Source organism: Zingiber officinale, chromosome 8A (assembly GCF_018446385.1).
Source record: "Zingiber officinale cultivar Zhangliang chromosome 8A, Zo_v1.1, whole genome shotgun sequence".
Taxonomy (NCBI): domain Eukaryota; kingdom Viridiplantae; phylum Streptophyta; class Magnoliopsida; order Zingiberales; family Zingiberaceae; genus Zingiber; species Zingiber officinale.
In genome coordinates, this window is record NC_056000.1 from 16,116,560 (window position 1) to 16,187,744 (window position 71,185).

The 71,185-nt window shown below is 39.3% G+C and overlaps 5 protein-coding genes and 1 non-coding gene across 16 annotated transcripts; 1 reads left to right on the forward strand and 5 right to left on the reverse strand.

Moving 5' to 3' along the window:
• Positions 1 to 10,399: 10,399 nt before the first annotated feature.
• LOC122012731 (ubiquitin carboxyl-terminal hydrolase 15-like) lies at positions 10,400 to 16,481 on the reverse strand. The gene is made up of 11 exons (XM_042569364.1): positions 15,948 to 16,481; positions 14,486 to 15,536; positions 14,259 to 14,347; positions 13,512 to 13,597; positions 13,258 to 13,420; positions 12,580 to 12,700; positions 12,309 to 12,466; positions 11,826 to 11,910; positions 11,491 to 11,700; positions 11,314 to 11,375; positions 10,400 to 11,219 (listed from the first exon to the last, which is right to left on the reverse strand). The coding sequence occupies exons 1-11, from the start codon at positions 16,256 to 16,258 to the stop codon at positions 10,868 to 10,870; spliced, it is 2,688 nt and encodes an 895-aa protein (XP_042425298.1). The 5' UTR covers positions 16,259 to 16,481; the 3' UTR covers positions 10,400 to 10,867.
• A 2,881-nt stretch (positions 16,482 to 19,362) lies between these two features.
• Positions 19,363 to 20,556, forward strand: LOC122008417 (protein PLANT CADMIUM RESISTANCE 8-like). The gene is made up of 4 exons (XM_042564144.1): positions 19,363 to 19,883; positions 19,979 to 20,050; positions 20,135 to 20,347; positions 20,450 to 20,556. The coding sequence occupies exons 1-4, from the start codon at positions 19,589 to 19,591 to the stop codon at positions 20,521 to 20,523; spliced, it is 654 nt and encodes a 217-aa protein (XP_042420078.1). The 5' UTR covers positions 19,363 to 19,588; the 3' UTR covers positions 20,524 to 20,556.
• Positions 20,557 to 20,577: 21 nt separating this feature from the next.
• LOC122008416 (E3 ubiquitin-protein ligase ATL31-like) lies at positions 20,578 to 22,100 on the reverse strand. Its single transcript, XM_042564143.1, has one exon. It carries the CDS (start codon positions 21,981 to 21,983, stop codon positions 20,793 to 20,795), a length of 1,191 nt encoding a protein of 396 aa, XP_042420077.1. The 5' UTR covers positions 21,984 to 22,100; the 3' UTR covers positions 20,578 to 20,792.
• A 10,988-nt stretch (positions 22,101 to 33,088) lies between these two features.
• On the reverse strand, positions 33,089 to 38,021 carry LOC122012732 (protein LNK1-like). 11 transcript variants are annotated; one of them, XM_042569373.1, is made up of 12 exons: positions 37,841 to 38,019; positions 37,598 to 37,673; positions 36,353 to 36,416; positions 36,173 to 36,268; positions 35,872 to 36,085; positions 35,518 to 35,773; positions 35,331 to 35,408; positions 34,889 to 34,955; positions 34,293 to 34,804; positions 33,821 to 33,963; positions 33,622 to 33,652; positions 33,245 to 33,552 (listed from the first exon to the last, which is right to left on the reverse strand). In XM_042569373.1, the coding sequence occupies exons 2-12, from the start codon at positions 37,628 to 37,630 to the stop codon at positions 33,523 to 33,525; spliced, it is 1,524 nt and encodes a 507-aa protein (XP_042425307.1). In that variant the 5' UTR covers positions 37,631 to 37,673; positions 37,841 to 38,019; the 3' UTR covers positions 33,245 to 33,522. The 11 variants fall into 11 exon arrangements, 10 of the variants coding, with proteins under 10 accessions (XP_042425307.1, XP_042425303.1, XP_042425305.1 ...); XR_006120310.1 differs by lacking the exon at positions 33,622 to 33,652 and adding an exon at positions 33,089 to 33,241 and having other exon boundaries at positions 33,337 to 33,552; positions 33,821 to 33,978; positions 36,173 to 36,416; positions 37,841 to 38,020; XM_042569369.1 differs by having other exon boundaries at positions 33,821 to 33,978; positions 36,173 to 36,416; positions 37,841 to 38,021.
• A 1,317-nt stretch (positions 38,022 to 39,338) lies between these two features.
• LOC122012734 (aspartic proteinase-like protein 1) lies at positions 39,339 to 48,008 on the reverse strand. Its single transcript, XM_042569375.1, has 10 exons — positions 47,418 to 48,008; positions 45,073 to 45,205; positions 42,639 to 42,871; positions 42,325 to 42,552; positions 41,272 to 41,410; positions 41,128 to 41,201; positions 40,955 to 41,054; positions 40,059 to 40,122; positions 39,901 to 39,972; positions 39,339 to 39,711 (listed from the first exon to the last, which is right to left on the reverse strand). Exons 1-10 carry the CDS (start codon positions 47,711 to 47,713, stop codon positions 39,485 to 39,487), a joined length of 1,566 nt encoding a protein of 521 aa, XP_042425309.1. The 5' UTR covers positions 47,714 to 48,008; the 3' UTR covers positions 39,339 to 39,484.
• Positions 48,009 to 48,425: 417 nt separating this feature from the next.
• TRNAW-CCA lies at positions 48,426 to 48,497 on the reverse strand. The gene has a single exon. It is a non-coding gene; the product is annotated as a tRNA-Trp (tRNA).
• Between the last annotated feature and the right edge of the window lie 22,688 nt (positions 48,498 to 71,185).

Sequence of the window (71,185 nt, forward strand, 5' to 3'; positions counted from 1 at the left end):
AGGCTATAGGACAGAGATATCAAGTATCTAATAAGGCTGACATTGAAGCCTTGATGAATGAACTCACGAGTTTAAGGTATGACAACCAGAGTGGGGTAAGAGAATATGTCTTGAAACTTATTTTTCTCCAATCCAAGTTTAGAGGTCTGAATGCTACTCTCCCTACTGATTTCATTGTCCATCATGCTCTTAATAGCCTTCCACCAGAATTTAGCTAGATAAAGACCGCTTATAACACCTAGAGTGAGTCTTGGACAGTGAATGACCTCATTGTCAAATGTGTCTTAGAGGAGGATAAGCTTAAGAGAGAGAAAATTGAGTCTACCTTACTTGTTTCTCATTCCAAAGTCACTCCTGGGCAGGGTCATGGGAGCCGAAAGAACTATAAGAAACATAGTACCAATGCCCCTCATAAAGGTCACGGTCAGACCTCCAATCCTTTAGGTCCTAATGTCATAGTCAAGAAGGTCATCAAGTGTTTTTTCTGTAGAAAAGAAGGCCACATAAAGAAAGATTGTCATACGTACAAGTCTTGGTTAGAAAAGAAGAAGAAACAGGAAGGAGGTAACTCACTTGCCTTAACTTGCTTTGAATCTAATTTTGTTACTGTCCCATCAAATTCTTGGTGGTTTGATAGTGGAGCAACTGTTCATGTTGCTATGTCTTTGCAGGGATTCAGAAGCAAGCGGAGGCCAAGTGAGAGTGATGTCAAGCTTAGAGTTGGAGATGATAGCATAGTTAGGGTCGAGTTCATAGGAGACGCCATTTTAAATTTAGAAATTGGTTTTCAACTGATTTTGGAAAACACTGCTTATGCACAGTCTTTTAGACGGAATTTAATTTCTATTTCTTCTTTGGACAAACTTGGATATGGTTTTCAATTTTGAAATGGTTTGGTTGATTTATTTTACAACTCTAAAATTGTTGGCTATGGTTTGTTATCTGATGGATTATACAGGGTGAAATTAAAACAGGATAATGAGTATGTCTCCTTCCATGTTGAACATAGTGTATCCAAGAGACCTAGAATTAAAGACCAATCTTCCATGTTATGGCATAAGCGTCTAGGTCACATTTCTAAAGAAAGAAAGAATTCAAAGGCTAATTAAAGATAACATCCTTATATCTCTTGATTTTGGAGACCTAGACAATTGTGTTGACTCTATTCGGGGAAAATTGACCAAGACTAGGAAGAAAAATGCAACTCGGAGTGGTGGCCTTTTAGAAGTCATACACACTGATATTAGTGGACCTTATTCCTCTACTTTTTGTGGAAATAAATACTTTTTGACCTTTATTGATGACTTCTCTCATTATGGCTATACTTACCTAATTAAAGAGAAATCTGTTGCATTTGAAAAGTTTAAAATATTTAAAACAGAAGTGGAGAATCAATTGAGCAAAAGGATTAAGATTGTTAGGTCTGACAGTGGGGGTGAGTATTATGGTAGATATGATGTCACTGGACAACATATGGGACCATTTGCCAAATACTTGCAAGAATGTGATATTGTTGCCCAATATACCATGCCTGGTAGTCCTGAACAAAATGGTGTGACCGAAAGGCGTAATCACACCCTTAAAGACATGATGAGAAGTATGATGAGTAGGAGTAATTTGCCTGCATATCTTTGGGGTGATGACATTAAGTCTGTCTTGTACATTCTCAATAGGGTTCCTAGTAAGCCTGTTCCTAAAACACCTTTTGAATTGTGGACGGGTAGAAAGTCTAGCATTAACCATTTTTGTGTTTGGGGTTGTCCGGCAGAGGTTAGGATATATAACCCTTTTGAAAAAAAATCGATCCTAAAACCACTCGTTGTTTCTTCATTGGGTATCCAGATCATTCTAAGGGATACAGGTTCTACTGCCCTACACCTCGTGCTAGGATTGTTGAGTCTCAAACATCTAAGTTCTTAGAGCATGATACAGCTGATTTGGAGACCCCACAACAACTTGATATTGATAAGCAAAGCGAGGTGGTGCCTATTCCCATGCCTAATGTTCAGACTTTTGTTTTGCCTACACCTGTGAATGGAATTGATCAGGAGAAGTTGGGGATTAATGCACCCATTGTTGCTAATGCTCGTAATCCTGTTGATCCTATTCCAGAAGTACCTATGAGGAGATCAGTGAGACAACGAAGACCTGCCATATCTGATGAGTTTATTTTTTATCTTGGTGAGAGTGACTATGATGTAGGTCCTGTGGTTGATCCAGTGACTTATGCTGGTGCAATTTCGAGTCCTCAATCTGACATGTGGGTGGATACTATGACGGATGAGATGTGTTCCATGACACATAATGGAGTTTGAGAGCTCGTTGATCTTCCAGTTGGTCGTAAGGCTATTGGTTGTAAGTGGGTGTTTAAGATAAAGAAAGACTCTAAAGGGCAAGTTGAGTGTTTTAAAGCTAGACTGGTTGCAAAAGGGTTTACTCAGAGAGAAGGGATTGATTATAATGAGACATTCTCTCTAGTTTCATCTAAAGGTAGATCTGCTACCTTAGCGGCCCCCCTAGTGCCGGCCCCACGGATATGGAGGGAGGTTCATGCAGGTACACAGGCCATAGGCGCATGGCGGGGTAAACCCCAGGTCGTCAGTTCCTGAGAATCGACCCCTGGCCATTACGCCAGAGATACCATGCGCCCACCGTCTGCGCTACGCCCTGGGGGCCTCTCCAGTTTCATCTAAGGATTCATTCAGGATTGTCATGGCTTTGGTGGCTCATTATGATTTAGAGCTTTATCAAATGGATGCCAAGACTGCATTTTTGAATGGTAGCCTAAGTGAGGAGATTTATATGATGCAACCTGAAGGTTTCAAGGAAGAAGGCAGGGAGCACATGGTATGTAAGTTGAAGAAATCTATTTATGGTTTGAAGCAAGCCTCGCGTCAATGGTATTTGAAGTTTGATGAGATTGTCACTTCCTTGGGTTTTGTTGAAAACAAGGTTGATCAGTGTATATATCTCAAGGTCAGTGGGAGGAAATTTATTTTCCTTATTCTTTATGTTTATGATATTCTATTTGCTAGCAGTGACTTAAGTCTTTTGAATGAGACTAAGATTTTGTTGTCTAATTCTTTTGATATGAAAGATCTTGGAGAGACCTCCTTTGTTTTGGGTATTGAAATCATTCGTGATAGATCTCGTGGTATGCTGGGGCTTTCTCAGAAGTGGTACATCAATTGAGTACTTGAGAGGTTTAGTATGCAGAACTGTAGACCTGGTGATGTTCCTGTTACCAAGGGTGACAAGTTCAGTAAGAGTCAATGTCCTAAGAATGATTTGGAAATAAAATCTATGCAGAACATTCCTTATTCTAGTGCAGTTGGCAGTCTTATGTATGCTCAGGTTTGCACTAGGCCAGATATTGCTTTTGCTATGGGAGTTCTTGGAAGATATCTTTCTAACCCTGGCTTGGATCATTGGGTGGCTGCAAAGAAAGTAATGAGGTATTTGTATAGAACGAAAGATTATATGCTATACAGAAAAATAGACAATCTTGAGGTAGTTGGTTATTCAAATTCAGATTTTGCTCGATGTGTGGATGACATGAAATCTACCTCCGGATATGTTTTTATGTTAGCTGGAGGAGCTATTTCATGGAAGAGTGTTAAGCAGACTCTTACAGCTTCTTCCACTATGCATGCTGAGTTTGTGGCTTGTTTTGGTGCTGCAACCCAAGCTGTTTGGATACGAAATTTTATTACAGAACTTAAGGTGATTGATTCCATTGCTAGACCACTAAAGATCGTTTGTGATAATAGTGCAGCTGTATTCTTTTCTAAGAATAATAAGACTTCTAGTGGATCTAAGCATATTGAGATTAAGTATTTGTATGTTAGGGATTTGGTAAGGAAAGGTGACATCATCATTGATCACGTGGATACAGAACAAATGATGACAGATCCTTTGACCAAGGGACTCAGGCCTATTACTTTTAGGAGACATGTTTCCAACATGGGTGTAATTGGGCCATTTGATGTGCTTGGTTAGTGGAAATTATTTTCTTTACATTTTTTGACAAATCTTATGTATTGAGACTTTTTATCCTTATGGTTGTGTTTGATGTCATTTATGCATGAATATATTTCTGATACTTGCATATCATATGGATTAATGTATTTATAATTCAGCTTTTTGATGGTTTTAAGTTTGGTGTGACTTAAGCAATTCAGGATATGTCTTGTGTTTGCACCATAAAATTGTCTCGAGACAGTTTTGCAAGACATATGGGTTTCATTAGAAACCATTGGAATTCTCTTGCTTGTTGAATGAGCATACAATTAAGAGAATGTGCGGACTGATTGAGGATTAGCACTATTATTTGATCACATATGGAGTGTTTTTCCCACCACACTACCATATGTGATCCATGTTGATAGAGTTATTAGTATTTGTAATCATGAGTGGTCTTGCATAGACTAATAATGTAATGACTGCCTTGGTTCGATATTGATAACTTTGTTGGACCGGATTGTTTTAGGTGTTGTTTCTCATCCTTGTGGCCACATACAGTTATTTTTCATGTTCTAACCCGAGAGTTTCAAATTGTTTCTACAATTAATGTTGGCTCAAGTGGGAGAATGTTAGATAATTCTTGATTGAGCCCACATTATTTGTGACCATTTTCTAAACACGGGTTAGACCTAAGTCTGGATGAGATAAACATGGTAAGCCCAATAAAGTTGTGATCTGTTATACATGGGCTAGTGTGCACCTATTAACAATGTGGGTTGACGGTAATTAGTGTGGGCCTAATTAGCCAATTGAGCCTTTTATGGAAGGGCCCAATGTGGCTAGGGTTTTCCTATATATAGAGGCTAGGTCCCCTCTCTTTCCACGATCATCAGATAGTTTTCCATAAAAAACTGTCATAAAGTAGTGGGTGCAGAGAGGAAGACCAACCCTCAAGAAATCTTGTTCGAAATCAATCGCCGCCCCCAAAGAGAGATTCGTGAAACCATGGAACAAACAGATAAGTGTTTATATTTAGTTTTGTTTCATGTTAAGTTCCTATTTTCACATATAATCTAGGTCAATATTATGATCTGTTTTTAAAATTACAAGTTCATCTTGTTAGTTAATGTTAAGTAATGTTGATTTTGTAATATAACCGGTTAAATATTTGTATTTATGGATGCAAATCATTAGTTTAAATTCTGTGTTGTCGATACTGGTATGGAAATCCAACAATTATATTGTTGTCTCTCTAATTAAGTTGCTTCAATTTTGTGCTCGTGATCGGCACTCAAAACTTGTATAATTCGATGAAACAAAGAAAATATTAAAACTAGTTGATCATCAAGATGATTAAAATATGCAATAATTAATAATTATCTGAGTAATTAAGAAAGGAGCATGGCTCCAGTGAGATGCAAAGTACCCAAGTATGCATTTATCCAGCTCCTCCACAAGCTTCACATACAGGGATTCATGTTCTTGCTCTTGCGATAAGAAGTCAAAAATGCCGTCCTCGCATTCATTGCTTCTTCTCAGGTAACCATAGGTTACCATATATATATATATATATATATTTGAGTCCCTCATAGGTCTGCATACAACTCACAATATTCAGAGAGAAAAGGCATTTAGGGACTAGAGCATGAAGAATAATTAGACGAGTGTAATTTCAACAAGAACAAAGGCATTTGTGGGAAGAACAGAGAGGAAGGGAGAAAGTTGAGGTTATTGGAAGAGGAGGTCAGAACGAGTGGCCAAGCAAATATGATGGGCTTGAGGTGGTGAATTATGTACCTTATTTAGAGGTTTTTGATCGAGTTGTACAATTTTTGGGCAATCAAGGTCACGATATGATCATTATTCCAGAAATATAAAGCTCGTTCAACAACTTGTCAATCATTTTTGCCTTTAGTTAGTTGATGTCTACTATAATGTAAGCATTGGGCACAATCTAGTCACTATAAGTGTCGATGCTAACAAGCAATTTCCAAAAAGGAAGGTGCATATAACAGAGAAGTAAAAACCAACAAACACACTGCTAGAAACTAAATTGGACAGAAACCATGAACTTCATATTTGCATCGTTTGCTGACTTACAACACAATGGATACAAATTCCAACCATCCATCTGTAATAGGTCAATTAGGTCCAGAAACATATAAAATTTAGACCAGTGTTTGGCATCAAAACACGATTCTTAGATTACAATATAATCAAACAAAAAAAATTATTGGCTAATTCTCGGTGAGTGAAAGCTTCTTTAACACTGGAGCAAAGGGAATACATCAAATTGAAACCAAAGCCAAGGCAAATCTTCTCTAACACTGGATTCACTGAAAGAAAACACATATCAAGTTAAATACAAACAACAAGAATAGAAATGTTTAACCTTAAACCGTAGGAAAAACATACCTTAGAAGGAGGGAAGCCCTTTTCATTTCCATAACAAAAGCTTGTGTTTCTCTAATCAAGAAATGCACTAAACCAAATAACAAATACCTCAATACAGGAAATGCACTAAACCAATCAAACATACAAACAAAGAAAATAGATATACCAACCATAGATAATTACAACATCCTAGCGCATGTTATTAGAACATGTAACAATAAAGATAATTTATTAATTTTATTTTATCAATAAACAATAAATCACTATAATTTAACCAATTAAAACTTTGATAGTACTAGCTATAGATCCCAAATCCGGTTCATATGTGTCGTCAAGACTGATATGATTATTATCTTCAATTGATCTGATAATTGACACATTGTCATATACAAAAGATAATAAGATAAATTTGTAATTGCAAGAAAAAATATATTAAAAATGAAAAATTGAATCGACACATACCCTTGTTGCAAATTGGGACAGTTACGCTTGTCATGTGACACTCCTCGATGTCCGCATCCACGACAAACCCTGGAATTTGATGTTGATTTTTCCTTTGATGATTTTAATTTCTTTCCGCATCCCTTAGTTCTTACTACAGAAAGATCAATAATACCAAGGGTCTCATCAATGAATTTTTTTTCTGTGACTTCTATCACTGCATGTTATACTAATGGACATCTCTTGAATTTTGTTGTAGATACAATCGAATTGTTCATCTAAGAAGGTTGTCCTCTCATTACTCAAAAATGCATCATCAACTAACACTGAAGCTTTATAAGATAACCTCGAGTGTCTCGACATCAAATATACCTTTCTGAATTTGGATCATCAATGACATTTTGCTCCCCTAAAGCATATATTGCTCCAACTTTTGCATCTCGCGTCCATCGTTTGATTATATACGTATCAGGCAAATGAAATACTTGGTTGATACGAAAAAAAACTAACATATGTCTATATGGAATGCCCTCAAACTCAAATTTCGTGCAGCTACACGATATGTAATCCCTTTGTTTGTCATGTGTGAGTACTCTTGATTTTGAGGAAGAGGAGCTTTGAAATTTCATCACGTGGTAAACCGCTGAGGCAACTCCTGTAAATGTCTATTGCACATAATAACTATGTCTCTCGGTCATTTCACTTTGAAACTCCAGCCATTTCTTTTTTGTGTAAGCTTAACCATTTGACTTTCCATTAGCCAGGTTGTATTAACCTTGGGATGTTTATTCATATCAATATGGTCTGCAACTAACTCATTATATCTTTGGTGTCTCAGTGCTCTATTAAAACGTGTGATAAAATCTATTAATGAGTTCTTATTTGAGACATATTTCTTGAAAAATGCATGTGAGCCTTCAGATCTTTGGCTACTTGACATTCCTGCAGAAAATACATGACTAAAATATGTTGGCACTCATCTATGTCGCAATTCATACATCAAGGACAACCAATCATTTTTCTCTAAGTTAGCTTCCTTGATAGTCTCTTCCCATGACTTCTTAAAATCATCAGGTGTTGTAGAATTTGCAATGACGTTCTTTATGCTGTGATAGTGGGTCGAAAAGTCAAAGGGTTTAATTTTTCCAAGAATTTGTTCAATATGTGTCATAAACAATATCGATGTAATGTTTGAGGCAAAACCTGTGCAATAGCTTTTGTCATAGCCGGATCCTGATCAGTAATGATAATATTTGGTGCAACTTTAGGCATGACTTTTAAGAACTTTGTAAGCAATCAAATAAAAGACTCAGTTTTCTCATCACTAAGAAACCCGCAACCAAAAAGAATTGTCTGATGATGATGATTAACTCCTACAAATGGTGCAAAAATGAAACCATATTTGTTGATGTTATAAGTCGTATCAAATACAATTGCATCACCAAATACTCTATATGCTCTTCTTGATACATGATCAACCCAAAAGCACTTACTAAGTCTGTTATCTGAATCAGTCTTGTAGTCAAAGAAAAAAAGTTGAATTCTTCTCTTGCTCAGATGTAAAAAACTCGATGAGTGTTTCAGCATCAATAACATTTTGTTCATCCCTTAGATTTCTCTCAAAGTTTCTAATATCAGTTTCTGTGTAACCTACCTATTCAGGGCCTCCATACTCTATCTCTAATAAACGCATTTGTTGACAAGTTGGTAAATTGGCCTCTGAAAACTATTTTGTCAATTCTTTTTTGGCTGCCGAAACACTACGATGTGAGTGTAGTAAATGCACCTTTGATGGAGTCGAGAGCGGATGATTATGGGCTTCTATAAAGTTACATACAATCCAATCCGGTCCCGTCTATTTCTTGACAAATGCAATATTTGCTTTACAACTTGTTCTAACTGTGTCACGTATTCTTTCCCTTGTTAGTTGATGAGGGTTTGGATGTTTATTGTGTCGCATTAAATCTGTATGTCTTTCTTTAAAGCATACAATTTGTGTTCCACGTCACTTCATTGTCATTTTGTTTTTCCTGCTCGTACTATTCCTTGAACTAAATCCGGCTTCTCGTGCATATTGGTTATAGAATGAATATGCATCCTCTAGAAATGAGAATTCCATTCCATTTTTTGACTTTCGATCATCTGCAACTTGAGGAATGAATTTCTGATCATCAACTCTATTTTTCTTCCATTTCTGGACACCCTCACATTATGTTTGACAATAGATAAATAAATATAAATTGTTCCAATTAACAGAATAAAATAGATATGATTCTGATATAGATACAACATCAAGTCATAGACATGATATAGATACATTAGTAGATACCAATTGCTATTTTTGAATGTTAGGCATACATATATTTTGTCCTTACAGAACATCGGCTAAGTTAAACATGAACTTGAATGTCAAGAATACAACTATAAGTTAAATGTAGCACTGTTCAGGTTTCTATTACTTGAATCTCAAGTTATACACCTTGCATTGTTTCTATAGGACTTTCAACTTAGAATTTTCTTATTATTTCAATTTCCAGAGCATATTCTAATATAAACAAGGATATATCAATATTGGAGCAGAAAAATATAGCACTGTCCTGGAAGCTAAAGCTAGCCATAAAGTTCGACAATTTAGTAAGAGAAATCATGAATTATAATGTATAGTTTAATTTTCATCGATGAACACAAAATCACAACAAACAAAGTACCAGGAGGGAGAGATCGTAGCGGCAGGAGAGGGCTCGTGACTGGGAGGGAGAGCTAGCGACAGGAGAGGGAGAGCTCGCGACGGCAGGTGAGGGAGATCTCGCGGCGGCAGGAGAGGGAGAGCTTCCGGCAACAGGAGAGGGAGAGCTCGCGGCAGCAGGAGAGGGCTCGTCGCAGGGAGGGAGAGCTCGCAGAGGCGGGAGAGAGAGCTCGCAGCGGCAGGAGAGAGCTCGCAGCGGCAATAGAGACCTCGCGGCTGAAAGGGAGAGCAGGAAGGGGAGAGCTCGCGGCGACAAGAGGGGGAGAGCTCGCGGGGGCAAGAGAGGGAGAGCTAGCGACGGCAGGAGAGGACTTGCGACTGGCGAGGGAGAGAACTCGCGGCGACGCTGCGCTTCTGCTAGGGTTGTGCTGCGATTTTTTCCCCCTCTTTACACAACTTAACTCAACTCGTTTATTTACCTTGGATAACGTGGCAACGCCATGACTCCTTCACTGCACGCAGCCGCAGCATACAACTCATATATATATATATATATATATATATATATATAATTGTGTCATTTACTGTATTTTTCCAATTGAATCAAGTCATATTATATTATCATAAATAAATAAATAATATATATTTCTATTTAAATAAAAATAAAAAAAATACTCTCACACTTGAGCTTTAAATAAATTTGTGAAAGGAAAAAAAATTAAATACAAGCCATGCCCTTTAGTATTGAGCATATTTATTTATTTATTTTGTAATAGCAAATGAATATGGCTGAACTCTTATCAAAACAAATATCAAGTTTGTAAGCATATTTGATTAATATTTTTATAATATCAAATGAATATGACTGAACTCCTATCGAAACTAGTATATAATTGTTTGTTATGATCATTCCATTCATGTACACTCTTATTTTTCAGCTTTACTCAGGGTGCAGTTGCAGACAATAGCTTAGCCTCATTGCCATGAAAAAAGCGCAACTACAAAATTCTTGCTCTTTCCATTTTCTTTCACTACGCATACCAAAAAATTATTTTTCCCTACAACCCAAACAGATCAATAAAATGTTTGGGCAGTTCTTTTACCTACTCGGCCTTCACCATACACCACACTTAACTCATTTAGGTTAATACAGTCAGTCTCTACGGTCCTACAATTTCTGTTTGAGTATCTACATTCTTCACATTCAAGCAGTGAGAATAGACTCCCATTGCCGTCAACGCATTAACATGGCACCTTGATGCTCATTGTTTCCACAACTCTCACGGTCCATTTTCCTTCCAGCAGAACTAGCAACCAATCGAGATTTGCCTCGTCTGAGCTCTGAGTGTCCTAATTTTTGATTGCTTCTGATGAATGAGTGAGTTAAGGGACACTCGAGGGGTTATTTGGATTCATAAAGTATAGTTCTCCAGAGTTTTCTTCCATGCTAGTTGACTCCCTTGTGCTCTCAGTGCTACACGAGGAACCCTCATCAAAAAGAGAAGAGCTATCGCTGGAAGAATCAGTTGGAGAACAAAGTCTCTTATCGAACGGATCCCATAACAGAAAATTGTCATCCTCCCTCTTTATTTGCTGTTTGGGTAAGTCTTTACTTTCCTCCATATTAGAGGAGCCAACTGGCTTTCCCTTGGCTTCTTTGCCACTAGTCTTCCTTGGTGGTACAACATCATAGGCCATTGCTTTCCTCACTGATCTCGGAGCGCGTGGCAAGCACCTGTTGAAATATCAGTATAAGAAAGTTTCAAAAATAAAATAAAATAAACAAAGAGGGAAAGAACATGCAGCTTCAGCACGTGTAACATTATCACCTAGCATAAAGAAGTATGTATGGACCTTTTGACAAGACCTTTTCAAGCTCCACAGATTTTACCTGCTTAAAATTCAGAAGGTGATTCACTGGATGCGCATACATTTGTTTAAAGGCAGAATAAATAATTTTGGGAAATTTAGATTAGTCCATCTTAAAATCTTGAGAAGTTGAATACCTTGCTATCATTGATCTTATACCATTGGCTCTGTGTATCTTTTATATAACAGACATAATGACCAGAAGAGGTTGAATTCCTAACATCTTTATGAACAATCGCCGCATACAGCTGGTAAACGGGGGATGCGTCATCTCCACTCATATAACGTGCTAAATTAAGATACTCAGGAAACTGAACTGACTTGTTAAGTTTTCCAAATTTACCAGACTGTAGAAAGAATCAAAGACACACAAATGAAACTGAAGGTTTATCAAATGAATTCAGAATATCAAACTATAACCAAAGACAAAAAAAAAACAAAAACAATGCCTAGTTAAGACCACAGTGATTACCTGAAACCGCTTCAATACAATGGTTAAAATGTTGGGAGCCTCCAATATCATTAATCTCTTTCTTGCTCGCTCATATGACTTACATCTGTTGTGCAATGAAAGATGGTATGAGATAATTAGTAAACAACAAGAAATCTTTAGCAGTTTAGCCTCAGCATTAACTTTTGGAGCTCCAGAAGATAATAATGCAAATAGTATGGAAAAATTAATGCTCTCATCTCCTGTAAAGGAGCTATACGATGTGTGCGGATATGCAAATCTGCCATCTACTAACTTCATTTATCTATTTGGCATCAATACTCTAGCTTGAAATATCCTTACTGCAAAAAATAATTTGAATTACATCGTCAAGATAGGTTTATTTAGCAAAGGCGGAAAGAGGATTCATGTATTTAAAAATATTTTATAATCCAGGCATTTTTCAATTTCTTCAAATCCAGTTCAGGCCATCCATGCCAATCAGGGGCTAAACAATTTACCAACCTGCTGCAGTCATATTTATTCTCCCCATCCAAAATTTCCGGAGATGTAAAATGATGAAGTGCTTCATCAAGGGTAGCAATGTCTCCATGTATCTCCAGAGTAAGGTCCATCATTCTTTCGTAACGTTTGGATTTGACCTTACACTTGTTGCACCTTATCTGCATTCAGAATATCAAACATTTACCCTTTGCTAAGTTCATAAAATAACAAGACTTGGCATTTCTAGTAAACTGATCAGTAATAGAGTAACTACATCTACAAACTAAGCTACCTTGGACAGCAAGTAGCCACCAAAAGTTTGTTGTATGAGTGTTGTTTCCACTGCCAACACACTATCTGGTTTTGCTCCAGCTTCTTTTAAGCATTCAGATTGCATAACATCAACTGCATACCTGCCAAAATGCATAAACAAAGACAATGTTAGTAAGTATAACCAACTTATGAGAAAGAAGGCATGGTTGTATAATTTCCTCACAATCTTTCCATATCCCAATCATTCAAAGATGTTTATATAGCTTTCTAATTGGGTAACTTTGCAAGAATCAACAAATTGCCACTAAATATTTGAAACGACTTAAACTTGGCAAACTTCATTTAGAAACATTGGTCTGAAGGTGCAAGATATAGGTTGGAGGATGACAAAACGTTAATGTTTATCCTCAAATGTGCACGTGCTATTGTTTTTTGCAATCAAGTGCCATGACTATTAAAGAAGAGACATCTGGTGCAGAAAGTTAACTGGAGTGGGCAAGATTATGAAGTCCGAATCCTTGATGCATACTGTGAAAACATGGTTTGAAAATTTGCCAGTATACTACCATGATCCATGCCAAAACAGCTTATACAACATTCAATATATTGGCTTTCACTATAAGGACAAAAACATATGCAAAAAAAAAAGAGAGAAAAAGTTGGAACTATAAAGGTAGCTTCTGATGCAAAAACTAACCTCATAAATTCATGGGCATCATGCTGCTGCCCAGGACTAAAATTCTTTCCCATATTGTGTAAATGGGAGAGTACCCCCAGAGGGGATAAAGGTGATTGACCTTCCTTTGTGTGCATCACAAGACTCTCTAGTTCGCATGTAAAGCACCACGCTTTCATTGGACCTAGTCATGGAGTCACACTTTTTAAAATAAAAATAAAAATTGATGTATTTAATCAAAAATAATAACAGGATCAAGTAACCATTAAACATACATTTCAAGGAATGAAGACCTTCGAGGAGATATGCCGACAGTGGTCGAGTAAATATCAAACACTGGAGAACAGCATTAGCATAGCAGCTGCAATGCAAAAATGGGTAATCTGGAGTGAGTTAACGACGACCAAAGTGCTCCAACATGCTAGATAATATATTAAGATAAGCTTATATAGTTCCTTGTCTTCTATATATAAAATCTGACATCTGGAATAGCAATCAGCCTCAAATTTGAAATAAGTAAAATTTCTTATGCATAAGATACATATAGGCAAGTTGATCATTGAACAAGCAGTCAATAAAACAAAGTAACAGAAAATTTTAAAACAGCTGTTGGAACCCAAACGTGGGCCAATTAGGTGTGACAATGATAAATGATAAAATGAAGAAAAAAAACTTGAGACAAAATGAACATCAACAAATCAATAAATACTCTAATTTGGCAATAAATTAACTAGGGTTGAAGGTACCGGCGATGGATTTCTAAGGAGGTTAAACTAAACTCTATTTAACTTAAATAAAAGTGATTTAATACATGACTTTAGCTAGCTTGTAATACATTGGGATTCGTTGATATCCTTGCCCTTGTCACATGGTGACATTGAGCTTAGTATAATTTGATTGGCTAGATTATGATTAGCTAGGAAGAATTAGAAGCAGTAGTTGTAAGATCGAAGAACAAAGTAGAACAAAATAACATATGCAATATCTTTATTGACAAATGCCGCAGAGCAGAATTTTATTACCTGTTGCCACTGTTGGTAAGACCACAAGGATGCAACTGAATTTTGCCAGGGTTGTAGAGTTTGATGAAGAGATCAAATGGGAAAAGCATCTGTAACATTAAGATAAATTAAGTTAGATGACTTGGAGAAACAAACCATTAGAGTCAAAACAGATTTGCAATTTTACACACTTCCAAGCACCCAACTGTATATACTACACATTTATGTGATGATTCAAGACAACTTACCAATTCTGGAGGGTAATTCCTTGACGTTTTATAAGGTGTAGGCTGCTTGAGAAATGCCTTTGCAGGTGTTGACAGATCCTTTAAGGTAACACCAGAAGCATCATCTGATCTGATTGATCCTCTAACAGCATTGCCAATTTCCAAGTATTCACAGGAAGTGATGGTCTGACTACCACTGCTATATGATAATTGATTAGAAGCACATGGTAAGGATCTCAACGCACAAGAAATAAGTGACTGTGTTTCAATTATTGTCCCATTAGCAACAGGATCTGATGCCTCCAGGTTTGAGGCTGGGGCCTCATTGTGTTTTGTCTGAGATTTAACATCTAATAATGTAGGGGCAACTGGTTCTGAGGACTTTGTAGCCACTGACGTTGCATTTGCTAAAGCAGCAACAGAATTCGATGATGTGACCGGTTCTTCATGAGAAATTTCTGAGGATCTAGGAGATGCAACTGCCTTAGCCTTATCATTAGCAGATAACTCATCAGTAGATACCTTCAGGAGAAACTGCTCTGCCTGGGATTTCACCTTTGATGTGATATTTGCAGAAGGATTTGATCTAGGAGGCTCCGGAATCAATAAGACAGAATGACTTGCATGGTAAGGATTGGCCCTAGTTCTAGGGTTCCTAGTAGGAATATCAGAAGATGAAGTCTCTCCTAACCTAGCATCAAGGACTGGGTTTGGATTGCCACCGTTGGGAGTGCCATCAAGTATCCTATTACTTAAAGCTAAACCATTAGCTAGTGATGATGCAGAAAAACTAGCAGAAATGCTTTCTTTTGCAGAAAATTCAACAGAAGTGTTTTCTTCAGGCTTGTCCTTGAAATCATCTGGGGATGCTGGTTTGAGCGGTGATTTGACTGCCTTGGTATTCAGCTCTTCCTTAGGCACAAACCTCTTCTCCAATAAAACATGCTTTTTGGGTGGCATTATCTCTGAATCAACAACCTTCACTGCACCACTATTGCTATCGTTAAGAATTGGAGGATGGCATTCATCTTTGTGGCCCTGTCTCCAATGAATGATCTGACATTTTCCCGAGCTGCAATGGAAAAAATTTTGAATTTTCCAGATCATTGATACAAATTTCATCAGATAGACAAAAGACGTGAATAAGACATATTTTTAGATTCTTGATCGAGATGGCTTGAAGTTGAAAACCCTGTAAACTGTGATAAATAAAAGGCTGAGCAAAGATTCAAGAACCCATAACAAGCAGCGATGATAAAACAACTCCAACCAACAGAAACCCAGTGATCAAAAACAAAACAAGAGGGCAGAGCATTTTACGCTGCAATTGGTGGGTTCCAATTGGAACCATAAAGAAACATGCAAAACCCTAACTGAAGAAATTCACAAAGGAGACTGAAACCTGAAAACACGCCGAACGGCACACTTTGAGAAATACTCGCAATTAAGAGAAGAAAAAGGGAGAAAATTTCGCGTGCCCTACCAGTATCTGACAGCCTTGCACTGTCCGCACCTCGCCATTGCAGGACCCAAGCACACAGGGCATTCCGGCGGCGACACCGGGGATTCCTTCTCCGCAATCATAGCCGCAGCCGAAGTGGCCACGTAGGCCTTCATTGCCTCCGCCTCCGCTTGGATAGCCTCCTGGGCAGCAAGGAAAGCCAGCCGACGGACCTCTTCCTGCCTCGCCATCGCAAGTCGCCACTTCCGCTGGACCACGAAGGCGAGCAAAGGACCAACGAGGAAGACGACCAGAGGCTCCCATGAAATCCGTAGGTATACTTCTAGAGGCATTTTCCAACCGTCTAAATCCGGAAGGCAGCTTCTTTCTCTGGACAACTCCACCGAGCCAGACGCCACATATATCCACCGCGCCGGCCACTCCGCACCCGAGAACCGCCTCTTTCACCCCCGATATATCTAAGCGACCGCCTCCTTCCTTATGTACGCTTCTGGTGCAGTGCGAGATCCTTCGCCGGCGACGCCGGAGAGAAAGTACAATAACACAACTGGCGATGTTTAATGGCGATAAAATAAATAGCAAGGACAAAAATGGCAGGGGAAAAAAGATACGGTGGCCTTTCAAGAACTCATAAGCTAATCCTGCCGGATCGCATTTTCATTAATATCCGTTAAAGGTAATTGACGAGAAATCAAAATAAAAATATAGTAAAACAATTTATTTTATATTTAATTCCAAAAATAGGGGAAAAAAATATTTTTGATGATTTGACTTTTATAAAATATGATAAATTGAAAATGTTATCAAAATATATATAATCTATAACTTTTTTTTCTATACTGAATAATTAATGAAGATAATTAAAGAACAATCAATTTATAAGAATTAATATCCTTTAGTTTTATTTTTTAAATTAGTAATGGCAAGGATATCTATGATTCAAAATTAATAAGTCAAATTAATGATTCAAATTTGAAACATTTTATTTGACGATTTAGAGGGTGTTTGGTTAAACTTATTAAAAATAGCTTATAAACTCGTACAACTTATAAGTTGTTTTAGGAGCTTATAAGTTGTTAGATTTTATTTTAAGAATAAGTTGTTAAAGTGTTTGGGTGAACTTATTACAATCAACTTAAAGCTATTGATGTGTTTGGTATTATAAGATCTTTTTATTAATAAAATTACCAAAAAGGGTATAATGCTATTAATAGAGGGTTTTGAGATTTTTATTAATAGAGGATTTTGGGCGAATTTTTGCACCGGGGGAGAGAAAATTAGAAAGAGGCATTGGCCGAGAAGATGACACAACGTTGGAAGAAAAGTTGGCGGAGATAAAAAGATATTAAACTTATAAAAATTTATGGAAGATAAGATGAGGATTTATGAAATTATATAAGGATATTTTAGAGAAAAAAATTATTAAAATAAGATTTTTTTAAAAAAAATAGGGTCTTCCATACTTTTTTAAAAACAGCTTATAAGCTCCAAAACAGCTTATTTTGACAGCTTATAAGTTGTTCGAAAAAAAATTTACCAAACAAATTTGAAGAACTTATAAGCTCCAAAATAGCTTATAAGCTATTTTAGAGAGCTTATAAGCTCAGCCAAACACCCTCTTAGGTTGGTTTGATATATTTGTAAAGGACATGTATTATCTTATTGCTATTTTATTTATTATTTAGCAACAAATTAAAAAATGAGGGGTATATTAATTGCTTATGAGAAAAGTAAATTTTATTTCTATTCATTTTCACCCGGCATAAATGGAAATTAAATACAAATAATTAAATTCCTTCCTCTCTTTTATTCCTTTTCACATAAATTAAAGTAATTTTTTAACGGGAAGTCCCAAGTGTTTAAAATAATAAAAAAATTGAATTGGATAAAAAGGATTCAATCGAAATGACGCCACGATGTCGGTACTTTAATATCCCAACACCATGCCGTTGACCAATATCTATTGGCGGCGGAGTAGATTTGATGGGGTCGGATGATGCTCTAAGTCATGCGGACATTCGAATATTATGAATTTTAAAGTCTTCTTCGTTGGCATCGTAATATAAAATAATTTTAAACTGATATTTGCACATAATAATTTTTTTTTTTGTGTAAAATGACTGATCGATTTGGAGTGAAATAAAAAAAAAAAGTTAAATAAATTGTATGCTAAATATACTTAAGTTAATTTAAATTGTATGCTAACCACAATACAGATGTATAATCAAACAAGTACATTTTGAGTTTGATCGATGCAGAGCGAGGACCAGTGTAAATCGTCTGAGATGACCACAGTTCAGTCAAGATACCTCTATGAGGTTGAATACAAAATCAAGCAATTTTTGGAATTTATTTTTACAAATTTATATGTGTTTTGAATTGCCTTTTTATCTGGAATAAGATATGATTTGAATTTTGTTTTATTTTAAGAATTCAAGTTGAATAACACCACCTTGCCGTAATTAAACATTTCTACAAGGAAAAGTCCTCAATAGAATAATGAAGCACACAAACATTAATAATTCACACAAAACTTGAATTTTGCAACCCATAAAATTTTATACAGGCCAAAAAAACTGAAGGCGTAACTTTGTTTATTTATATTATTTTTGTGGGCAAATGACCATGTTGAGTATCAAATTGTATAAATATTGCGACGGAGTAGGGTAAAATGAAAAATTGTGGAGGAGCAACAGAACAAATACAAAGGACAAGACAAGAGGTCTACTGTTTTACCTTTTTTACATATGAGTCCTTCACAGAGTGAAAATTTCTCATCCAGCACAAAATCTCCCGGTGGACAACCCTTAACATTGGTTTTCTGTCTAATTACCCCAAATTTACCTTCTTCGCCAAGAACTCATTACTTCCAGAATGCAAGGGAGGTACGCCGCAGAGTATGTAAAGGACGTATGGTTAGATCCGTAACAATGGACCAGCCACATCACGGCCGTCCGTTGACTGGCATGGTTTGACTACGAAATGACGTCAACGACTGCGATTGGTCCGTACGTACTCACCTGAGCATGTTCGTATATAATTTATGATGCGGAAGTAGGAGGATCTACCGTCCGTATCCTGAGATTGAGTTTTACGTCGTTGAAATTCGAGCGCTCGTTGTCCGCATATACCTGGCGCTCACGAGATCAGGGACTATGCGGTATCGGAGTTCCACCGTTAGATGAGAAGTAGACGGTTAGATTTGCACTAAGGCGCGTGATGTGTCTGTCAGCATGCACGGCTCTTGTTTGTTCGAGTCAAACTTTGGACATCCAAACAAAGTGGCAATCAAGTCAATGGTCGGCCAGGAGTTTAGTTGAGTATCGATTAGGACCGAATATTTAGCCCAAAACAGGCAGCCCGTCGTGAAGCTGCGACCAATAATAATGACAAAGGCCAGGTTGTACTAGCATTTGCTTAGTTGATTGGGCATTCTCTTGTTGAATTATACATCTCGAACATTGAATTGTTCGAGCTTGCTTCGATGGCGTCGCCACGGACTTTGTGGGGAGTTTTGTTTGCTACGACAGCCTTAAATTTCATGATGAGATATCGGAAACGACGACACAACTTGATCTCTACAGCTTGCACCTCGCCATGATGATATTCCCAGTCGATATATAACCGATTGGAAGTTGCAGGAGCTTAATCTGCAGTGCACAATGGGAAAACCCCAACCTGCAGCAGCCGTCGACCCTGCCGCCGACATGGATTCCAGCAGTGATGGCATGGAACTTGGACCTACTGCGGCCGGGGAAGTTCTGCATCTAGATGCAGATGCGCCCAACAACAGCAAGCTTACTGCTCCGCCGGCGACCGTCATCGACTATTCGGAGATGTTACCACCGCCGTCGCCTAAGCGCACGAATGAGGCTCGTCCGAACCACCAAGAACATCCAGGGATTGGCCGGCCATGGACGACCGGACTTTTCGACTGCGGACGCAATGAGACTAATGGTTGGTTGTTTTTAGGGACTTCAAATCCATTTCAGCAACAATTCCCCCGCCGCTTAGACATTTGATGAAAATGGGTCACTCTTCTTTATGTGCAGCCATGCTGACTGCCTACTGCCCCTGCGTAACCTTTGGACAGGTTGCAGAGGTCTTGGATGAGGGCAAGACCAGTAGGAAAAAACATACCTAACAATTCGCGTCTGTTTTTTTATTTTCTTCTCTACATGGAGCATGATGATATGAATTTGGTGAAGGGTGTGCTGTGGCAAGTTTCATGTACCTGCTGATGTCTCCTGCACTGTGCACCTGTTGGATTCTGGGAGCCCATTACAGGCACCAGCTGAGAACAAAGTATAACCTAGTGCAAGCTCCCGCTGAGGATTGGGTTCTCCATCTCTTCTGCCCGTGCTGCGCCCTGTGCCAGGAATACAGAGAGCTTCAAAACAGAGGAATTGACCCTTCTCTTGGTATCGTTTCACTTTTTTTCTTGGAACGAATGTCCTTTTTAGAAGGGGGAAAAAAATCTCTTAGGATTTAAACCTGTTTCGTGTTCTCGTTTGTGTTTGCAGGGTGGATGGGTTATCTTGCTCAGCAGCAAGAAACGAAGACTGCTGCTCCAGAAAGCCAGTCCATGGACAAATGACAAGAAGATGGGAATTTCTCTTTTAGTTCGCCGTGAAATCCGAAGCTGGAATATCAAGCAATGTTGTAGCACAAAAATTTGAGCTATATATTTATCCTCACAATTTCAACAGTTCAACGACCAATAATATCAGCTGAGCAATAAATATACTATTTTTATCAACGAGTCAGTTGTCGTGGATTTCACTTCATCGACGGTTCAGGGTCAGCCGCGTCATCATACGCAATCGATGACGGTGTGATTTTTAAGTCGTTGCCGGGCGGTGATCGTTAGTGCCGCGCGCGGTCGTCCGCCGAGGCGGCGCTTTCCCTTCCGGCGAAGCCATTGACGAGCCAATCGAAGGAGCCCTTCACTGACGGGAATCTCCTCCTCCTCGTGGATCCCTCAGCCTCTCTCTTCTTCCCCGACGATTCGCCGCTGTCGCTTCTCTTCCACGGCGGGAACGACAGCTGACGCAGGAACGATGGCGACCACCGCTCCGACCACCCTTGCCGCTTGCTCCACATCCAGCGGCTAATCCCACCTAGCCTAGAGGTTGAGGCTCGGGCGGCCGGAAACCCGACAGCGCAACTGGCGGAGCGGGGGAAAGATGCGGCGGCAAAGACCTGCCGTCGGACGTGCTCTGGCAGATGCAGCGTGTAACGATCGACGCTCGGCGCTGGCTCGGACTGCGCCCTTGATTTCCCCGAGGAGAGAGATCGCGGCAGAGTCGTCGGCCTCGCCGATTCATCCCTCTCCTCGCTTCCGATGCTGGCCAAATCGACCGGCGCCGCCGCCCGATCTGACGCCGTAGAGGCGGCTTCTATGACGATCTCGTGGTCTGCGGGCAGACTAGAGGCCGAAATAATGGTTGATGCGTCGATGGATGGGGGCGGATCATGGTCCTCGGCGACTAGGGTTTGGGCGGCGGCGACGAGATCGGCTCGGCAGACAGGGCAGGTGACGTGTGCAGTAAGCCAGGCGTCGATGCATTCCGGATGAAAAACGTGGCAGCAACCAGGGAGGAGGCGGAGCACTTCTTCCGCCTCGAACTGGCTGATGCACACAGCGCACTCCAGCTCGCCGGAGCCCTCTCTTAGCCCCTTGGCCTCCGCATACGTCATCGTCGGGAACGCCCCGATCATTTCCGCGCTCAGCCCCGGCGACCGCCACCCGGAGAGGGATCCCGCCGCCGACTCGGCGGCGGCGGCGCGTCGTTCGGCCATGACGACGCACTGGCGGATGAAGACGGTGATGATGCCGAGAAGTAAGAGAGCGTAGACCGAGATCATGATGATGGTGATCATGGGGGGTTGTTTGACGGCCCTCGATTGGTTGTCCAGAGAGAGGGGCAGCGGGGCTCCGCGGGCGGCGCACAGAGGGGCAATGGGAAGAAGAAGCGTTAGGAGGAAAAGGTTGGCCGTGGAAATACTGCCGACCATGGCAGGCATCCAACAGCGGTGGCGCCGCGTCGGCGCCATCGGAAAAGGACGGAAAACTCAAATTGGTCGGAGAGGACGTCGTGGGCACAAAACAGGGGGTGACTAGCACGTGCGATCCCGGTAAAACATATAAATTTTCGCCCCTTTTCTCTCTGTGTGGGTATATATATACACCCTTTTTATTTATGCCAGAAAATATTAACCGTCACAAAAAAATTAAAAAGAAAAATGAAAAATGAAAAAAGGGAAGAAAATTATAAAAGGTTCAAATGTTGGAGGAATGAAAGTAAAGTCATTACCGGTTTTCAGTTGTGAAATTTCACTAAAATTAACATTTTTGGGTTAAACGGTTGGTGGATAAAAATAATTAGAAGTACAGTTTGTTCTTTTTCAAGAAATATAGAACGGCGAAGTGTTAAAACTTTTAATAAATTGTAATTTCTTTTAACTATATTAAGTGAGATATTTTAGGAAGGGAGTGATTTTAAGAACAAATTAATTAATATAATAATAAATTTTGCTATCTACTGAAACTAATATATTGTCTTTTTCTTTTCTTTATCACTAAAAATTAGTAAAGTAGATGGCTTGGCATTCGCTCGGTCGGTTACTTTGGAGTGGAGGCGGTGATCGAAATTCGATACATTTAAATATGTCTTTCTTTATGTTTTAGTTATATATACTAATGACTAGTAATTACATATAATTTATATCCTTCATGTTGGCCTAAGGACGAATTAACGGGAGCGCTGGAGACAAGCGAATCACCTTTTGTCACATGAGTGGAGGCGATGAGAGGGCGAGTTGGCATGCAACTCCTAATCCAGAGACGACCGCATAGTTTCGACATCAATGAGCGCATCACGCCGTCAGACATTGTTTCATCTGCAGCGTACCTAGAATTGCATCGCCAGAGTGAACCTCTCTCCGTATTACCTGATGTTGTTCGAAAATTGAGTATATAAGCGGCCAATGAGAAGGCAGGAATGTTGATCAAGGAAGAATCTGGAGTTGGAAACCGTGGATCTGGAGTTAGAAACTGCAAGCCTGCGCACACTACAAAGAGAGCAAATAAGAATGTTAGAGCGAGAACCAAGGAGAGGGTCCTTGCCAATCTCGTTCAAAAACTGAGTATATGAGCAGCCAATGAGGAAGCGGGAATGTTCACAAAGGAAGAATCTAGAGTTGGAAACCATGGATCTGGAGTTAGAAACCGCGAGCCTACGCACACCACAAAGAGAGCAAATAGAAATGTTAGAGCAAGAACCAGGGAGGAAGTCCTTGGCCCACACTGCAATGCTCAAGTTAGAACCATAGTCGTAGTGAAAAGTGGGAAAAAGATTAATGGTAGAATAGTAGTGGATGCGTGTGCGTTTGCGTACCTGGCCAACGGAGAGGACCTCTTTTTATACCGTCTCTCATAACATCCACAATGATAAGGCATCAAAAAATGTCTGGTGTCAGAATATGCCGAGTAATAAAGGATGTATGATAACCCTCCGCTAAGCAAAGGAAGGTTCTGTTGTGTGTATATGTCATAGTATCGAAATATTCACTGGTGAGTAGCTCGTTATTCTCCGACAAGTGGTTGTGATTCTCTGATAATGTTGTCTCCTAGAGGGAGTTTGATCAGCTTGGAGCCGAACGAGTTTAGGTTGGGAGTCATGTTCATGTGAGGTGGGAAGTTAAGCCCCATTGAAGTCCGATCGACATGTGTCAATAGGATTTATATTGAAAGTCATGGCCATGAGGGAGCTGAGCCCCAAAGGTCCGACTTGCACTGCGGTCAATCGGATTTATGTTGAGAGTCATGCCCATGAGAAGTAGGGAGCTGAGCCTTAGAGGTTCGATCGACTCTGGGGTCAATCGGGTTTATATTGGAAGTCATGTCCATGAGAGGTGGGAAGCTGAGCTCCAGAGGTTCAACTTGCTATGGGGTTGATTAAATGTTTGCTCGGAGCCATGTCCATATACCTGAGAAGTGGGGAGCTAAGTCTCGGATCTCCGACCAGCTCTGGGGCCGATCGGATGTATATTAGGAGTCATGCCCATGAAAAGTGAAGAGTTGAGTCTCGGATGTCTTGCCGACTTTTAAGCAGATTAGATGTATGCTGGGACTCATTCCCATAAGAAGTGGGGAGTTGAGTCTCGGAGGTCTAACAGGCTCTAGGACTAATCGGATGTATGCTAGGAGTCATGCCCATGAGAAGTGGGAAGCTGACCCCAGAGGTCCGATCAACTCTGGAGCCGATCGGGTCTATGCTAGAAATCATACCCATGAGAAGTGAAGAGTTTAGCCCCAAAAGTCTGGCCGACTTTAAGGTCAATCAGGTGTATGCCGAGAGTCATGCCTATGAGAAGTAGGAAGTCAAGCCCTATAGGTTCAATTGGCTCTAGGACCAATCGGGTGTATACGGGGAGTCCATGCCCATAAGAAGTGAGGAGCTGAGCACCGTAAGTTCGACCGACTCTAGGGCAGATCGGGTGTATGCCTAGAGTTATGCTCGTGAGAAGTGGAGAGTTGAGCCCTATAGGTCCGACCAGCTTTAGGGGTCGATCGGATTTATGCTGGGAGTCATACACATGAGAAGTGGAGAACTAAACCCCATTGAAAGTGGTTCGTTCGACAATGTATTCCCAAATTTTGATTGTCACATCACCTTAACTTTGACTGTCATCTCACCTTGACTTTAATTGTCATATCATCTTGATTCTCGACTCCACATTACCTTTAGGGTGTGTTTGGTTCAAGTTATCATGTATAACCTTGGTTATATGATTACTAGGTAATCACATAACCAAGGTTATGGGGAATAAAATATAACCAAATATTGTTTGATTCAATATAGGTAATGCAACAAAAACGTGCTTGTTTGAATGTTTAATGAATAATCTAGTTTAATATTTTACTATATTACCCTTAGTTACACACTTACACAACCAACTATACATAATAATAATAATAATAATAATAATAATAATAATAATATTATTATTATTATTATTTAAACTCTACTATATTTTACTATATTTTCATGTTTTCTTTATTTTTATTTTTTTTATTTTGTTTGTTTTTTTATGTTTTTTTTTAAAAGTTATTTATTTATTTTTTTAAATTTTTTTAGGTTTTTTTGTTTTTAAAATTTTTTTTATGCTTTTTTTACAATTTTTTATTTTTTTAAATGTTTTTATTTTTTTTTTATTTTTTTACGTTTTTTCTATTTTTAATTTTTTTTATGTTTTTTTCTCATTTTTTTAATTTTTAAAATATTTTTTCTATTTTTAAAATATTTTTATTATTTTTTATGGGTTTTTATTATTTTTTATGGATTTTTATTATTTTTTATTTTTTACATTTTTTTATTTTTAAATTTAATTTTTTATATTTTCCTTTTTTTCTTGACGGTTTCCTTTTTATCATATTTTTCTCTAATCCGAGCATATTTTAGGTCAAAAAAATTCGTTAACCTCGGAATCAAGAAAAATCTCAGTTTTCCGAGGTTTTCCGATTCTTGGTTGCATGCCCCTTTTACTAACATGTCGGGCATTAAACATTACTCGGGACCTAAACCAAACAAGGTTTTTGTTGATAACCTTGGATGGATAACCAAGGTTATCAAAAATAACCTCCAACTAAACGCACCCTTAGGGTCACTCACAATACGTCATATCATAAACCTCGCCTTTAAGTTTGATTAGACCCGAGTCCTTCTATTGTCTGATCATCTCATCAGCTGGTGACTCTAACTATCGCCCCTCAATTTTACCATTAACGTTATCTTTCTTGAAAAAATACATGTCAGGCGCTTGAAATGCAAGGTAATGCGTGGGTGGTACGCGTGAGAGCACATCAGCGAAATGATTTGATTATTTTGTCTATCATAAATATCGATTTGTGGACAACTGCCACATGTTCCACCAACTCCCCTTTCTTCAATGCGACAATTAATGCACACCTTTTCGCACATATCGACGGTAATTCATCTCTTTCGATTTGACGGTTGCAACCAATCAGACTATTTTAATTAGATGGTCAAATTTTAAAGATATCTTAGGACCCTTGTCAAAAATCTTAAGTGTTTCAAGAAGTAATCCATTCGTGCCTTGAGTTCTTCAGTTTCCTTCTCCGGCGACTCCTACTAACTACGCTCTCTTTCCTAGGATCTTTTTAGTAAGTGCCTTTTCTGATCTTTCTACATCTCTTCTTCGTTTATCCATGGTCCAAGAAACCTTTACCCCTTGGTATATGTCCACTCATTCTGATTTCGATAACTACGAGCTTGAAATGATCCGTCTGGCTCTAGAGATCCCTAAAAGCATGCGTGATCCGGTGGTAAAGGGGGGGCCCGTCCAGCTGAAGGCCAAGGTGGTCAACACCCTGTGGGGCCCGTCCGGCAGGAGGTCAAGGTGGTCAACACCCTGTGTGACCCGTCCAGCAGGAGGTCAAGGTGGTCAACACCCTGTAGGCATCCGACAGGGTGAATCACCTCCCCGATCGGCGGAAAGCTGACTCGACATCTCGACAGATCGGCTCGACTCGGGCCCGAGCTCTTGACGCTCGGCGAGTGACTAGCGCGGCTTGACAGCAGGGAACGGAGGCTGAACGATTTTCGTCTCGACCGAACGGGAACCATGGCCACTAAGGTTCTCCCGTTCGAATGAGCAGCGCCAGGGCCTTCGTATGATTGGCTAAGAAGATGTCCCGCTCGTCCAACCGCGACGTTAGCCGAGCGGTTCTTCCGCCCGGCTTGGTATGAGATAAAAGGGGCAGGTAACTCTATCTTCCTCGAGACAAGTGTCGCCGACAGGCAGCATGGTAAGCGGCCGGATCAGACAGAGAATCGTACGACGGGTGTTCTCATTGTCACGTCATGGATATGCTCGCGCTATTGAGGTATGGGGTCAAACACACTTTTTTGACATACTCATTACAGGTATGCTTTGAGAAGCATGCACATTTCGATAAGCGTGCACACGCCTTCAGGGAGCCCTATATAAGGATCCCAGACTCCAACGGAAGTATGCGCGATTCACCACTGTAACTACAGTTCTCGTTACTCTACTCCGATTTCTCACCGCCGGGGGCTGACTTTTGGGTCGGAGGGTCGTCGCCAGGAACCCCTTCCCGGCTCGGTTTTGTGCTTTCAAGTTCTTGACGGAGGTCTATGCCATCCCGGGGTTCACGCGAAGTCAGTAGGGAGCGCTACGTCCCCAGCGACCATCGTCTCAGCACTCGGACAAGATCAATGCGTAGTCTCATTCCTGGCCTTCAAGACCATCCCCACTATCCTCCCTTGGGCTATGTCGTCTTTTTCAAAGATCAACTTCAGGCTAGTTTACGCTCCGGATCCCCCACTTTCTATCTCAGATAAATCAATACTTCCATATTCTGCTCCACCAACTTGCTCCCAATATCTTCTAATCAATGTGTGGAATGACGATCATATTTCATTTGTATGATATTCCCTTAGCCCCTCGTACTTTCCACTATTTCTATTATCCTAAAAGATTGGAGCATGGGATTTTCTTGTTTCAATCCTGTCCCAAGATAGTTTTCTTCAAGAAAATGTCTTCGTCTAATAAGGAATGAAAATCTCATTTCTTTTTCATCCAAGTGTCTGATTGTGTGTCTTGTCTAATCAATTGACCAGTAGACCTTTCCCCCTCTCCCAAGTTAGGAGACCACCGCCACAAACCTACATTTGTTTCTACTTCGAGGAAGCTGACCAACCTGTAATTCAACATCCCCTCGTTGTTGCAGGAGGACCTACTCTATATGTTCAGATTGAGTTCGGACTGAGTAGTGCTTCCTATTGGATCGAGATGCATGTGAGAGGGGGATGAATCACATGATTTTGAAAAGCTTATTCTTTTCGGTTTTGAAAACAAAGTGCATAGCGGAAATACAAACAAAAATAGAAAAGTAAAAGCAAGTAAAAGACACGATCACAAGTAGGGTTGTAAACAAGCCGAGCCGAGCCGAGCTTTGGGGTGTTCAAGCTTGTTTGATAAGATAACCGAGCCGAGCTTAAAATGAACCAAGCTTTTGAAATGAGTGTTCAAGTTTGGCTTGGTTTATTTTTTATGAGCTTGAGCTTGTTTGAAGCTTGGCTTGAGCTTGGTTCGTTTAGATGTTATCAAGCTCTCAATTCAAGCTTGGGTTGAGCTTGGTTCGAGCTTGGCTTGAGCTTGGTTTGAGCTTGGTTCGTTTAGATGTTATCAAGCTCTCAATTCAAGCTTGGGTTGAGCTTGGTTCGAGCTTGGCTTGAGCTTGGTTTGAGCTTGATTCGTTTAGATGTTATCAAGCTCTCAATTCAACCTTGTTTGATTGTTTGAAACTTTAATTGTTTGATTGGTTATTAAGATTGATAATTTAAATTTATTTATTTATTTTATTTTATTTTATTTTATTGTTTATTTAGCATATTGAAAAGAATTTTATTAATAAATATTGTTTGTGAACATTGTTCACGAATGTTGTTCACGAACATTGTTCACGAACGTTGTTCACGAACGTTAACGAGCTGAACACATATGTATTCAAGCTTGTTTGTTTAGCTTAACGAGTTGTTCAAGCTTGTTTGTTTAATTAATCTAATGCATATTGAACGAACATAAACAAGTTCTTACCAAGCCGAACACCAAGCATGTTCACGAACGCTTTGTTCATTTACAACCCTAATCACAAGCAGTTTTACTTGATTCAGAACATTCGACAACTTCTACTCTAAGACCCAAGTTTCGCAGACCTATCGATGGGTAATTCACTAAAAGCCTCTTCCGGAACCGCCAAAAGAGACGATCAAATACAAAAGAATTAAAAAAGTACAACAGACTACACTTTTCATTTATAGAAATTAAGAACATAAATTAAATTATGTTACCAAATACTTTAATAAACGGTCTGCTTGAGCTCAGTGTTTGGACAGCTTCTCGACAACAGTTGAGCATAGTAGAGTCACAGTAAGACAACAACAGGAAGCCGGAGCAATCGGAAAGCCAAATCGGGCGTGTAGGAGCTCATGTAGAAGTTGATATTGAATGAAGAGGTTGAATGCTCTTTTATAGAGGGTGGAAGGCGCTTTCCATAACCCTGAAGGTGCCTTTAATCCCCTAAATTTGATCCTGATCAATCCGACTCTTATTAGAGGTGAATTTTGAATTTTATCCATTATAAGACACTTTCTACTTAGGACTGTTATTATAGCAGTCGACTGTTATTGTAGCAATCGACTGTTAATGTAGCAATCGACTAGTACACTGTAGCAGTTGATTGGTATCGAGCGTTGACCTATAACGGTCAAATTCTACTTAGGACTAGTTGACTGATGTCTTTACCAGTCGACTGGTGGCGGGAAACATAGCTACGTGTTTCCTCCCGAGATCTATTTAATAGAACTCAAGATGTTTAGCAAAGGTTGATGAAATTAGTGGTGGTTAACCCTAATTAGAGTCTTTGAGTGCTCAAGTGATCTAGTGTGATCTTGTGCAAGTTGTGGTGAGGTTTTTCCACCCACAAGGAGCTACACAAGCTAGCCGGAAGTTCTCCAGGGAATCATCCACCGATGGATTGAGATCGTCCACCTTACGGACAACCATGGAGTAGAACGTAAGAAGTGACGATTTGGGTGACGAGCTATTCACCCCTTCTAGCGACGTCAAGGTCCCAACACCTATCTCCTTCCTTGGCGTTCGTCTGGGGGGGGGGGGGGGGGGGGGCTCTTTATCGGTCGTGGTGCCAAGGTGCCTTCCTCTAAAGGGTAGACCAATTTTTACTTTTTCAGGGTCCCGGTCTTGGTTGTCGACTTGTGTCGTTTCTTGGCCCTGTTGGGGCTTGAAGCCATTTTGGCTAGATTGGGAGATGGTGTCTGCTTGAGCGTTGACCCCTCTTCCTGGGTCTCCACCTAGGAGTCGACCATCTCAAGAGACTCTTTTAACTCAACGACTGGGACTAGCGTCTCGAGAATAAGGAAGGTAGGCACTGTGGGAATAGGAACCTTGATCTCGGCTACAGCTTTGGAAGAATCAGCTACAATAGCAGTAGATTCATCTACCATAGAAGGGCAGGGTCGTGGCTACAGTTCAGAGGATGCCTCAACTGCATCCTTCAGGGCCCACATGCATGTCGTCCACAGATGTTAACTGCCATTTTAGCTTCTTGTTCATTGAAGTGTTCAATATGATTTGATTTGCAAAGACAAGAAAATTTACTAAGTAAAAAGGGAAACTTAACCAAAGAAACACGTTACTCGATCGATCATCCAGAGCGTCTGCATCCAGACTTAGCCTAGCTTGGTAAAGTAACACCTCATTCTCCACTAGTTGAGTGACATTAAACTTCAAGCCATCCAGGATCTCAATCATCTCCAGGTACACCCGCTCCAGTTTCTATGGTCCAAGTTGTGGTTGAACTGGCAGATTGTCTCGCCATGTGATCAGCTAGGTATATGGATGATGAGGGGATTTGACAAAAAAGAAGTGACCCTTCCGCCCCATGTGTGAGGAAGGGTATTCGCCAAGGAAGTTACATCCCGTTTGGGCCATAAAGCATAATACCCCGAGTTCTCCATAGCGGGGGTAAAAGAAAGAATAGAAGAGTATTGAGTTGAGAGGGACTTGGTGTAGCCGACCGATAATGACAACACTATAAATCAGGTGATAGAATTGAGGACAAATCGGGACAGGTTGAGTCAGAAAAGATGGAATGGGAAACCTAAGGCGGCTCAATAGCTTGCCCAGGAAACAGATGATATAACCTATTTGCGGCTCATGTGACCGGTGCTCCAGTGCCAAAATGTGGATCTTGTGATTGGCGAGGATATCGAACTACAGTCGGAGCTGTGGTTCCCCACCTCTCATGTATATGATTCGCAAGGCCTCCTACCAAAGGTCCGATGAGTCATAAGCGACCACGGACTCGAAGAAGGGACGAAGACAAAAGACAGACGGTGAACTTACAAAATCGTTGTGGGATGTAAGAAGATGAAAACACTGGATCTGACAAAATGAATGAAGGCAGAGTCGCTTTTTAAAATTGTAATATACTTTGGCGGCGGCAAAATAGAGTTTTCGCATTGGCCAACCGAGTCGTTGGATGGCAAGAAAGTATGGTGAGATCTCATCACATCTGTCAGATGGCTCGGTCGAACTGTCACAATTACAACATAATTTCTTCCTATTACAGCGCAACAGTGGCAAGTTACGAAGTGACACATCAATCTCCGTGATGCTTTAAAAACAACTATCAGATGTTGAGACCAAATAGGTAGCAATGCATCACCACTGTTAGATCCAAGGTTATGTCAACAGTTAACACTATCACATGCCTTCATAATTAATAAGATAAGGTACTCTTGCGTCTAGAGGTTGATACCGCATGTCGCCCATTAATGCAACGGAACAATGCGCCAATCATAAGGATGATATGCAATCATGCATATTATGTGCATTAAATATGATACTTTATCTTCTAACGATCGAGACCCAGCCAATTGTCCCGATGAAATGCTGACACCTCAGCTCAACATTCTAAAAAGATAAGTTCAGAAGGTAAATGATGACACATCACACTCTAGTCAATCAGATTATGCCTCATTCGACTAAATTTAAAAGGGAGGCTTGTGATGTGGTGGAATCCTGCAGCCCCAACATGGCTCCTATAGTTAAGAGTCATGTTGAGTTGTTAGTCAAAATCAAGGTGAGTGAAACATATGATTCTAGGAGAATCAAACTGATCTAGATGGAATTTGAGTTTGATCAAATCTACTCAATGCCTTCATCCTAGGGATTTCCCCAAAGATAAGGTAGCAACTAAGACTTGATTTTAGTGGCCTATCTCCTCCGACATCATCCATGTCTCATACTCGATCACCAACATTTCCCTTGCCTCGATCTCAGATCCCAACTTATCCATATCTTGGCCTCAGCTGCCAACATCACCCGGGCCTCACCTGGGCTTCAGTTTTAGTCTCAAATCCCAATATCACGCAGGCCTTATTCTCAGATTCCGGTATCACTGGGGCTTCGGTCTCAGATACTGATCTTATCTAGGTCTCGGTCTTAGATCCCGGCATCACCCATTATCTCGGCCTTAGTCGCTGACACCCTCCACGCCTTAGTCTCAAATCCTAGTATCATCCATGTTTCGACATCAGTGACTGATCTCCTCCACACCTCAATCTCAGATCCCAACATTCTCCCTGTCTCAACCCCGATCTCCGATTTCGCCTTTTCTCAAGGTCACTCCATATCGACGTCATTTTCTCACCGTCCTCAAATTGGACACACACTAAATCCTCACCAAGTGATCATTTTTCCCAGAAGATGCAGACAACAACGATGAATATTTTAGAACTCGTGACATCGAATGAATGAAAAAGTGACTACGTGGTTTCTGAATCTAGTATCTAGATGCCTTCGTTCAAACATGTAGCAATTAATAGATGGAGAGGTAGCTAACGGCGGTTGAATATGGTCCCCTTAGTAGCTTTGATATGGTGGCGTTCTTTTGTTTTTTTAACCGCTATATAAATCCTAAAGAGAATAAGAGTAAAGGATTCAAAATTCCAAACTTCTCCTTCGACTCCATAGGTTCTCCACTTCTTCTCCATCTTCCTTGTTTAATATATTATCTCAAGTAAATTCGAATTTAACCTGCCGGAACTCCCGAATGTCAGTCTAACCTTCTGGACTGGACTGGCGGCTTGATAATCTACAGTATTTAACAAACGACCGATGGCTTGACTATCAATGTACTCACATCCAAAAAATCTAACATTTTTGGAAAGCTTGAAAAACATTTAAAAGCAATATGAAAAAGCGTAAAATCTCTCCTTATATTAAGTAAACTTAATTAGCTGTCTGAATGCAATTTGCTTAAAGAATTAAATTGGAAGTATTCTCAATAATTTTTTATTCGCCTACTTGTTTTTTTACATAGTTTCTCAGATAAGGAAAAAAAAATGAGATACAACACGTCAACACACGGTGAGACGAGAAGATGAGACAAGTACTAGTGTTGATGAACATGAATGAAAAGTTTTGTTCAGGAAAAGGATTATAACCTCCTCTTCAAAACTTAAAACGAACCCGTAAATTTATTTACAGTAGAGATCGGTGCCGGTGACAAGAAAACATAATTCAAAATACTAACAATTCTGTGCTTCTATTACTTCAAATATAAAAGCCCAAACCGCATCGTGATTACTTACTCCCACACAGGGCACGCAAACATGAAGGATACTTGGAATATGACCGCCTACGGAGACGATTCAACAATAAATAAATGGCATTGACATCTGTGAGCATCAAACGTGTTATTTATAGCTCAATAAAATTGAACAAAGGTTGTAATCCAAAATAACAGGATAGAGATCTGTCAATAAGGTTTTACCACTCAATATATACAATATTTGAGCCGGGTGTAAGAAGTTCCCAGCATGAAATGACGGTAAGCAAGATCAACATATGTAGGTCGTACATTCATGTGAGACGAATGATGTAGCATCATCAACGGGTTGCAGTCTCTGGTGCTCTGTAGAAAAGTAGGCGCGCTACAGACCGATCAATGGGATTACTCTCAGTCTCTATGCCCATATATTCGACAGATCTGGTAAACACAGCGAAACATTTCAGAAGAAAATGTGGATCTTCACAAAATGTCTTTTGAAAAGGGTACCTTGATCAGCGACAGAGTTAATTGCGTGGTCCTAAATGAATTAATAATAATCGAGTGAGATGTTATAAAGTTGTTTTTTTTAAAACAAAAAGAAGAAAAAGAGTTTTAAAAAAACTCACTAAAACTCACTAAATATTCAATAAAAGATCCTCTGAGTTCAGAAAGGATTTTGCGGAGTTTTATTCCTAGATTTGTGTACCTGTTTGATGTTCCTGTACCATGTATTTCTCTTCCATGATCAACACCTTCAGCATTTGCAGCAGCACAATTATGTCTCTGTTCTGCACTCCTGGCCAATCGATATAGGCTGTCCCTTATACAAAGCTTTGTTCTATATTCCAACTGCAGTAAACAAACCTAATTGCGTGAAAATATTCTCATATCTGCATAACAGGCATATTAACTACTTACAAGAAAAAAGAACAGGAAAGTTTCCACCCACATTGTGTGAATACTATGAATTATGGGATTGGGGAGTTGAACTACTGATCCAGAGATTTCAGAGATGAATAATTGCAATGGTGAATTAGAGTCCAATGGCAAGATAAGATCTATATTAGCCTATCCTAAATAGTTGGAACTCGTGACTTTTGTTTTACTTACAATCATTAATATAACAAGGGGCAATATAAACCAAATAGAGTTGCACAATTGCATAAATAGTACCATACCTGGCCAATGACACCCTGGAGCTGCTGGAAACTGATAACTTTGACAGAAAGATTATCAAGGAAGATCGAAGGCATTAATGAGTTTTTTCCTACTGCAGAATCCATATCTTTTTCATGAATCTCTATGCTTGTATTCCCTCGGTCATTATGAATGTTTTGGCCAAAATTAGCATGCTGTTTCCTAACAGAATTACCCAGCTCTAGTGATCTTATGTTTGGGTTATCTACCATTTCTTCCAGCTTCATGACAGGATTATTTAACAAAGCATCAGGTACTTTCCCCATTCCATGGGAAGAGTTATTGATAACATGAGCTGAGACTTCAAATGATGAGGAAGGATCTTGTTTACAATCAGTAACAGTGCCGGATGCTGACTGCAAAAGAAGATCCTGGTATAGAAGTTTGTTGTCCACATGAAAATCAGGATTTAAGGATAGCGTTAAACTTGAACAGTCTGATTTCGCAATACAATCTCGTTTTGAATGAAGCTGAGCAGGATAAGTTGCAAGACCTGTAAAAGAAACATCATACTTCCAATTAGCCATTATTATATGTGGAGAGGATAAAAAGCACTACCAAAGTGGTGAAATAAAACCTTTTCCTTTCGCATCAGATAAGAATTGTCTATTGAGCTGCTGCTGGGTTTGAATGTCTATCTGTGGCTGCTCATATGACAGAGATATATAAGTTAATGGCCATTAATTCTTAATGTTTCTTATGGACAACGCCAAGGTTACAATATATACATATATATTTTTATCAAAACATATCTTCCAAAAATAGAGCCCATGAGGCCCAAGGTTACAATATATTAATTTGACTTATGGTGGTTGAAGGCCCCAAACTTTTCATGATATTTAAAGAGAGAACACTGTTTCAACAACCATAATGATGGCTTGAAGTTAGTTTAACCAGGAAGTTAGTTTCCATGATGTTAGATTTCAACACAACCAGCTAGCTAAATCAGAATAATATTATGAAAAATAAAATATAAAAAGTAAGCAATTAGAACATAGTTTAGGGTTTATCCTGTTTACCTCATGTTCGACCAAGTTATTAGTGCTACATGGTGTCAGAGATGATTTATTATCTTCCCCTCCACCACCATCATATGCCTTCAAGTATAACACACACAAACTTTAAGAATCAAAATCCCCAAATGTAATAGATGAAAATCACTAGCTACTTCAGTAAGATATCACAAGAATGTTAATGTCTAAAAACCTGTACTGCACTTGACTTGAAGGACGGGCAGGTCAAACAAGATTGCCTATGAGTATCAACCTGTGGTTTACTACATTCATCCAAGCATCGACTGTTTTCACAATACACTGATGCATTCTCCAATTCTTTGAATTCTAGAGTTGAAGATTTGAAGGTTGAGGTAAACTTATCTTCTGGACCATACATGTCTTCTGAGGAAGATATCCATGAAGGCCCATCTGTATTGCTCCATTGCCCAAAGGTGGGGTCACAATTTCTCCAAAAGAAACAAAATAAAATGAAAATGATGGTCACTACAACAAAATTAAACCTTAAAGATTAGAGTTGCGGTATAGAATACCAACTCTGACCTACCTGAACATTTTATCAACGTCGTCAAAACTGCTGATATCCGACCAGCCATAATACAGATCATTTTCATTTGCCAAAAAAGTAACTTTTGAATCAACTGAGCTATTATTCTCAAATGGCAATTGGCAGATGCCCATTTCTTCCTCAGCATTCCTTGTAGCAGGATTGCTTGAGCTGCACATCTTGCTTTGTGAAACTGTATTGCCTTGACAATCCCCTGGCACAGAAAAGGAAAGACCCAGAAGTAGAGTGAAGGGATAATCTTAGCTGGTATGCAATTTCAATTGATATACAAGGGACACACCTTTTGCTACATTGGAGCTTTCATTTTCAAGAGAAGAGCAGATGTTTGTTCCTTGTTTTCTCCAAATGGCATCTTTGTTCTTTGACACTTTGCTCCCTGCACTGTTTCCAATATTAGTCTTATTACTTTGTTGAGCAACAATGAAATTGCCTGGTGCTAGAGACTCTTCCACTTGTTTACCGCCTCTGTCAGAGAATATCTGATCATTGTTTTCACCAATATTACCAAAAACAATGTCTTCAATCTGGATAACCAAAGACACATCTTATTTTACCACTATAATCAGAGAGCCAAACAAAAAAATTTAGATAGCAGAAGACAAAACTCGAAAAATAAATTAAAAATAGAATTTTCCTTAATCTATGGTAGTTCAATTACATTTGATGGGACCAAAAGCACTGCAACCCAAACATGGAATAACATGCATACAGAAGCTACAAGCAGGGTTGTTCCCAGGTTTATGGTAATGAATCAATCTATAGTTAACATACTAGCATAGTCAGTACAATAATACACATCAATGATATAAACAACTTTCACATAGCAGATTCCTTCATTGTACAGCTTGGACATTAGATTATTTCGCTGGAGATGTGTTATCCTTCGTCATGATAGCAATTTGAAGACCATGGTCACAAAACACAACCTTAACATGAAAGAACTCTCAAAACTATAATAAATCCTCTTATCACAAAGGAATATTGAAATATATATATAAGTTAACATAGAAAGAAGCAACATTAAAGTTTCATTTTCTAGCAAGCACAGTACTCGTCTTGGACAAATTTACAAAAACAATATCTGCTGAATTATCAAATAAAAGAGAGCTCGTGTTTTTCTTGAATTGCTTGGCTCTTAACACTTCCCCTGCCACTGTCAGTTTGTTATAAGGTCCGAAGCAAAGCATTAATGCTCTATTGGTGCAAATTTTTCTCTAGCTTAGAGTTTAGCAAGCACCCAGGATACCAGTGTTCTCAAAGTTAGTAGCACACAAGATTACTCACATATCAAAGTATGAACTAAACTGTCTACACCAAATTAGTTGATTAATCACCGATATCAAACAAACTAAATTGCTTAACTTCAAATGACATGCTCGTTGGTTTTCTTCACTCAGGAATAACAGTCAGGCTACCATCGACTTCCTGGAAACAAATTTTCTTAAAGATTTAAAAATAAATAAATTAGGAATTTAGGAAATATTAATTACTGCTTAATAAATTACAAGCCCCCCAATTTCCGAAGCTAAGATCCATGTTAAAGACCTAAAGAAAAAGATAAACCTAATTGTAGAAGAGAAAGCATCAGTCAAAATTTAAGCGAACCACAAAAATAAATGAAATACTCATCCAAAATGAAATTAATAATGCAATATTAAAAGAAATACACAAGAGACCACCTAAAGAAAAATGAAAGAAACTATACCTCCGCTTGGTTCCAATCTTCCATCTTCTGCATGGAATGGAAACTATAAGCCTCCCCGAATCCAAATTAATCTTTCCTATATATATATATATTAGTATAACATCAAAGCGACTCTTGTTTTCTGAATACGAAAAATTCAGAACAACTTCCGAATCGAATCTTCCGGAAATCAAGCTCAAACTGAGCTAGAGAACCAGAAACAAGCAACTAAAAGGGAGACAAGGAGGGTTGCAGAATCCTTACTCTAGATCAGTAGATCCACAGCACAGCGCGATATACTACTCGTCTCCTCTTCCTTCTCTCTCTCTTTCTCTCTCTCTCTCTCTTTGCCACAATGAGTTCCGTCGCTTCCTTCTTCCCGATCCAACTGCGAATTAATTTCTTTCTTTATGGTTTGTGAGGATTAGAAGTGGAAAAAAATTGGGGCTCTTTTCTTCGCCTGTTTTATAACAAGAAATTACGCGACACTCGCACGAGGAGGGCGGGAGGTGGACCCGGCTGACGGACTCGTGGCTGCACCACGCGAAACACTGTGGGCCCCGCCGGGTCACAACTCGTGGCTGAGAGGAAGCGAGCGAGATACGCTCCGCTGCGGTTGCCCATAGTCCAAACCCAGAAGCAACTGCACTCCTCACAGACACGTCTCGAACTAGAAGCAACTCCTGGCTCCTTACCGTCACGTGGCGGTGCATCCGATCCAGCCGCGTATCGTATAACGGGCCCCTTACGCTGCCTACGAGCTAGATAGAAAAGATATGAAACAAAAGGGCGGGTGCGGCCTTCCGATTAGGCCGAAATTAACCAACTTTGAAGCTTAAATTAGGTGGGGAATTCGGGGGGTCCTGTTTACCTTTGAAGCTTAAAGGAAGAGGGAAGAAAAATACTACCACCGTGTTTACTTGGGGAGAAAAAAATGCAAAAGGAGCTCCTCTACCCCTCTATGAATCAATTTTGCAGTCCAAGCAATGCGATCAATGTCGCTGATGATGGCCGGTAATTATCAATAATTAACATATTTAGGGAGGTCAATAAAATCTCAAAAATTGGCACTTGCTCAGAAGCGATCGAAAATGCTCAATCAAGGTCGAGTGGCACAAAGAGAGGTCAACAAGGCCTCAAGAATCATTGGTAAATATTTTTCTCTCCTGTTTTTTCTCCTCTTCCTTACTCTTCTGAGACACTCATTTTTTGCTTTTGCATTTCAGATTTGGGGTATTGTAATTAATTATCAAATGAGGATGCCAAATATTGGTCAAATGTGGCTTCTCTTTTCATGTGAGATATCTAATAGGTACAATTTAACATATGGTTCCAATAATGGAATAAATGTCGCCGTTTGATGATTGAACTGGAAGCGGCGAGCTATCATTCCCGAACTATACATGTATTAATTATTTTCATGTATGTCTTCATGATATATATATACATTGACTTTCTTTACTGAAAAGTATATTATTTTAAAAGCGAGGTGCTTTTATCGCAGCTTTTTTTAGGTGTTTTGCGAGTCCACGTTTAATTTCGAGACAACTTGAGTTAACTATTGTCAACTTAATTGTTACGGTTAACTGATTTGGAAAGTTTCTAATGCATTTTATAAAATAATTTCACAGAATTACAGTGAAAGATAAATTTGGAATGAGACAAGAAAATCGTAGAAAGGGCGTTATGATAAAATACCAAATACAAAGAGTTTTGTTTTTTTTTAAACCAGTTTAATTCATGCACAAGGCTTCAAGCTATGTAGGTGTGAATTAACGATGAAGATATATGCATACTAACCACAATAAAGTAATTCCAATGACAGCAAAAAAACACATTGGACCACGTGAAGGCACAATAAAAACAAGATTTACAACACTATTTAAGGAGCATCCATTTTAAGCATCATCAACCAATTGCAAACACAGCGATCAGCAACAAAAAAGAGTACCAGCCTTTCGTGTCTTCCGAACCCGGTGACGCGTTAGCTGTTGGCGTCCGTCCAGCGACCGCAGGGGAGATGGTGTTAGTTCCCGGCGGGGAACGATACTGTTCATTTGTCGGCAATGGATTCTCTGGCCTGTCATGCGGTGGTGAACCTAAGGGCAGCTGCCTGCTGTTGTCAAGAGCATGACCTGCACAAATAAATGTTGGTCAAGTTTTCTTTGACAGAAATCTAGAGACCGCTGGGAATTCGGAACAAAAACTGACACGGCCAGAAGCATTTTAGATTTGATGGATACTAACTGGAGACAGAGACTATAAATTGCATTAGGTAGATAAATCGAGAAATCAACCAAAGACAAAGGCACAGAATGACTCACAATCAGATTGGGACCATCCTAACTTCAGATTCTCTCTATCGAAGACCATATGATAGCCTGTCATGAAATTCTCTGAAACGGCAGAATGAACTCTGTTAGGGAAATAAAGGAAATGAAACAAAAATGGAAACAATTAAGTTTGCCAATTGAAAGCTCACGGCCAATTGTTCCAAGATACTCTGGTGATGACTGTAGAGCCAAGCAAAATGCAGCAAGTTCCCCCTGTAAATTAAAATCTCATATTCTCTTTCCAATCATACAGAAAAACTGAAGCTGAGTTCACAAAATTTTCTTTTTGCATCTTTTATATTTTTCAACTTATATTGCAAAAGGCGTTAAGAAAATTGTTAGGCATTGGCAACAAACAAAACAATCAGATGTTTGACAAAGCTAATATTAGACATTTTGATAACCTAATCAGCTGGAACTTCGCTTAAATAATTCAAACAGTACAGAGAAATTTTCAGCCATTTAAATTTCAATACTCACCAAGTTACCCTACACATAATTAAGGCACTTATTTTAACAAAATCTACAGAATCTAAAGTACATGCACAGTATCAACAAAACTAATACAACTTACAGAAATATCAGAATTTGGACAATGACAGCGATAAACAAAAGCTAGACTACAGAAAAAGAAATAAACATGTGGTACCACAAATTTGTAGGTTTCCTGGAAAATGATAATTTCTATTTCATTGAGGAACAAATTCAGATATTCACAAACATTAGTTGGAATATTTCAGAAGCTTGTTTCGAGGTAAAGGTAAGTGTTCAAGCAGTAAAAGGAAGGCAATTTTCAGCTGTTCAAATTTCAAGATTGACAAAGCTACCAATACATTTTTAAGGCATTCCCTTATTCTTTATATTATATATTAGACAAAGCCAGTTGTAAGTGCATCTGTATGCTTATTTACAGTATCAATGAAATTGATAAACTCAAAATAAAGTTATAATTTGGATAATCATAGAGATAAACAAAAGCTAGAAGACAATGGGTAAAAGGACAATCGCAAGATTATCAAAATAGCAGTTCAGGAACAAGCAGCACCTCTTTGGTGTAAACAGGATAAATAGGATTCATAGCCACAAAGCTCTTGTTTCCACCAAATATCAATGTCACTTTCGGCATACCAGGAATCCCAAGAGGGCTGTTACAAAAGCAGCAAAACTGAGTAAATGGGAAAAGAAACCAGAACAAGTTCCATGATAGAAGCAACTCACCTGGCTTCATAACAATATTCCCACGTAGATTCACCACTGGTAGCAATCCTTGAAACATTAACTTGTCTGTCAAACTAATCAAACCACGGACATGTTAACCTCTAACAAAGGAAATATGCATTGACACAACTGAAAAAAAAGTACCTCCATAGCAACTCTCTTGTATATACTATCAGGGAGAAAGGTGAAGGAAGATCCACTATCAACCAGTGCATGAAAGTTGGTATTTACAGGACAATGAGATCCAATGCAGAAACTCTCCACCGCAATGGCATAAGTTTTGCTGAGACAAAACAGGACCAGTAAATGTAATGAGAAGTACCACAACTAAGGGTTTACAGAAGAAAAAAAAAAAAATCCGCTACCTTAACAACCCCTAGTGTCGGCCCCACGGATATGGAGGGAGGTAAATGCAGGTACACAGGCGTTAGGCGCATGGTGGGGTAAACCCCATGTCGTCAATTCCTGAGAATTGACCCCTAACCATTATGCCAGAGATGTCATGTGCTCATCATCTGCGCTACGCCCAAGGGCCAACTAAGGATTTACAGGAAAGTAATGCAAATGGCTGTGAGGTGGCATGTACATGCAACAAATGTGTAAATGGATAGTGGTTCATTATCCATGCACTTGTGAGCTCGATTCAATTTCTGTCCATTGCTCATGCACAAGATACCAAACACGTGTCACATCAGAGCCACATGTTTGATGACTTCTATGTATCATGTGTGAATCACCAATACACCCTAAAAATATTACACTAAAGGATAATATTTTTTTTTAAAAAAAGGTGCATTTTGCACAAACAAGGGTTTAAACTGGCAAACTGAGGTTTGGTGGTGTAAATACCACTACCAGTACTCCTACCACCAAGCAGGGGTGGGCTCCAAACCGAGGGAGAAGTAACAAGTCAGTAAATACATCATAATCAATGAGTGAGCCATGAAACTAGGGAACACATTTGACACTATAGAAGAGCATAATTACGATTCGCAATCTCTTTGTTTCACTCAAACAAAGCAATGCATGGTGAGAGGACAATAAGGTGTAACTTGGTTTTTCTTTTAGTAATAATTTGAGACGCTTATATTCATACAGTGATTAACATTTGCAGGCATGGAAAAGGAGTTCTGAAAACAGTAATAATGGAACAGTGGCTCAGAAATAATAATATGATTTATCTGTAAACAAACATACATTTTTCCATCCACAGTAATAAAAGACGTAGATTGTTGAGTTGAAGGGCCTTTGTCTCCAAACAATATTCTCCCAGAATCATCATCCCGAAAACACAAAGAGAAAGAATCATGTATCAATCCAGTTCTTGCAAGAAAGCTTGGAACTGAAACAGCTCCAAACCCCAAACCAAGAAGGCCATCAGGAGCAACTCCATCCAAATAATAACCACTTTGCATCCTACCACAGCTGGCTCAGGAACACAAAATCATGTTAAGAAACTTGTGAAAGAAGCAACTCAGCTACTCAGAAAGAGAATAAATAAATAAGCATACCCTATCAGGACTGAAGCGTTCACCAATAATCGATTCTCACTTGAGGCCATGTGAAATTTATCCTCAACCAACAAACCTGAACTGGATGTATTTTCTGTACTGTAGTTGATACTGTATGGGCAAGGGTTTTCTGGATTATCACAACTTGATTGTGAACTACAAAGCTCATTATTGCAGGAGAGATATTTGCTGGTTCTCGATTTGGCTGGGTTGTACATGCTAAGATCTTTATCCTGCACAATAGATGTTCCATATAAAAGGGAGCACCTGCCAATCAATCATTGGAATTAAGTGCTAAACCTGCGGTGAAATTTAAACTTAAGAGTCCTTTGTTTTTTGTCTACAGCAAAAATTTACTAATCCAATACATAGTTGGCAATTAATAGGAATATACATGCTCATAAATGAGAAGAAATAGAAACAAGCACAAGTGAAAGAACAAATAGTTACTGCTACAATTTCTATACACACCTACACAAGGTCGAAACTAAATTTTTTAAAAAATACATGCTACCACTTCGTGAAACTTCCTTGAGTCAAACCAACAATTTACATGATATCATAGAGATTATAGTGAAGTTTGGCACAAAATAAAATAGCATAATCAAAATCTTACACATCAGAATGCATGGATACACTAATTAACATCTTATACATTACTATACTGTAAGTCACATAAACCTATAAAAATTAGAAAATGAATCCTGGAGGAAAATTAGAGGTTTGAGGTCAAAATCCTTGTGATCATTATCATCAATCATAATTTTCAATAATGTTAGGTTGTCACCCGTAACAGAACCATCCATGTGCCTTGAAAAGAGCTCAAACATGCTGCAAAGTAGCGGTTCTACACTGTTCTAGGAAAGCCTTGGTAAAAGAGCTAGTCCATTGTTATAGGATCATATTAGTAACTTGGAACATAGGAACTATTATTGGTGTTGAAGGGTTTCAATATTATTGTGAGTCAGTGCAGGTAAAGAGAAAAGTCATTTGTTATAGGATTAGGATAGCAAATTTGTCATAGAATTAGGATAGCAAATTGAAAGGGAACACTTGTAGGGGTACATGCAACTAAGAGAAAAATAAACATAACATCGAAGAAACAAAATGAATTAGAGGGGAAAAAAGGTAGCACAAGTTTCGCTATTTCACATACCAGAAAAGTTAAACATAATAATGTAGTATTATGATATATAACAATGATAAAAAATAATGTTGTTTGTTAGATAATGTATGTGGATGCAACCCTCCATCTTGATGAAGGCAGGTTTTGGACCCAAACGTTAGCAACAACTAAAGATAATGTTGTTTATGTTAACAAGATAGAAAATATAATTCTAAAGTTGATTTTAAAGAAAAAAAGTAATGTTATAAATCCTTATGCCCTCGTGTAGAACAATAATCAAAATCAAAAGCAAACTTTGAGAAACCCTGTGTAATTACAAGACATGAAAAACTTAACATGGGGAAGATTTGAATCGATGTGTAGGAAGAGCAGAGTACTTCTAGGCTTTATATATAAAAAATTAAATGCAGAGGAATTGTTTCAACAAAATAGGCAAGCATTTGATAACTCTTTGATAATAATCATAATCCGAAAGAATATTTCCTTATTAGAAAGATAGATTGTGCATGATAAATGCTTAACTAACAGCGCTAGATATCCATTTGAGAGAACCTATTTTCAGTATTACAAGAACATCATGGTGGAACTTAAAGGTAATAGTAAATAGCAATTCCACTAGTATATGATATATTAATGCTAGAATAATGAAAAGGCAGAAATTGATAATACAGATGTCATGCAGAATGAGATGGCAAAAAAAAAAACAAATAGAGTTGGTGATGGGTGTGAGAAAGCACAAAAGTTATTACTCTAAAAAAGCTAAAATTTAATGATTGACACAATCATAAAAAATTAAGAGAATATACAAGGTGCAAAATAACTAAAAGGGACACCAAAAAATTATTAAAGAATAAATAAGATTTAATATATGACAATATTTATGACAACCTAAATAATAAGGATGAGGATAATGATATCAGCAGAATATTGACATTTTTATAGCAAAAGATCAACAACATACTTCCTTTAAGGCAAAAAATATCCCTTCAAAACTACAACTTCCACTCAAAAAATAAATCTTTAGACAAAACTTGATGTCCAGATATATTTGAATTTCTTGATGCATTTTCCCACTATTAGCAAATATTCTCGAGCTAGCGAAAAATATTCATAACTAAAAATATGGAACTGAAAGAAATATTTTTATCATGGTGTATTAAAATAATATGACAAGGCAATTTAATGGAGAACAAAATAGAAACCAAAGGTAATTAAATAGTATGAAAACAAGACTTAAAGGCATGGAAAGTTTGTCACTACAACCCAAATTTCCTTGTACAGGAGAGGTCACAGAACATATATGCCTACCAAACTGGGATAACCAGACAATGGAGCACATTGAACGCAATCACAAGGAACCCATAGCAAGTCACTTCCAGCATCCAGTGCAACAAGAAAAGACACATTAGGTGTCCCTATACTAATCCAAGTGTAGTATAACCTGCCAATCAACAAGAGATGATAAAACTCTCTGATGTAAATTAAACAGCATGTTGACTAGAATGGAATGGCTATAGTAAGAAATGAAAATGTTAATACCAAAAATGGCATAAAAAAGAATAGAAAGTGCTGCAGATTATGGGGTTATCTGCTGTCTAAACTGAATAAAATATATGAATTATGCACTATCAATATACAAGTGCATGACCTACAGCAACCTATTATTCCCAAGAGTATCATGAAATTCTTTGTTGTCATTAACAAATGATAGGCATGGTATCCACGTCATAAAAAAGGATAAAGAATGAATGGTTACAAGGAGAGAAACTTCTAGAGTTATCAGTTACTATCATATGCTCCTTATCCTTAAAAAATTACAAGAGAGTGATAAAATACCTATAGTATATTGGTTGTAATGCTGGACAGTAAAGAACTAAGGGTGAAAAAAAATGCAGATTTGCATGGTTACTGCAAAAAAGCTATCAGTTAAGAAATAAGCATGAAAAAATTGTGCAAATGTGCAGGGTTACTGGAAAAAATCATCTAAAAGAAAAATATTACTTGTGAGCAAACAAGGACAGCTCGAATAGACAATAAAATCAGAGAAAATGTCTAAATGATATAAACTTAATCAAAGATTATGTTTAGATTCCGTTCAGGTGAGATCCTATGAGGAAGGTATCCAAGCTTAGATTATAACACACAGAAGTAAAACTCATTCTATTGAAAAAAGAATCTCTTCCCTTTCAGGAGAAATGCAATCTCCTTATAAGGCCTTCAACTGGCCCTTCTAGTGGTCACAATCTCAGCATTGGGTCTCTATGACACCCTCATTTGTGGTTGTCGGGGATCAAATAATCCCATGTCCTGTAAATATTTATGTACAAGGCATGGGGTTATTTGGTCCCTAATAGTGTGTATGATTAATGCGAGGGTACTCTCTCGTTCAAGAAACTCCCTAGAGAAGGTGGAAGAGATAAAATGGCACCATAAGTCATTCTTCCCTCACTCAGACACCCACTACCTCCTCTGGAGAGGGATTAGTTTTATCCTAGCTTTTGGCAGTAAACATTAACAGCACCCACTACAATCCTTCTACCTGAGCCGAAGCATGAGACAGTTAATAACAAAACGAAAATGGGAAGAGGAACTGAACTCCAAGACAAGAAAACACGGCACAATTCAGATCACAGAAAGACCAACATATGCATCTTACAGGTCAGGATGCTTATGCACACACAAGAGTGAAATTTATTCCCAAGGCACACCTACATTGGAATACCACATAAAACCAGAAAACTAGTGTGAGGGCAACAACTGATATTCTATTCATGAAAGCAGGTCATGACTCATGAGAAATCTACAATTAATCCATTACTACCTGACAGGATCAAAGGAGAGCCCATTGGGGCTTGGGAATGCCCTGTGGATCGAAGAAGCAAGACAGCCATGAATACAACACTCAGTCAAGTACTCAAGTGGGTGTTACATGTGTACCATCTCTTCCTCAAGCGATTTGACTGAGGTGGTCCCATATGCAGTTAGACAAATTGTATTAACCATAAGAAAGTTCTAAGGAGTAGAGTGAGACCAAAGAAATTTCTATTTAATGTCTTTAAAAGTAATTAAAAATCTATGGATGTTACCAACAAAATAACATCATATAGAAGTAATGGTTAGCTAATATCTATATAGACTACCCCAAATGCTCGAGACCCATTACTTTTTGTGGTCTTGTTGTCGTTGTCCAATTGTCAATACAAAGGGAATATTTTAAGTTCAATATGCTTCAATAGGAGAGGCTTATTTTCTTGGTTACTGAGATATTTATAATAAAATTCCTCTAGCCAAGAATCTTTGACCCACAAAAATTAAATATGAGCACAATCGATTTCAAATTCATAGTCATACTACTTCAGTATACTACTTGGTGCTGCAATTGTTAGACTTTTAACTAACCATGGAATGGAATATCAATACTTCATTCTTCTATGACTAAAAGTGTCATTTAATTGAAGAAAATAACATAAATACTATAATTATATAATTCAACCTGGTAAACACCACAAAACCAAACGTACTTGGGAATCAACACTTCATCTTTGTTCATGTCTATTTTACTGTCTTCTTCTAAGAAAAGAACGACCAGATGACTCAAAAGCTTGACATTTTGAAGGAAAAACAAAACATAAAAAATGAACGAGTTAACTCACCATCCGAAGTCGTTCCCGAATGACACAGTCTCACTCCCATCTGATGGAAACCAAATTTGAAAACGAGTGCCGAGACGCCGCCTCTGCCGCTGGAAATCGTTCCTCGCCAGGATCCGATAATACTCAACGGTCCGCCTGATAGGCCACCCGGGAATCCCTCCACGCGACGCCACGGCCGCACGCGCCTCGTCGGAGAAGCGGTGGATGAGATCCGACGAGAGCGCGGAAGTGCCGCCTGCGCCCCAGGCTACGCAGCTCGCAGAGACCAAAGCGATCAAGATACGAACTTTCTCCATGTAAAACGTGCAGATCTGATGGCAGTGTCCAAATGGGACGAAATCTATGACCCCCGGAAGAAGCGAGAACGGAAGAAAGCAGCGCGAGCGCGCATGGAGCAGATCCGGGAACCGAAGAAGAAAAGATCCGTGTCAGAATGTAGGACGGCAGAGATGAAGAACTTTGGAAGGGGAAAAGGATCTAGGGCTTAGGAAGGAAACCTTCGCCTGCCTCCTCGAGCCCACAATTTCGAAGAGGGAGAGAGATAGAGAGAGTCGAAGCGAAGTGGACGACGCAGCTGTGTTCTTTTTTGGTATTCTTATATAAATCGCCCTCTAATGTTTTTCAATAACAAGTCAAACCCTGAGAATCGAGACGTTGGAGTTGGTGATGACGCGGCTGTCACGGACCCAGAAAAATTGTTGTTTTGCGAGTCGGGGAATGGATGCGATGGACGGTGCGGATCAATTTCGTTAGCTTACAGTATAACTTGTGTCAGCAGAAGTTTTTTTGAAGAAATAATAAAAGCAAGTTATTTCAGATGTAATTTTAAATAACCAGTAAATAAATAATGGATAGGATGGGAGTGGCAGTGGAGTTCACGTGCATGGCATCTCGTTCCCAATTTGATGGGCATCCTTGGAACTGCCGTTACTTGCAATAAAAAAAGAAGAGCTTTTGTTTGCTTTCGTGCAATTAATAAATTTACTATGAAAATAAAAAAAATGGATTTGAACCCGACGTGAATCGAACACGCAACCTTCTGATCTGGAGTCAGACGCGCTACCATTGCGCCACGGATCCGCTTGCTTTGAACTTGAACAATTGTTTTATATAATTGATATTATTTTGTCTCCATATGTTATAAAGGAAAAACAAAGAGAGTAAAAACCTGATGAGCTTTACCTAGAAAAAGAGAGAGTAAAGGCTTCCACATTGGTGGAAGTTATTGAGTGTTATAATATTTAATTGGTGCTAAAATCAATGTGAGATGATATTCAATTGAAAATGGCAGTGAAAGCGTTCAAAGGGTTTTTTACATATTAAAAAAAAAAAAATCTCACATGCTACCTGCGTTCAAAGGTTTTTTTATAAAAAATAAAAATTTCTCTCACCTACGTTGAGTTCAAATTAGGGCAAATCCTCATGTCTATTTTTTTTACGGATAAGAGGAAATGCCACTTGCATAGTAGAAAGTAATGGTCTCTACCTATTTTATAGATAAAAGTCATTACTCCCCATGAATATATATAAGTGGTTCCTTCTTTAATCCGTAAAAAATAAATCAGAGTATTTGGGCTACTGTTGAAACATAGGATGACCTTTTATATTTTTTATTAAAAAAAATTTATATTTTAAAATTAAAAATCAACAAATTTAATTAAATTTGTGGTATATTTTTAATAAGGCTAAAATAAAAAAATATAAAATTCACCCAACGACTAGTTAACAGTCATTTTAATAAAAAAAATAAACTTTCATTTATAAATACTCATCATCTTACCCAACTTATTTCAATCATTCAAACACATTAATCCCTTTAAAAATCTTCTCTTTACTATTTTCATCCGAAATGGATGAAAATAACGAAGGATTTTTAGAAATCTTTTAGAAAATACTTCTTTCCAAAATTTACAAATTCTATGAAATTATCCATATTTTTCATATCCTCCAAAGTATCCATATAATTCATACCCACCAAATAATTTATATCGTCTATATCCATCAAATTATCCATATAATCCATATGCACAAAATTATCCATCTAATCCACATGCAGCCGGTATATTTTTTACATCTCCGATGAAAAATGAACCATTTACTTTGACTTTTGTTCTGAAGACTCGATTGTCTAATCATGAATCCCCAATTGAACTCATAAATTCGGAGAAGATGGATTCTGGCACTACGGATAGAAGAAAACAGTCAACATAAAGTAAGGTTGAAATGAGGTTTTAGCGAGATTGTTTGTCACTATCAGCGATAATCCAATCATCGACAATGATCAGAAGGTGGATGCTTTCTGGGATGTGTTACAAGTTATTACAATGAGAATCATCCTCTAAGTACACCTAATAGAATTGTAAGTGTCATACGATCACACTAGCACAATATCATTCAAAAAATATATATTGCTTCATTGCAAATTACAATAGTGTTTATAGTGCGTATTGTAGGGGCCACAGTGATGAGGATATATTATAGCTTGCGGATGAATCGTAAAGCACGGTCCAATGTTTACTCCATATCTATTGATCACCTTGTTGGCACGAAGAAGGCAAAGACATCAAAGTCAAGAGCAAGCAACACCTCATCTAACTAAGATGAGAGTTTACATGTAAACCTAAACGAAGAATAAACTCGTCCAATATAATGGGTCAGAAGGCAACAAAAAAAAAAGAAAAAGGTAAAATGAAATCGGATATTGAAGGTATGACAATAAATTTGGACAATATGTTTCCAAAATTTATTGAGTATACAAGCATAAAAATGACTGAAGTTGAAATAAAACAAAAATAACTCAAAGTTGAGGAGATAAAAGCAAAAGCTACCAAGATGAAAGCAAAAGCTGCCTTTGCTACAGTTCAACTAAAGGAATACAGAATTCTTTCGAAGGACACTTTGCAAATGACAGAGGAGCAATTTATCATCTACGAACATCTATGTCAAGAGATTAGGGGGAGATGGAACATGTAATTTTCATTTATTATAATTTTTAATTATTGTACTTTTCCATTAATATAATTTTTTATTATTGTACTTTTTCAATTAATATGCAATTTCTAGTAGATTAATGTAGTTGTTATAAAGTAGTTGTTGGAATATATTCATTGTAATATAGCCGTTGTAATATAGTCATTGTAAAGAAAAAAAATAGACACTTTGTGCTCTACAATTTTTCATTCTAAGAGCATACCATTTGAATTCATTTCTTTCAAAATGTTTCAATATTCAAGTAGCATCATCTCTAACTCGACAAGTGAAAATAAAGTCCAAGTTGAAGTTGTTGATGAAGGTTATGATCTCAGAAATGAGCTAATGTCATTGATACTTTAACAAAACTGATAAATAGTTGAATATCAAAGTAATAACGAGATGCGGCGAAGAAGAATGTTTATTCAAAGAAATCATGAAGTTGTGCCGGTAAGGCTCTCAAATCTCCACAAATCCAGTATATCTAGATCAAATATTTTGAAGACGATTTCGTATGCGAAAAGATTTATTTTGTCTCATAATGAATGCACTTGAGAGTCGTTCATTGTATTTTCAACAGAGGGGTGATGCTTCGAGAACGCATGGGTGAATCAAACGTCATCAAGTGTCTTTTCAAGTTCTGCGGTTATGTGATTGAACTATTTGGTGATCGATACTTGAGAATGCTGAATGTTGATGATGTTCAACATCTTTTTCAAATGCATGATGAGAGGCACGACTTCCCTAGAATATTGGGCATCCTTGATTGCATGCATTAAGAATGAAAAAATTGTCTAGATGCTTGGAAAGACCAGTTTACAAGAGTTCGTGGATGATCAACAATCGTGCTTGAAGCGGTTGTGTCTCAAAACTTGTGGATATGACACATATTCTTTGGTGTTGCAGGTTCACGTAATAATATTATTGTGTTGTACAAATCTCCCATATTCAATAACATCTTGTAAGAAAATGCCCCCGGAGATTAATTTCACGGTCAACGAGACTCAATATAAGGGGTAATAGATGGAATATATTCGGAATTGGCTACTTTCAAGAAAGTTTTTCCTTACCTGGAAGATCCCAAGAGGAGATTATTTAAGGAAAGATAAGAGGTTGCAAGAAAAGATGTTGAACGAGCATTTGGGGTGTTTTAAGCTTGATGGAAATTGTTAGAGGTCCATCTTGTTATTGGTACAAAAAAAGTTAAAATTGTTGGTGCAGGTTGTACTAATAATCTGATTTTTGCGTATGACAAATAGGTTAAAGTTAGATGCGGTGTCTGTCTAACCTTTCTACCAAGTATGCAGGAGTTAACTGGTTTGAAGGACATGACACCAGGCTAAAATTCAGCTAGGTCCATGGGACCCGATAGCTGGTACGAAGTTCAGATAGGTCCATGGGACCCGATATTTGGTGGGAAGTCTGGTTGGGTCTGCGAGACCTTACAATCGACAGAAATCTAGTTGGGTCGATGGACCTGACAACTGGCGAGAAGACCTGGTGGGTCAAAGGGAAGTCAAACGACTGCAGTTGGTAAGTGGAGGTAAGCAACTGAAGAAGAGATCGGTGAGGATGTGTTTCCTATTGAGGGAACTGTAGAAGTCAGCCCAGCTTAGGTCTATTTGAAAAATCTAAGTTGAGACATTGACTAGATCCTGATTTCGAGAAGAAATGATCTAATTACTACTACTATTTTATTATGTTGTGTTAACTCTGTTTTGTAGGATAAATATATTTTCTATTGCCTGGACTAATCTTTTTGCAGGGAAGAAGCTACTGAAAAAAAGGAGAGTTCGGGTGCCCGGACTAGGCTCGCCCGGGCGCGAGCACTTGGGCTATCCGAGTGCTTGGAGTCGGTCTATGCGCCCATACCCAAAAAATTCATCCAAAAGCTGATGTAGAGCGCGTCAACTGGCCGAGCCACGTGGTCCAACATCCCGGAGGGGTTCCAGGCGCCCGGAATGAGCCTATATAAAGGTCTTCGAGTAGGAGCTTCAGAACAACAACTACTACGACTTTTACTCTTACTCAATGCTCTAAAAATCTCCTACGACGCTGTAAAGCTCCTCCAACAACCAGCGATCAAGACTTTCTCATTATCTTTGTTGTCAATAACATTGCCTTTAGTTCTTGTACTTAACTTGTGTAATCATTTGAGCTATTAGTGAATTGCCCAACGAAAGCACTTGACGAGTACAGACCTTGGAGTAGGAGTTGTCGAAGGCTCCGAACCAAATAAAACTAACTTGTGTTAGCGCTTGGTTTCTCTATTTCTTTTCTTCTTTTATTCTTCCACTGCGTACTCTGATTGATTCGCTCTCGATTTTAGATAATCGCTATTCACCTCCCCCCTCTAGCATCTTTCTGATCCTATAAGTGATATCAGAACAGGTACCGCTCTAAATTGGTGCAACACTAATCAGGTAAGGGGGTGTTTTTTAATTTCTTTCCTTTCTCTTTCAGTTTTTGAGCTTTTTCGATATAATCCAAATTGGTACAATTACTTCTTTGGAAAAAAAAAATCTTGGTAAACTACTCTGAATTGGTGTAACATCAATCGAGTCTTAATATCTTTTTTCTTTTCTCACACTATTAATCCAAGACCTAGTCTCAGGACTGTAGGGGATCGGTGGCCAGTTAGAAGGGGGTTGGATAGCTAGGCCACCCCTAATTTACTTTCTTTTCTGCACAGTTAGTTTACGCAAGCGGAATATACTAAAACTAAAACGATGAAAGCAAAGCAAGAATACAAATGCTAACACAATTCCTTTACGTGGTTCGTAGATTGCTTGCTCCTACTTCACGGCGTGTCCTTGAGGTGGACGATCCCTATCCGTCGGTGGATTAGCCCCCGACAAACTCCGGTTATCTCAAGTCGCTCCTTGTGGGTGGAGAAACCTCACCACAACACCAACCAAGACTCTTGAGACTAGTAGACTACTAATTAAGGTTTACCACCACTAATTTCATCAACTATAACCAAGCTCCCAAGCTTTGGTTGTATAGGCCGCGGGTTGAAAACTCCGCCTACCAGTCGACTGCTAAATGGGGGGTTGGATAGCTAGGTCACCCCTAATTTACTTTCTTTTCTACATGGTTAGTTTACGCAAGCGGAATATACTAAAGCTAAAACAATGAAAGCAAAGCAAGAATACAAACGCTAACACAATTCCTTTACGTGGTTCGGAGATTGCTTGCTCCTACTCCACGGCGTGTCCTTGAGGTGGACGATCTCTATCCGTCGGTGGATTAACCCTCGGCAAACTCCAGCTATCTCAAGTCGCTCATTGTGGGTGGAGAAACCTCACCACAACACCAACCAAGACTCTTGAGACTAGTAGACTACTAATTAGGGTTTACCACCACTAATTTCGTTAATTATAACCAAGCTCCCAAGCTTTGGTTATATAGGCTGCGGGTTGACAATCCCGCCTACCAGTCGATTGGTAAAACCATCAGTCGACTGCCTTATGTGAAAATTCGACCGTTACATCCCAATGGCTCGATACCAGTCGACTGCTAAAACTAGCAGTCGACTGCTCCACACTGGTCGAGAGAACAGAAGCATTCTGTTCGTTCCCAATCGACTGCCCAGTCGACTACTGTTTTCATCAATCGACTGCTACAGTAATTGCTACAATAGCTGCTACAGTAAGACCCTAAATCTAGGATTTTACCCTGAATATAATCTCTTATGCACTCGTACCCTCATGACTCACTTGACTCTTCATTGCAACCTTGTCCTTTAGCCTTCAAGCCTATTTCCTTTGGCTCTCGTCCCTCGGATGCATCCAAGCCCGTGGCTCGCCCCCAATGTCATCCTTCATGTATGCCTCAAAGTTGCTTCCCTCGGCCCTTGTCCTTGCTGCCTTGTCCACGGTCCCTCGGAGGCTCCATCCTTCACCGGACTCGAAGCCATTAAGCTGAGTCATATGTGTATCCTGCAAACCTACACACTCACATACACATATCAAATAACAAGGGTGAACCTAACTTAAACTCTTTGCCCAAACACCAAAACACATGGTCGCACGGACCATTGGGATTGCTCCAATAGGGACTTCTTTCCTTTTCTTCTTTGTGTGCAAGGTTCATGGCCCAAAATGAGGGATATAGCATTGTTCGTCCTCCCCTCTTCAACGGTGAGGATTTCCCATATTAGAAGAAGCGGATGGAAGTATACCTGAAGATCGACTTTGATCAATAGTTCAGCGTCACCAAAGGATACAAGGCTCTAGTCGACTGCAACACCAGAATTCCAATGGACCCAGAAAATTAAAATTCGGAGATGAAGAAAAAAGCTCATATTAAATTCAAGGCCCTCAACACAATCCAGTGCGGGCTAACGAAAGAAGAACTGAACTACATCGACACACATAAAAACGTGAAGGAGCTATAGGACAAACTCATAGAACTACATGAGAGAACCAACGATGCAAAGGTAACAAAAAGAGATCTATTTTTAAATAAATTATTTAACATAAAAATGTATTAAAGAGAATTTGTTAGTCAATTGCACACGAGAATAAAAGACATCCTCAATAGGCTCCATACAATCGGTCATCACATGGAGAATCGAGATTTGATAAGGTATGCTTTAAACTTATTTCCTCAAAATGCACTGTGGGCATCCATTGTGGATGCCTACAAATCTTGAGGGATTTATATAAATTAAAACTAGATGAGTTGTTTTGTGAACTTGAACTCCATGAATAGACTAACGCAAAGTAGGTCGAGAAAGATATTGCACTCTTTGCAGGTCCCTCAAAAGAGACCAAACACAAGAATAAACCAGAATCTGAATCTGGCTCAAAAGATGAAGAAAAACAACTCATGAACATGGTTAGAAAAATGTTTATAAGAAGAAAGAACAATTTCTCGAAGAAGGACCTACAAAAGGTAATCAAATTAAATGATACGAAAGCGAAGATCACATGTTACGGGTGTAACAAGAAAAGACACTACAAGCAAGAGTGTCCAAAGATGAAAGACGACAAACCCAAAACAACCAGAAGGAAGAAGGTAGTCAAGGCGACGTGGGGCAAATCATCTTCAGAAGAATCGGATGTCGAAGATTAGAAGCATCACAACTACCTCACACTGATAGCAACGGGAATAGAATCAGAAAGCAAGTCGGAACAAAACAACGAGTCTGAAAATAAATCAAGTCATGAGTTCGTACTCATTTCCGAAGGTTCGAATGAGTTATCTTCTATCTCAACCTCCAAAAATTTTAGAATAATTGCATATTTGAATAAAAAATTAATCAAACATGAAAAACAAACTAAATCACTTCTTGAGGAAAATCAACGTCTCAAGGAACAAATTGAAAATAGAAATCCAAATCAAAATATAAACGTGAGGAGGAAAACACAAATTTAAAAAGTGAAATTAATAAACTTAAAGGATTATTAAAAAATTTCACCACTAGATCGAAAAATTTAGATTTAATTCTTAAAACCTAAAAAGTTGTATATAATAAGTCCAGCTCGGATACAAGTCAAGCTCAACAAACAAAACTTTTATATCACTTATAAGCCAAAACAAAAAACCTAACTTTGGATACAAGTCAAGCTCAACAAACAAAACTTTTATATCACTTATAAGCCAAAACAAAAACCTAACTAAAGTTTGGGTTCCGAAAGCATGTCTAACCATGCAAGTAGGACTTAATCAATTCTATATGCCTAAAAATAAAAGTCATTATCTAAAAGAAATCTAACTAAACCTATTAACTCAAAACTAAATCAAAATAAACTTTCAAAGCTAAATTCCAAACTTAAGAATAAAATCAAATCAAATAATTCAAACTTAAATAGAAAAAATAAATTCAAATCAAATAACTTCAAAGCTAATTTAAATTGCCATTAAGTTTATTTTAACTACAAAAATAATCAGCATAAACCTAAAACCTAAATAAAAAAGTTCAATAATTCAGGGGGAAGCTCTAAATTAGTTGGTACCTCTAAAATAATAGGTTACTCAGCGGGGTAATTAGGATTAGATCAAAAAGGGATAAAAGTTAACCTGAAAAATAAAATTGGAGAAGTTTTGAATGATAGTAGGTTAAGGAAACTATATCTATACATGTCTAAGAAGATATGACTTCGACATGGTGCATTTGGCTTAGTGGAACTAACTGAAGCTACTCCTTACCAATCCTAGCTAGTTAGACCAAAGTTTTGTTATTAAGTTCAGTGAATAGGACTATTTAGAAAACCTCGAATGCGTGGATACTCCAATGATGTTCAGGTGACTCACCACAGCTTAGAAGTTTATATAAAGAATGTTTATTTGTTGAACTCAAAGCTAAACTTAAATCTAACATAAGTTAAACCAGACCCTTAAATACAACGTAACTCATCTCACAAAATCATAGGATCCCTTTCTATCTGAAAATTTGAACTAGTGATATGATTAAGGTCAAATTAAAGTAAATAAAATTTAATTCTGATTAATTAATTTGAAATTCAATAATCAATTTTTTTGCATGAACTTTAGATTAAGTGGGAGGACATTTATACGACTAATTTTCAAGTTCTAGGAAAACTATTTACTTTTTCAAAAAAAAATCTCATTTCTCTAGTGGTGCAAAAAATATTTTAGCCTTAATCTAGATCATACCCATAGAAAGCATGATCCTATAAATCTAGGAATCGAGCGTCTCACAAACGCATTAAGTTTACCTTGATTGTGTATTCGAAAACATAGAATGACGTGAGATGCGTAGGCCTCTTGTCTGGACTTTAGATACTTATATCAGTGCATCAGTATAAGTCTATGTGATAAATACAATAATACATTAATCAAGTTAAGCAGACATTTTTCAACTAATTATAACTGGATATTAATACTTAACTTGACTAACCAAGTGAACACTACTATCTTATGATAGTCAGTCATAGCTGAAGGTTAGATATTTAAGGACTAATTTTAGATGAGTACTTGTAAATTAAATTTTTTTGTTAAATTGTTCTTAATTAAATTCTTACGTAGTCAATATTATAAATAAATTCCTAACTAATTTTTTTTTAAATTAAGTTAATTACTAAACAATTAAACTAATTACTTATTAAACAAAATAATTAAACTGTATCATAAATTAATTCTCAACTTAAATTAATCTGTTATTAAACAATTAACCTAATCTTTACCTTAAATTAATTCTGAAACTTAAGATTAACGTAATTTTTTAAGTTAATCTCTTAAATAAAATTAAATTTCTTAAATTGAAATTTAACTTTTAACTTAAACTAACTTGCTCTTGAAACAATTTATACAACTTAAATTAATTTCTTAATTTAATCAATTTTTAACTTAATTAATTCTTAACCAAATTACTTCTTAACTTAATTTTTTTTACTTAAATAAATTAATTAATTTTTAACTTAAATCTATCTTTCAACTTAATTAAAACGGTTAATTAAAATCCTCTCTAATTAATTATCTCAACTTAAATTCTTTTAACCCTAATTAATTTTTAAAACAACTTAATTATCCTTTAACTAAACTTAATTAATTTTCTAACTTAAATTAACTTAATTTTTAACTTGATTTTTTTTAACTTAATTAATTTAATTAACTAATTTCTTAACTTAAAATAATTCTATACAACTCAATTAACCTTCAATTAAAATAAATAAATTAATTTTTAAAAAAAATAAGCGGCCTTCACCATCACGGCAAAAACCAGGGGTAGGCACCCCTGGTTTCGAACTCCGGGCGTCCAGACAAAGGTCTAGGTGCCCCACTCCACCGCCCTGCTCCAGGCGCCCGAACTACCCTATAAAAGGGGCAGTAGGGGCGCCCTCTCTTCTTGCACCATCTCCTCTTCTCTTTTGCAAAGGTCCTCACCGAGTTTTACCACAAAAGCAAAAAAAAGGAGGAGAAAAAGAAATTTTCTTTTCGATTCTTACGCCGTCGTTACGGATCAACTAAGGTCATAAGTTCTATTATAACCATTCACGATACCTCAGTAATTGTTTTTCCTAAACTTTATTCTTTTGGTTTTATTTGGTTTAGCATTTTACTTTTAGATGTTTTTGCTAATTAGGAAACGATCACATCCTGGTGCTGGCCCCTCGAGTGTTAGTTCGGACCCTAGGTTTCCTACTGGTGAATTTAGGATTAGATTTTCCTCCACTAGATATACTCCTTTGCATTCTAGATATTTAGATAGGCATTTCTTCATTCGATCATGCATTTCATCTGTAAAGGTCATTGACTATTACAACTTATAGCATTTAGTTTATTGCTCTAGTTCAGTCAACATAGGTCTGTGTGCTGAACTGTATAACAACTTAGTTTGAGTTGATGATCTTGCCTACACCACTAGGGTCATCGGTATGGATATTACGTTATCCCCTACTATCATCCAAGAATTTTTGGGATTACAACCATCCTTATGCCCCTTCCAGTGCTACCGTCCTTGGGATCCACCATTTGGTAATCTCTACTCTCATATTACATTCAATACAATCTCTACTCTCATATTACATTCAATACAATCTATTCATATTTTTTTAGGGGTCAACATGTACCGACTATGACCCTGTTTTGATCCGTCACCCTTAGAGTCTAGGACTATGCCCTTTATAGGGTCTTAGTCACATGCATTTTATCTCTGACCACTTGCGACGTAACGATGATGCATCCTTTTCATTCATTTCTCCTTTATGCATTATGTCATAGGTTAGATATAGACATTAGTTTGCACATATTTCATACCATCCTCTATTCAGTTGGTATTACCACTAGCCAGCGGGTCCACATGCCCTATTACCATATTTTGACCTTCTACATAGCCTTATTGGACATTGATGTCACCACGGGTGATGTCAAAACCCTAATTGAGTTTCATATGGTAGGTGCTAGGAACTTCTTCTTAGCTGATGTACATATAGATAATGAGGGTGTCCTATCCTGGAGGAGAGAGACCCAACACCAGCCTGACCTAGCAGCCCAACCTCCACTGATCCGGCAGCCCATCCCCAGCAAGATCTCGCGGGCTAGGGTCAACCTGATCTAGCTCCAGGAGAGGTGGCAAAGATAGATGAGTACTTTTTGGGATACCCGCACCTCCAGTCCCTCGTACATTCGATGACAGAGTTACCAAACTTGAGGGATCCATGACGAGTCTTCGACAGGAGGTCACCAGTCTTCGACAGGGGGTCTCCGACCTTCGACGAGGCATCTCCAGTCTTTGAGAGGAGGGGGCAGACTTATCATACTGAGTTGATGGATCTAATACGATTTTTAGATTCTGACTTCTCTTCCTCGTCCAGTCGTCCTCTTAGTAGATCAATTTCTAGTTTATCTGACTGACATTATTTAGTGTTCCCTTAAGATATATCTTTTATCATATTAGCTTGACTATTCATGCTCACTGTGGTTACTAGTTGTTTTAGCTCTTTTATCTCATTATTCTTATGATTTCGCCTATTTTTATTTTAATTGTTCAATACAAATATCAGGTTCAGGAGGAGAATCAAAATTTTTCCAAAATATTCCTTAATTTTTTTTATTCCTTAGGATTTTTTTTTCTTCTAAAATTTTTTCTTCGCGAATTTCCTTTTAAAATTTATTTAGAAAATCTTATTTAGAGAATTTGTCCTTAATTTTTTTTTTCTTACTTTGAAAATCTTTATTAAAACTTTTCACTTTTCTATAAAATTACTTTGAAATTTCTTTTCAAACTTACGTTGAAAATCTGTCTTAGAACTTTTTTCTTTAAAATTACTTAAAAAAATATTCTTGAAAAATATTTGAATTTGCTTTAACCTTTTGAGAAGATTGATTTTAAATTATTTTAAATTTTTTTCTCCCTAAAATAAGCCTAAGTTTTTACCTTTGTAAAGTTTTTATTTGAAAACATTACTTGCAAAAGTATTTGGTTTTTCAAAACCTTACTTCAAAATTCCTTGAAATACACCTTTATTTAATTATTTATGTCTTACGCATTTATTTTTTGATATATGTCAAAAGGAGAAGATAGTGGGTTAGGTTAGAAAAATTAACTCACTTTTAAAAAAATTTATGTTTTATGCTTAACACTTTAGACATTTCATGCTTAATGCTTATTTGCATTTGTTTTTTAAACTTTAACCCAGGTTTATTACATTAAAAATGGGGAGATTGTTAGTACAAGTTACACTAATAATCTGATTTTGACGTATGACAAATATGTTAAAATTAGATGTGGTGTTTGTCTAACCTTTCTACCAAGTGTGCAGGAGTTGACTAGTCTAGAGGACATGACACCAGGCTGAAATTTAGCTAGGTCGGCGGGACCCAATAGCTGGTGTGAAGTCCAGATAGGTCCGCGGAACCCGATTTCTGGCGGAAAATCCAGTTAGATTCACGAAACCTGACAACCGACTGAAGTCCAGTTGGGTCTGCGGACCTGACAACTAGCGGGAAGACCTGGTGGGTAAAAGGTAAGTCAAGCGACTGCAGTTGCTAAGTGGAGGTAAGAAACTAGAGGAGAGATCCAGTGAGGACGCATTCCCCATTGAGAGAACTGTAGGTGTCAGTCCAACTTAGGTCTATTTGGGAAACTTAAGTTGAGACCTTGACTAGATCCTGATCTCGAGCAGACATAATCTAATTACTACTAGTATTTTATTATGTTGTACTAACTCTGTTTTGTAGGGTAAATGTATTTTCTATTGTCTGGACTAACCTTTTTGCAAGGAAGAAGCTACTAAAGAAAAGGTGTCACGCCCCAGAGGAGTCCCTGTCCGAGAAAATTTCGGCAGCATCTCCCCTGTACGGTGGACAATCTGAAACTTTTCTACATCTCACAAATACCTCAGCCACAGGCGGCTGGAATAATAACAACAAAATAAAACATCAACACGCAGTTATATATAATCTATTCAGCCTCTGGCTGTCACAACCACGCAGTTAAGATAATTAAATAGTAAAAATAATACTCTGACTCGAAATTCACCCTACTCCACTACACTCGTAAAGCTCAAATCCGACGAACTCACCTCTTCTATCATCCAGGCAGGCATGTAGTAGAATAAAATCCAAATCCAAATCCATCGCAATAATAAAATCCATACAATATCCATAAGTAAATAAATCCAGAACATAACAAGTTCAAACAGTCTAGAACAAAAAAAAAAAGGAACCAAACGAAAACCAATCACATCCTCGAGGTCTGCAGGGACCAGCAACGGGAACTCTCTCCTGACAGCATCAACCTGAAAATATCAACAATGGAGGCGGGGTGAGTCCAACACTCAGCAGGTACAATTGATATGCAAAGTAAAGAAATAACACCTAGCACTAATCATGCGTACAGTCTCCTGATAAAGATAAAGGTAAATGCAAACCGAAGAAGACAGGAGAGAATCTGTACTAACCAGGACCCGGTATAAGGACAAACAGTCCGAAAGGTATAGAAGACATGTATGCATGTCAATCAAGGTATCCAAGCAATGTGCAGCATATAAGTGCAACAAACACAAACACAAACAATAAATGCATCATGCATATGATGCCAATGTCATGGTCACCCCTGACACCAGTCAGCCAACTCACAACAAAAGTGGGACTAAGTGGGTAGGGCTGTGACAACCGTGCACTCAGCAACACTACTCCTAATGAGTGATCGAGTGGACGGGATGCTGTCGGAGTACATACGTACTCCTACCCCAAATCATAAATGGGGGAGCGCAATGCTCTCATCTCCCGGTACACTATGACGGGGAGGAATCTCTAACGTGCTACACGCTGCGTCACACTACCCCTGAGCGGATCAACGGAGCACCGGAAGAGTCAAACTGACGTGCTACCACGCTGTGTCACGCTACCTATGAGCGTCACAACGGAGCACAGAACAGTGATGAAAACTGGCAAAGTGCTCGACAATAATGGAGCAATCTATCGCACAGCATGCGATCATGCAAATGGTGCATGTCACTAATCATGGTAATATACTAAACCAACCTCTGGACATATAACAATGGGCACCATAGTGAATAGATCAAATCAAGATATACTGATCAATAAGGTATCAAACATAGGTCCTGAACATGTGAAACATAGTTATATCACTACCCATGAGCATGATAAATCAGGTACAAGATCAATAAGAGATGAAATGAAACAACCAATCAAGCAGGTAACATGTATTGGACAGTGATTAACCGAAACAAATATGAAACACAATTAATACAACATATTATTTTCATTACTAAGCATATCAAAGACAATAAGTCAAAAGTACCCGCCTCCGTAAATAGAAAGGTCCAATATGACTCCGAGATACTCGTCTCGCGTCAAAATCCTGTATCCAATAGATATTCAGATTTAGCTAATTTTCATTATAAACAAAATTAGCTAAACTAAATCCTAATCCGATTAGGAAGCTAGAGTATCAATTCCATTTAAATCTAAGTCTATACTTAAATCAATTCTAGTGGCAATTCAGTCTTCAACTTACCACCAGATAACCCCACCATAAATAAACAACTAACCACAATATTCAATTTAAACCTTGATCTACAACTAAACACAATTAATCCACTAAATTCCCAATTCATCTTAATTCAATGATTTCACCTAAATTTGCACCTCTTGTTAACATTAACAAATTCCATAACCAACCTATTCATTTACCTCTTTCTCTCCACTAATCCGAGGTGAGGAACAATCTGGAGAAAGAAACCCCAGCGAACAGTGATGGAGTGGCTGAAGTCTAGCAAATCTCCTACCTGCGGACACAAAACTCCCAAATCAACACCCCTCTACCAAGATCAAGTTCAAAACCACAGCTAGGTATAATACTTACCTCCAAAATCGCTGCTAGGGTACGGCGTCAGAGCTGGCTAGGGCACAGAGTCGGGAATTAGGGGACGAGAGAACACCAACATTGCTGGAGTGTGCCTGCTGATCGGCGACGGCAGTAGCCGTGGCAAGGGGAAAATAACTAGGGCACAAGCTGCTCCGGTCCAAAGAGAGCAGTGGCGTCGGCAGAGAGGTTCGGCCGTCGGCGGTGGTGGCACCGGAATCTCCACAGCGAGGGAAAAAGAGGAAGAGTCGGCGTTGTCGGAAATGGCTAAAGCACAGCGAAGGATCGGCTGGGGAAACTCGGTGGCTGGCTCTGAGGAATCGGTCACTCGGCGCAAGAGAGGAACGAGAGGAGCGTCGGCTGCCGGTGCTCGGTAGAGGAGAAGGGCCGGCGCTAGGGCACAAGTGACGGCGGCCGGCGCTGAAGTTTTTCTAGGGCAGAGGCTGTCGACGATGGAGGAGGTGAAATGCTCGGTGACCAGGAGGAAAGGCTCGGCTTCACCGAGAAGAAGAGAAGATAAAGGGAGAAACCGCCACAGCCGGCGGTTAGGGCTCGGAGAAAGGCTGAGAGGAAATCGGCGTCGGGGAAGGCTCGGGCTCGCGGGAGAGGAAAAAGAAACGGGGAAATAAAAAAATAAGGAAAAAGAAAAAGAAAAAGAAAAATTAAATCTTTTCCTCATTAAAACAGAGTAAGCCTAAACAGGCTTTTTCGGCATCGTTTTTATCCCCGTGAACTCGTTCATACGAGCTCCGAAAAATTTCTAAAAATTCCGGAAAATTCCCTTATTAATATTCGCATATTTCCGATATTTTACATTCTCCCCCACTAATAAAAATTTGGTCCCCAAATTTCATTATCTACCATCAGCAAGTACTAACAACAGATATAGCGTATAAATGTTGAACGGTAAATAAATCACATACCTCAAGTGAAAAGATGGGGATATCGAGCTCGGATAGTGTCCTCGAGCTCCCAAGTAGCCTCCTCGTCCAAATGATGCTGCCATCCGACTTTAACCAGCCGGATAGTCTTGTTCCGCAACTGACGCTCTTTCCGGTCGAGAATCCGTACCGGAACCTCCTCATATGTAATGTCAGGCTGAACTGGAACTGGAATATCTGCCAGCACATGTGTCGGGTCAGATATGTATCTCCTCAGCATCGATACGTGGAATACATCGTGAACGCCTGACAGGGACGGTGGTAGTGCCAGCCGGTAAGCTACCGCTCCGATCCTCTCCAAGATGTCGAAAGGTCTAATATACCGCGGAGCTAGCTTACCTCTGAGGCCAAATCTCTTCACCCCTTTCGTGGGTGAAACTCGCAGAAACACATGGTCGCCAACAGAGAACTCCAGTGGTCTGCGTCTCCGATCAGCATAACTCTTCTGGCGGTCCTGCGCCTCTAACATCCTCCGTCTGATAGTACGGACCAACTCTGCATCCTGCTGAACTCTCTGAGGTCCCAACAACTGGGCCTCTCCAACCTCATCCCAGAGGACGGGTGTCCGACAAGGTCTACCATACAACGCCTCAAACGGTGCCATCTAGATAGCCGAATGAAAACTGTTGTTATAGGCAAACTCTACTAACGGCAGATGGTCCTCCCAACTGCCTCCGAAATTCATAACACATGACCTCAGCAGGTCCTCTAAAGTCTGAATGGTCCGCTCTGACTGTCCATCTGTCTGTGGATGGAAAGCTGTACTGAACCGGAGCTGCGTGCCCAAGGCCTACTGCAGACTCTGCCAGAAATGAGACGTGAACCGTGGATCTCTATCCGAAATGATACTCAATGGAACACCATGTAGTCTGATAATCTCTCGGCAATACAGATCTGCCAATCGATCCAGAGAATCAGTCCTCCGAATCGCTAAGAAATGCGCAGATTTGGTTAATCGATCAACGATTACCCAAATCGCGTCATGGCCTCGTCATGTCCTCGACAACCCTACCACAAAGTCCATGGTAATGTGATCCCACTTCCACTCAGGAATAGGAATCCGCTGAAGTAACCCTGCAGGTCTCTGGTGCTCAGCCTTCACCTGCTGACAAACAAGACACCTAGCTACGAAATCTGCGATATCTTTCTTCATACCGTTCCACCAATAGGAACGCCTCAAGTCTCGATACATACGGGTCCCGCCTGGATGGATCGCAAATCGAGAACGGTGTGCCTCCTGAAGTAACTCCTGTAAGACCGGATGAGACTGAGGTACGCATAATCTGCCTCGGAAGTATATAACACCCTCCTCGTCTCGTGTGAACTCGGTCTGCTGCCCGGAAGCTATCTGACTGCTAATGAACTGCAAATGCTGATCACCAGCCTGGGCCTCTCGGATCCTAGTCCTGATCGACGACTAAGCAACCATGGTAACCAGAATACCCTGCTCTGTCGGTCCCTGCTCCTCAAGGTCTAACTCAGAAAAACTCTGAATCAAATTCGTAACCAAAATCCGGTGGCAAGCTAAAGTCCCTCTGGACTTCCTGCTGAGCGCATCGGCAACCACATTAGCTTTCCCCGGGTGGTAGCTAATGGTACAATCGTAGTCCTTCAGAAACTCCATCCATCTCCTCTGTCGGAGATTAAGCTCCTTCTGAGTGAAAATGTATTTGAGACTCTTGTGATCAGTGAGAATCTCAAATGTGATACCGTATAAATGATGACGCCAAAGCTTCAGAGCAAAGATGATGGCAGCTAACTCCAAGTCATGAACTGGGTAGTTCTTCTCATGCTCCTTCAGCTGACGAGAAGCATAAGAGACTACTCTGTCGTACTGCATCAGAACAGCGCCAAAACCCGTCGGTGTAAAGTACAAATTCATCCTCTCCAAGGTAAAACCAAAACTGGAGCCGACACTAATCTCCGCTCACTCCTGAAAGCTGGTCTCACAATCCTCCGTCCACGTAAACTTCACGCCCTTCCTGGTAAGGCACCGACATAGCAATACGCGAAAACCCTCGACAAAATGTCGGTAATATCCTCGCTAGTCGACTGCGGATCTCACCGACTTACCGCTCCCAACTAGTGACCTCGATCTTCGAGGATCAACGAAATACCTCCGCTAGAAACCACGTGTCCAAGAAAACCAACCGAGGATAAGCACACTTGCTGAACTTCGCGTACAACTGATGTCGCCTAAGAATCTCCAAGACTATACGAAGATGCTGTGCATCCTCCTCTGAATGCGAGTAGACCAATATGTCATCAATGAAAATGATAACAAACTGATCCGGATACTCAAGAAAATACGGTTCATCAAGTCCATAAACACACTGGAGCATTGGTAAGCCCAAATGGCATTACCAAAACTCATAATGACCGTATCTCGTACGGATCGAGTTATATCCGACTCCTTCGAGAGTGATGATATCCGGATCGCAAATCAATCTTAGAATACATCAAGTCCGAGCTGATCAAACAAATCCTCAATCCGTGGTAATGGATATTTATTTCTGACCCGGATTTTTGTAGTCAATACATAACCTCATGGTACCGTCTTTCTTCTTGACAAATAGAACTGGAGAACCCCATGGTGAAACACTAGGGCGTATAAATCCCCTATCCAAAAGCTCCTGGAGTTGAACCTTCAGCTCGTTCAACTCTTTCGGTGTCATACGATACGGAGCTTTCGATGTCGGTGAGGTTCTCGGAATCAGCTCAATAGTGAACTCCACTGGCCTTCTAGGAGGCAAACCAGGAAGCTCCTCAGGGAATACATCTGGATACTCTCGGACTACAGAAATGTCGGAGAGCTGCGAACTGCTGCTGTCGTTTGTACTAATCAAAGATAATAGGAAACCCTGACAGCCATGTGACAACAGTTTCTGAGCCTGAATCGCCGAAATAATCAAGATACCGTCGTCTCTGATGCCAGTGAAACTCCACGAGGGTTGGTTTGGAGGCTGGAAGGTGACCACCCTCGTCTGGCAATCAACGGTAGCATGATAAACTGACAGCCAATCCATGCCAAGTATGACATCAAACTCGACCATCTCCAATACTAGAAGATCTACCGTAAGTATCATGTTGCCAAAGTCTAAGGGGCAACCTCTGACCTCTTGGGTGACGTCTAAAGTATCACCGGACGGTAGGGAGACGGTCAACCGCTGTAGTCTAACAATAGGTAATCTACCAATCTCCCGCATAAAGGTACGGGATATAAAAGAGTGCGAACTACCAGTATCAATCAAAATATCAGCAGTAAATGCATAAATGGAAATCGTACCGCGAAAAACGGATCCGTCGGCCCGCTGAGCATCCTCTCTGGTAATCGCATGAACACGCTGTTGCGGCTGGGCAGAAGCCTGCCACTGAGGCGCTGCTGGACTATGTGCCAGATAAGACTGAGAGGATGGTGACTAATACTGTGCAGCTGGCTGCGACTGAGTCTGGTACTGCCCCTGAGTCGGATGATAAGGTCCTGGAACAAAACTCTAGAGTGCTACAGAAGCACTGGAGTACTCCTGTCCAAGCATGCTAAATGCTGATGCTGAGGGAGCTGCTCCCTGCTGACGCTGTGAGGGTGAGAATCTCCGCCCTCCTCGTCGAGACACTGACTGACTAGACTGTCCCCTCTGACCTGACCCTCCGGAAGCCGTGTGCTGAGCCTTCAGCTGACAATCTCGGCTCTGGTGCCCAGGCAGTTTGCAATAAAAGCAAACTGACTGTTCCAGAGTGCAGGCTGAAGTGATGTGGTCTCTGGAACCACATCGGAAACACTGTATATCTCTGGTGAACTGTTTCCGATCCTGCCGAGGAGACCGGAAACGTCCTGAGGAAGACTGTCCTGACTTCTGAGGCCTACGAGAAACCCCAGAAGAACTCTGACCTGATCGTCTGCGACTACTCTGATGTTGTCCTGTCGCCTGTGTCTGCTGGACCTGCCCTGATGTCTGACCCGTATGCTTTCTTTTCCTGTCCGGATATGCTGTCTGCCGAGCTAACTCTATCATCAAAGCTCGATTCAATGCATCAGAGTAAGATGTAATCCCTAATCCGGCAAGCTGTACATGCAGATAACCATCCAATCCCTGTATAAACTGCATCATGCGAGTTCTGTCCTCCGCAACTAACTCTGGACAAAACTGAGCCAACCGGAGGAATTCAGTATTATACTCGGTCACTGAGCGATTATTCTGCCTCAGACTCATAAAATCCTGTCGGCGAGCCATCTGATAGGACAGTGGAAAGAAACGGCTCTCAAAAGCCTCTCTGAACCTGGTCCATGTGACGTTGCGCTCACCAATAATAGAACGCTGAGTAACCCACCAGGCATTAGCTTCATCCCAGAAATGGTAAGCAGCCAGCTCTGCTTTCTCCCACTCGGAGCAAGCCATATAGAAGAAAGTCTGCTCCATAGTCTCTATCCATGACAGAGCCATACTCGGATCGAGATCTCCGCGGAAAAGAGTGAAACGAGTCTTCATCGACTCAGCCAGTGCTGGAATCCTAGCTCGTACAGCAACAATATCAGTGAGCTGTGTCGGGACGGCTGCAGGAACTGGCTGATACTACAGGTGGTACCGCGGAATAAACCGGAGGAGGAACTCCCGATGCTGCTGTATATACCGGAGCATAAGCCGTCGGTGGTACTGCCTGGGGAACAAAAGTGGTGGCAGCTGGGTAGGTAATGGTACCGGATATGGTGCAGCTGCTGCTACTGTAGGCACTGGGGGCACAGGTTCCACTAGTGTCGGGTACACTGTAGGTCCATGTGGCGGTGGTACTGAATACGCTGTAGGCTGCCCTGGAGCAGATGTCGGGTACACCAATGGTACCCCTGATGGTACGGTAAACAGGGTAGGCGTGGATACCGTCGGTGTGGCCAAAGTAGGTATCTCTACAGGAGCTATCGGAATTTGAGAGCCCGATGCTCCCGCTGCATCCTGAGTCTGTCCCTGACCAACAGGCTCATCAACAGTGGGCATCTCTGGCATATCCAGAGATCCCGTGGTCCTCCCACGTGGTTGTCCAGCACCACGTCTCGCAGCAATACGTGTGGATCGTCTCATATTTGTTAAATTAAATTACAGATATTACTACAAGTATAAAAATCATAAAATAACAACATACCTATTTGCTGTCTGGAGATGTTCCGTCGCTGTCCAGTCCCCAATTTGACCTCAAAATTTCGAACGAGAATATCGCCGGAAATTCAATAAATCCGAAACGGAAATCCGAAACATAACCATATCGAAATCCGAAAATGCCCAATTTGACTTGCAAACCTGGCTAACCCAAATATCCTGAATACCAACAACCGGTATCCGATAAATCTCCAGAACACCAAAAGCAGGTACCATAACCCGCTCTGATACCAAATAAATTGGTATCAGATAAATCCCAAAAATCCAAAATACGAAACAAAAGATCGTAAAACTGTGCTCTGATACCACTAAATTGTCACGCCCCAGAGGAGTCCCTGTCCGAGAAAATTTCAGCAGCATCTCCCCTGTACGGTGGACAATCTGAAACTTTTCTACATCTCACAAATACCTCAGCCACAGGCGGCTGGAATAATAACAACAAAAATAAACATCATCACAGCATCTATAATATAATCACTACTACCTTCCAAGATAATTTAACAAGAAAATAATCGAACAAAATAAAACTACCAACTGCACTCGTAAAGCTCAAACCGACGAACTCACCTCCGTCCAGGCATGCATGTAGTAGAATTAAATCCAAATCCAAATCCATCGCAATAATAAAATCCATACAATATCCATAAGTAAATAAATCCAGAACATAACAAGTTCAAACAGTCTAGAACAAAAAAAAGAGGAACCAAACGAAAACCAATCACATCCTCGAGGTCTGCAGGGACCAGCAATGGGAACTCTCTCCTGACAGCATCAACCTGAAAATATCAACAATGGAGGCGGGGTGAGTCCAACACTCAGCAGGTATAATTGATATGCAAAGTAAAGAAATAACACCTAGCACTAATCATGCGTACAGTCTCCTGATAAAGATAAAGGTAAATGCAAACCGAAGAAGACAGGAGAGAATCTGTACTAACCAGGACCCGGTATAAGGACAAACAGTCCGAAAGGTATAGAAGACCTGTATGCATGTCAATCAAGGTATCCAAGCAATGTGCAGCATATAAGTGCAACAAACACAAACACAAACAATAAATGCATCATGCATATGATGCCAATGTCATGGTCACCCCTGACGCCAGTCAGCCAACTCACAACAAAAGTGGGACTAAGTGGGTAGGGCTGTGACAACCGTGCACTCAGCAACACTACTCCTGATGAGTGATCGAGTGGACGGGATGCTGTCGGAGTACATACGTACTCCTACCCCAAATCATAAATGGGGGAGCGCAATGCTCTCATCTCCCGGTACACTATGACGGAGAGGAATCTCTAACGTGCTACACGCTGCGTCACACTACCCCTGAGCGGATCAACGGAGCACCGGAAGAGTCAAACTGACGTGCTACCACGCTGTGTCACGCTACCCATGAGCGTCACAACGGAGCACCGAACAGTGATGAAAACTGACAAAGTGCTCGACAATAATGGAGCAATCTATCGCACAGCATGTGATCATGCAAATGGTGCATGTCACTAATCATGGTAATATACTAAACCAACCTCTGGACATATAACAATGGGCACCATAGTGAATAGATCAAATCAAGATATACTGATCAATAAGGTATCAAACCTAGGTCCTGAACATGTGAAACATAGTTATATCACTACCCATGAGCATGATAAATCAGGTACAAGATCAATAAGAGATGAAATCAAACAACCAATCAAGCAGGTAACATGTATTGGACAGTGATTAACCGAAACAAATATGAAACACAATTAATGCAACATATTATTTTCATTACTAAGCATATCAAAGACAATAAGTCAAAAGTACCCGCCTCCGTAAATAGAAAGGTCCAATATGACTCCGAGATACTCGTCTCGCGTCAAAATCCTGTATCCAATAGATATTCAGATTTAGCTAATTTTCATTATAAA

What these genes read in the sequence shown, in the direction of transcription:
- LOC122012731 (XM_042569364.1), bottom strand. Translation starts at nt 16,258, where the DNA reads ATGCCTCTAGAAGTATACCTACGGATTTCATGGGAGCCTCTGGTCGTC. An exon ending in TTGTATTGAAGCGGTTTCAG is followed by an intron (nt 11,701 to 11,825) that starts GTAATCACTGTG and finishes TTCTTTCTACAG; the next exon opens with TCTGGTAAATTTGGAAAACT. An exon ending in ATAAGATCAATGATAGCAAG is followed by an intron (nt 11,376 to 11,490) that starts GTATTCAACTTC and finishes AATTTTAAGCAG; the next exon opens with GTAAAATCTGTGGAGCTTGA.
- LOC122012732 (XM_042569366.1), bottom strand. Translation starts at nt 37,630, where the DNA reads ATGCAGAAGATGGAAGATTGGAACCAAGCGGAG. An exon ending in AAGCTCCAATGTAGCAAAAG is followed by an intron (nt 36,086 to 36,172) that starts GTGTGTCCCTTG and finishes TTTCTGTGCCAG; the next exon opens with GGGATTGTCAAGGCAATACA. An exon ending in TCAAGTCAAGTGCAGTACAG is followed by an intron (nt 35,409 to 35,517) that starts GTTTTTAGACAT and finishes TTATACTTGAAG; the next exon opens with GCATATGATGGTGGTGGAGG.
- LOC122008417 (XM_042564144.1), top strand. Translation starts at nt 19,589, where the DNA reads ATGGGAAAACCCCAACCTGCAGCAGCCGTCGACCCTGCCGCCGACATG. An exon ending in CGGACGCAATGAGACTAATG is followed by an intron (nt 19,884 to 19,978) that starts GTTGGTTGTTTT and finishes CTTTATGTGCAG; the next exon opens with CCATGCTGACTGCCTACTGC. An exon ending in CTTGGATGAGGGCAAGACCA is followed by an intron (nt 20,051 to 20,134) that starts GTAGGAAAAAAC and finishes AATTTGGTGAAG; the next exon opens with GGTGTGCTGTGGCAAGTTTC.
- LOC122012734 (XM_042569375.1), bottom strand. Translation starts at nt 47,713, where the DNA reads ATGGAGAAAGTTCGTATCTTGATCGCTTTGGTCTCTGCGAGCTGCGTA. An exon ending in AACGCTTCAGTCCTGATAGG is followed by an intron (nt 42,553 to 42,638) that starts GTATGCTTATTT and finishes TTCCTGAGCCAG; the next exon opens with CTGTGGTAGGATGCAAAGTG. An exon ending in GTATCTTGGAACAATTGGCC is followed by an intron (nt 39,973 to 40,058) that starts GTGAGCTTTCAA and finishes CTGCCGTTTCAG; the next exon opens with AGAATTTCATGACAGGCTAT.
- LOC122008416 (XM_042564143.1), bottom strand. Translation starts at nt 21,983, where the DNA reads ATGGCGCCGACGCGGCGCCACCGCTGTTGGATGCCTGCCATGGTCGGC.